We start from the raw sequence: 72089 nt of genomic DNA on the forward strand, positions 1-72089 counted from the left end.
TCAAAACTGAACTCTTTTTCCCATGTCAGAACCAATCTTCCCTGGCTTCTTGAGTTCTCTTCTTAATCATAGTAACATGTGTCTGTACATGTGTGTGTGTGTCTGTACATGTGTGTGTGTGTCTGTACGTGTGTGTGTGTGTTCTTTTGAAAGAGACCTTTAAGATTCCTTAAACCTGCCCTTTCCTGTTCATTTCCAAACTTTCTGGCTAGCCTGTCACTCTTTTATCATTTTCCATCCTCTCTGCATCTTCATCATAACCCATCCTGAGGTATGCCCTTAGATTAATCTTCCCCCCAGAATTCCAATTCTTCCTAAATATGGTAAAGTCATAATACTCCCCTATTCAAAATGATTAGTGGTGTTCACCATCTACAACCTGAAGAATAGACTTTTACAGCCTGATTTTCAAGATATTCAACATTTCCATTATTCTCAACAAAAAAAAGATACTTTCAACAAATATTTACTGGAGGGCTACTAATTGCCCTTCCATTACTCTGGCCCGGAGAATTCTGTGAGCTGTATAGTCCACAGGGCTGCAAAGAGTCTGACGCAACTGAGTGACTTTCACTTTACTAAGTGCCAAGTACTGTTCTAGGCATTGGCACTTAAAATGTTCCAATGAGTTAAAACAAGCAAAGATTCCCATCCTTGTGGAACTCACACTCTAGCAAGGAAAATAATAAACTTGATGAATAGGAAAGTACATAAGCTATTTAAAAAGTGACAAGTGCCACATAGAAAAAGTAGAAGAGGGTAATTGCAACTTTAAATTAAATATGTTTTCATTGAGAAAATGACATTTGAGCCAAATGTCTTGAGGGAGACAAGGGCATTTAGTCATGTGGGTGATGAAGGAAAGAATATTCCAGATAGAGGGGACAGCCTCTAATGCAAAGGTCCTAAGACAGAACTGGTGTGGTTGATGTGTTTCAGAAACTGTCTGAAATACATACAGTATCACAAGATGAGATCAGAGGTGTGGGGGCACAAGTTTATGTTGGGCTATCGTGAGGACCTTGGCTTTTATTCTGAGTAAAATGAAGAGCCATTGTGTAGTTTTGAGAAAAGAACTGAGGCAACTGGAATTTGTTTTAGAAAGAATCACTTTGGCTGCCAGGTTGAGATAGACTGGAGATGGAGGAAGAATAGAAGCAAAGAGATGGGTTGGAAGGCTACTGCAGTATCCTTATGAGAGATGACAGTCAACTGCACCTGGATATTAGCAGTAGGTGGCGGCGGGGGGCCAGGGGAGGCACTTCCCTGTGGCTCAGATGGTAAAGAATCTGCCTGCAATGCAGGAGACCTGGGTTCAGTCCCTGGATTAGAAAGATCTCCTGGAGAAAGGAATGGCTAACCACACCAATATTCTTGCCTGGAAAATTCCATGGACAGAGGAGCCTCGTGGGCTTCAGTCCACGGGGCTGCAAAGAGTCAGACACAACTGAGTGACTAACAAACGGATTACCAGTGGAGCTGGAGAAAAATCCGTAGATTCTGGTCTGTTTCATAGGTGGCACCATCAGAAACTCCTAAAGGATGGATTGTGAAGTATAAGAGAAGAGAGAGGAACCAACAGTGACTCTATAGCTTCTGGGCAATCAGAAGAATGGAGTTGCCATCCACTGAGATAGGAAGGGGTCTTCCCAGGCAGCATAGTGATGAAGAATCCACCTGCCAATGCAGGATATGCAAGAGATGCAGGTTCGATCCCTGGGTTGCAAAGATCCCCTGGAGCAGGAAATGGCAACCCACTCCAATATTCTTGCTTGGAAAATTCCATGGACAGAGGAGCCTAACAGGCTACGGTCCATGGGGCTGCAAAGAGTCGGACACGACTGAGCCCAGCACCACCACCACCAGTGAGACAGGAAGGTTTCAGATAAGCAAATGCAGAGGGAAGAACAAGGTTCAGAGTCGGGGGCGTGTGGGGCTTGAAATGTCTACTATACATCTGAAAAAAGATGGACATCGAAGTCTAAAGTCCAGGACAGGTCTGGGCTAGGGGTACCCTTTTGAACGTCATCTATATATTGATGGCATTTAAATCTATTAATTCCAATGACCTTAGTTTGTTCCCTTTCTTTCCACATGCCTTGCTCTTTCTCATCTGCCTCTGCCTTTGCTCATGCCAAGTCTAATATACAAGACCTTTCTCCCTCCTCCTAACCTATCCACATCAGTCTGAATCAAGCTTAAGTCCCATCCCTTCCCATAAAGTTTTCATCAACAAACCGAAATACACTCTTCCCCCTACCTTAATCCCTCACAAGTGAATGTCTATTTCCCTCACTAAAATAAGATGTCTTTGAGGACATCTGTTATAAGTTCTAAATTTATTTTGCATCCCCTGTGGCATAGAGCCCATATTTTACACTAAAGTCAGTGCCAACCGGTACATAAGACTAATTTTTTTATGGCAAAACTTCAGAAGTTTTGACCTGTTTGTTTGTCATCTCATGAATTTTATCTCTCTATTAGTCTCCATGTGGTTATTTGTTAAACTTATTTAGAATAGGTATATTTCCTTTAGGCTTCTTGGCATACACATAAAACATAAATAAATAATTCAGATTGAACCCATGAATTAAAAAGCCCTTCCCAAAAAAGTAAAAACAAGACAGTCTGCAAACACACCAAGGATCAGCCTGGACCTCTTCAACATCCACCCCAAACTTCTCAGACCCAAGTCCACACCTCCATTAATCAGCCAGACATTCCCCCTTTTTGCTCAGCTAGGAATGCCGAGGTTAGAGCTGGCCCCTGCCTCCACAGGAAACTTATAAAATCCCTACTCATGTGTATATCTTTGGTTCTCAGACTTCAGAGAACATCAGAATCACCCAAAGGGCTTGTTAAAACACAATTGCTGGGCCCACCCCTACAGCTTCTGTTTCAGTATATCTGAAGCAGGACCTGAGAACCTGCATTTTTAACACATTCTTAGCCAGTACTATTGCTCCTGACCCAAGGTTCACACTCTGAGGATCACTGGTGTGTACTCTCACTTGGACTTTGCTGTCTTGCTTTGACTCCTGTTTTGTTCTCAGTTTTAGTGCTTGAATCACTCTCATATACCAGGCTGCTAGACGGGCACCAGAGGCGTCTAGTTACTGATCACATGCTCCAACCACCCCTCCCCTGCCCTTCTTTATTCCAGGCTCAAAGGTTGAAAGCAAGCTTGTGCCCTTGACTCCAATTTCTTGCTTCCTCTTGAAGATCTCCTTCCATCATTTTTTCCATCTTTCCTAAATCTTCAGTCCCTCCCTCTTCCTGTTCAAATATTCTCAAATATCTCCTATCCAGGAATTCATTAAATGAATACAGAAACATACGCAAAGCTCTCCTTGACCCTGTAGTTCTCTCCAATGATCATCCAACCTCTTGTTTCCCTTTCTACTTCAAACTCCAAGAAGGGGTCTCCCTGTCTCCACCTCTGCCTTCGACATTAGTACCTGGCTTCTGGTGACCTCACCCTCCCAAAACTGCTCTTGCTAAGTCAACACCAACCACTGGAGTGAAAGCAATGGATGTTTTGCGGTTCTTATCTTCCTGGACAATTCTTCTGTATCTCATTTTTTCCCTTCTTTCTCAAAATTCCTTCCCTCAAATTCTGTGATGTCGTATTCTCTTGTTGTTGTTGTTTTTCTGGTTCTTCTTGGACCATTTCTTTTTCACTAGGATTCCTCCATCTCCTCTGATAGCTCTTCAAATGTGGATATTCCCCAGGCTTCTATCTTTGATCGTTTGGTCTACAGCTTCCCAACCAGTGGGTCAGGAATCATCATTGTAGGAGTTCCCAAAATATTCATCTTCCTGAACACCCCTTCCACATCCCTCCCCATCCCATCCCTCTGGTTGGCTGATCCAAGTCAATGTATGGCAAAAAACCACTATGATATTGTAAAGTAATTAGCCTCCAATTAAAATAAAGAGTATTTTTAAAAAAAGAAGAAGAAAATAAAATTAATGCAGAGGGAAAAAAAATATTGATCCTCTCAGCTGTTGGGAGTAGCCTGGCCCATTTATCCCAACACGGCAGAGGCATATGGTCTCTGTGTGCACCATGGTGCATGTGTGCTGAATTGCTGCAGTCATGTCTGACTCTTTGTGACCTGTAGCCCTCCAGGCTCCTCTGTCCATGGGATTCTCCAGGCAAGAATATTGGTGTGGATTGCCATGCCCTCCTCCAGGGGATCTTCCCCACCCAGGGATTGTCTCCTGCATTGGCAGCTGAGTTCTTTACCACTAGGGCTGCTGCTGCTGCTGCTGCTGAGTCACTTCAGTCGTGTCCGACTCTGTGTGACCCCACAGACGGAAGCCCACCAGGCTCCCCCGTCCCTGGGATTCTCCAGGCAAGAACACTGGAGTGGGTTGCCATTTCCTGGTTCTAATTTGCAAACACTCCAAGAAAGTTTATTCTCTTTCTTGGTTTCATTACTATTATCATTATGATGACTCTGAAGCTTGTATACCCAGACCAATCCCATGGTGGAAGCCTGAGAATCACCCTTGAATGTTCCCTCCCCTTTCCCTCCTACATCTAAATAATAATTTCCAAAGCTGTCCTCTCCTTGCCCTCCTATCAACCCTTACTCAGACCCCACAATCTCTTGGCTGAATTATCCTGGAATCCTGCTGACTGTTCTCCCTGTGGCTCTGTGGTTCTTAAATCTGAATCCACCCTTCATACAGCTGTTAGAAAAGTCTATCTCAAATGCAAATCTAACCACACTACCCCCATACTCAGAAGCCTCCAATGGCTCACTGCCGGCAGGGTAAAGTCCGAACTCCTTTACCTATGAGAAACTTCATAACTGAGGCCCATGCATTTCCTTTCCCCAACTTCATTTTCTCCCTCCTTCTGGTCTTGCCTCCAGGCCTTTGTCCTGCTGCCCTCCATACCTGGATTGTTCTTGCCAATTTATCCTCATACCCACCTGTTACCTCTGCTATCACCTTGCCTTCCCTGAATCCGTCTCCACGCTCATGAAGAATTGACACACTCTGTTTTTCTGAGTATTCTGGTCATGCATATTTTTGTACTTGTACTTAGCACATCTGCCTTATAACTGAGTATTTCTTGCCTCCCACAAGATAGCATGTTCTTTTGTATTCCCAGCTCTAACACAATGCCTGACACATAAAAAATACTCAATAAATTATTGATGAATAAATGTACCCTTAGAGTTTTCCCCCAAAATAAGGCCTCAGACACAATTCTAAGAGCAACACTTCCTTTGGAACAAAAATAAAATCCGTAAGCTTTCAATTTGAGGCTGATTTGAAAGAGATACTCCAAGCCTCTTTAAATAAAAGCTATATAGACCAAATCCTGTCAAAATAAGACCCAAAGGATCAGTCAAATAACTTTGTTTTTCCGAAATCAGATTGCATGTGAACTTTATTTGAATTGAGTGATAAATTGTCTTGAAATCTAGTTGTTTTTTTTTTTTTTTTGTCTCCCTCATTGTGTGCAGACATTTTGTATTTACTTCGGTACTTTTCACGACATTTTCATATGCATATCTTATAAAATCTTGCAGTCAGTTTTAGAGAGATTATTATACCCATTATACGGATGAGAAAAACAGGGCTGAGAAATTGTAGTTTTCCCAAGTCAGTGGCTCATACGAAGTCAGCAAGCATGACTGCCAGGCCAGCGGCCTCTTTCACCCAACGGTCCACTTTACCTCTCATTTTGGTTTGGATTTTTTCTTTCTTTCCTTTTTTTTAATTCTTTTTGTAATAAGATTTGACTCATAAGTCAATCCTAGACTAGAGAAGATTTTTTGGTTCTATGCTGTACAGACTAATACTGAGTTCTGTGCCAGCTGAAAGTGCTGGTAAGCCAGCAACACCTCAACTAAAATTAATTGGAACCAACCAACCTACTATAGAACAAGGAGTTCAGAGTTAGAAAACATCTTGTAATTCCTGTAGTTCAACTGCTAATTCAGTGCTTAAACGCTTTCTATAACACTCCAGACAAAAGGTGTTTCTGTCCCTGCCTGACCATCCTCAGTAACAATGAAGCCACTGCTTATAGAAGCAGTGCTGCCAATTTCAGAACATCAGGGAAATTATCTCTCTGTCATTTCATCATGGTGAAAAGTGAAGATATCTTTGGTAATTAGAGCTACAATATGACCTAAATCTGGATCCTAGCTCAGTTGTTTAGTAGCAGCTATGAAGCCTTTCAAATAACTTAGCCCCAGACCTCAGTTTCTTCATCTGTGAAGTGAACTAAATGAAATAACACAAGTAGCCTTGTATTTAATTTCAGAAATTAAAAATACATTAAGTAGGGGACTTTCCTGGCTGTCCAGTGGCTAAAGCTCCACACTTTCTATGCAGGAGGCCCCAGATTCAATCCCTGGTCAAGGAAGCAGATCCCACAGGCTGAAACTAAGACTAGTTGCAACTAAATTAATTAATTAATTTTAAAAAATAAAAATACATTAAGGATTAGTGCAGTGGAGAGATTAAAAATAACTTCCTTCTTTAGAACATTATCTTCTTAAAACAGCTAAATTGACCTGTTCACCCACATCAGGTAGGAGGATGATGCAAAAAGAATGTCACTCTGTAATCTGAATCATGCACATCCAACCTTTGCATCATATCCTAAGCATGATTTCAAGTTGCATCCAATCCTTGATCTTGTAATTAGAGCATAAATTATAATCTTTCAGGAATAAACCTTGGCAAATCAAGAATACAGAAAAGAGGACACTTTGAGGAGCTGTTGTGTAAAGGAAGGGGAAGTCTTTCTTTCACTTAAGCAAATCTTGGATCAGTTTCTGTCAGAGACCAGGCAATAGGACTAAATGACCTCTGCTGAAACCACTTCAAATTCAAGCCTACCATTCTAATAAGAAAATGGCATCACAAAAATCAGCCCTTGAATACGTCCCTAGAGAGGTGAACCGACTCACGCCGCCTACATCTGACTCTCACTCTTCCGTTTGCTTGAGCCCCAGGAGACTACAGCAGGCGAGTGTATCAAGGAGTGAGGGTGAAGCACACGGTCAAAGACCTGCTGGCAGAAAGACGGTCCAGGCAGACGAGCAGCTCAAGGGCCAACGTAAGTCTCCCTTGCACGCCTTCTGGAGTCTTCGGGAGCTAAGTCCTCTCTGAAGGCTAGCCGTCTCCCCTTCCTTTTATCTTCACACCAGTCTCTCACCTCTTGAGTCTCCACAACAAGTGTTAGCCAGGGCTTCCCTGGTGGCTCAGAAGGTAAAGAATCTGCCTGTAATGCGGGTGACCTGGGTTCAATCCCTGGAACAGGAAGGTCCCCTGGAAAAGGGAATGACTACCCACTCCAGTATTCTTGCCTGGAGAATTCCATGGACAGAGGAGCCTGGTGGGCTACAGTCCATGGGGTCTCCATTTAACTGGCACACACACTATATAATTACTATTATTAGCATTATGGCACATCTGTCAGTCGGAATCCAAGAGCTCTATGAATTTATAGGTTGCCCACTTCAGCTCATGGACATGAAAGGATGATGTATCCTGACATTTCCATTTACCCCAGTCAGGAACTAGCAAAGGTTCATTTGGTAGAAATAATGCTGACCTTCACCCATAGCAGCGGAAGTCACTCATTCGTGTCCAACTCTGCAACTCCATGGACTATAGCCTGCCAGGTTCCTCCATCCGTGGGATTTTATAGGCAAGAAGACTGGAGTAAGCTGCCATTTCCTTCTCCAGGGCATCTTCCTGACCCAGGGATTGAACGCAGGTCTCCCACACTGCAGGCAGACCTTCACCCCCATGTTATTCTAAATCTGATAGAGACAACTTATGAACAAACAACTTCTCTGTAACATGCAAAATCAGATTTTAAAATCCTGATAGGGGTTGTCTTAAATCTAAAATCTCTGCCTGTCACCCTTGTCTTCATAAATAGCTCCACCCTATACCTAAAATGTTTAAGTAGTTACACCAAATTCTCCAACAGTGATTTTTGAATGGAGACAGCAGTTGACTATCAAGTTGGGTATATAATCACTCACCTTATTGGGTAAAATATAACAACATGAATATCAAACATCCCCCAGGGCATTGCTGGGGTCAGGACATGGGAACAGATGACCAAGAATAAAGGAGGGGGCCACATACAGCACCAAGCACAGGGGCTGGGACTCAGTGCAAACTGGTTCTTCCAGGGTGTTCTGCTCTGAACATCAGCACCAGCTTCAACACTGCTGAGGAGTCAAACTACTGGGACATGTTTCAAGTGAACTGACTTCAGATTCAATTTCCTGCCATCTAAGAACCCCTTTTATTTTGGGGTCTTCATTTCTTTGGAACCTCCTCTTATCTTCTAGTTCAACAAATGGAGCTTAGTTGATTAACAGGAATCTGAATAATTGGCTTTTCGTCTGCTTCTAGCACCATGTTTCTCCTAGAACTTCCTCAGGATCATCTGGGTTGTGAGTTAAAAGTGTCCCTATGAATTGAGTCTCTTGAGAGAGAGAGAGAATTCAGAGTCTACTCTGAATGAACCACAGCTGCATGGATGCAATGTGGAGTGCTTGGCTACCACTACCACTAGGATTGTAAAACTTGCTAAAGTTCCAGGTGCACGGTCAGTTGGGACAATAAGAGTAAAATGAGCATGATGCCACATACAAGGAGCTGATAGTGTATCTACCCTGTGTGAGTCAGGGCATAACTTCCTCCTCGATATCGTCATGGATACACACACACACAATGATAAGGCGCTGTACCAGACAGAATTATATAACAAGACAAAGAGGTTCTTATTCAAATGGTGGAGGTAAATATATTTTTATTTAAAAATTCCCTAACATGATTTTTTTAAGCTCTGTGACTGAGTGTGTTCTCTTTATTTTTTTTTTTGATGCTTTTTTAAAAGACATAAAAATATAAATAATAATAAGTCATATTATATTGTAATTTTAAAATGCAGACTCCTTGTCCCTGTACCATGTCTACGAACACAGAGTTATTATAGGGCTGGGGCCCGGGAATGGTCATTTTTAACAAGCTCCTTGAGTGATTTCTTTGCACATCACAGTATAAGATCGCAGTATAAGAACCACAGAGCAAAGAACAACTATTAAACTCCCTCCCCCCAGCCAAGTTTCTTATCTCTACCCAGATAAGAATTTGCTGAGCTATTGCAACTGGCCCAGTGACACTGTGAATGTTATACAGAAGTGGGTACAGGAACCATGTGATACATGGTCTGTGCCATCAAACATCAAATAACCTGTGGAAAGGAAAAATGCTTATGTATTTTAAAAATATAAGACCATATAACCAAGCACTACACTGAATGCTCAAGACAAAAGATCAGGTAGCATTGCCACGTGATATGAAGACTGGGATACTATTTACATAAGCACAGTTTAAAGTGCACTTCCTGTGTGTTATCTCATTTGACAGACACACTAGCCCTTCGAGACTGATTTTGACGTGGTTTTCCATTTTATAGTTGAAAAAGTTGAGGACAAAAGAAGGGAAGGGATTATTTGCAGGTTACAGTTAACAAGTAGCAAGTCTTCTGATACTCAAGTCCACACCATTTTTAAAGGGAAAAACCAATGTGGACTGGAGTAGAATCATCTCTGATTCATGAAGTCTTCATCCATTTGGACTGTCATGACAAAATACCGTCGATTAGATGGGGTAGCTTGTGTGCATGCGTATTCAGTTGTGTCCAACTCTTTGGACCCCCATGGACTGTAGCCCACCAGGCTCTTCTGCCCACGAGATTTTCCAGACAAGACTACTGGAATGGGTTGTCATTTCCCCCTCCAGGGGATCTTCCCAACCCAAGGATTGAATCTGAATCTCCTGTGTCTCCTCATTGCAGGTAAATTCTTTACCACTGAGCCACCTGGGAAGCCAAGCTTATGAACAGAAAACAGTTCTGGAGGCTGGAGGTCCAAGTTTTGGTTGCAGCATGGTCAGGCTCTGGTGAAGGCCCTTTCCCTTTTCCAGTTTGCAGACTTCTCATTGTGTCCTCACTTGGTGGAAGAGCACAGGGAGCACTCTAGAGCCCTTTTATAAGGGCACTAATCCCATTCATAAGAGCTCCACCCTCATGACCCAGTCGATTCCCAAAGGCCACACCTCCTAATACAATACAATCACATGGGACCCTAGGATTTCAAAGTGAGTTTAGGGAGGACACAAACATTCAGACCACAGCACATGCAAAGCAAATCAAAGCGGAAGAGAATATATCATATAGAAAGGACAGGAAAGGGGCAAAACAGCTCTGACTCTGGTCATTCTCCTCAAGCATCCAGTACACAGGTAGTATGAACTTAGCTCTAATTTCCTGTTGTCATATACTACTCAGTGTCTCACTGCCAGTAACTTACTCTCATCTTCATTTCAAAGATATTTTAAATGTTTTATAATTGAAATGCACACAGTTCTAATATGTGACTATTTGGACTTTAGATATCTCCACGAATTGATTTTACCATCTACTTGCTCACGTTTCATCTCAACCACTCTTCCAAAATATCTGTATATTCCAAGAAAGATAGCATAATAATTAATCACCAACTCTTAACTTTTTCTGTCCTTGTGGTAAACACAACTCAATGAGCAGGAAACATGGAGAATCACATTACTGACAGCACATTTGGGGCTCAAATGGCTTGAGTAATACTGACACTCCATCCTCTTTCTCATCCCAGTTCACTAGGTGACAATGAGTCTGATATTTTAGATAAGTTCAGATAGGAAAGTCATCCTTACATGTGTTCAAAATTTGCTACTGATAATGTGGGTAATAACCAGTCAAAGGATAACTTGAGGAGATTGGAGGCCTTACCATACTGTTTTACTGTACATATCATCGAAGATCAAAAAACAGGGCTTTGCAGATGACACTAGTGGTAAAGAACCCACTTACCAATGCAGGAGACTTAAGAAATATAGGTTTCGTCCCTGAGTTGGGAAGATCCCCTGAATGAGGGCACAGCAACCCATTCCAGTATTCTTGCCTGCAGAATCCCATGGACAGAGGAGCCTGGTGAGCTACAGTCCATAGGGTTGCAAAGAGTCAGATGTGACTGAAGTCACACATGCAGGCCAGAAGACAGACCCAAAAGATTCTACAGCAAATCCTGTGAGAAGAGAAGACACACAGGAGAGGAGGTGGCCTGTGACCAAGTAGGCAGAGTTGGAGCCATGTGATCACGTAACAAGGAAGGCAGGCAGACACCAAAGCTGGAGGACCCAGAGTGGGTGCTCCCCTCGAGGTCCCGCAGGGAGCAAGTCCGACCAACACCTGGATTTGGACTCCTGGCCCCCAGAGTAGGAAAGAATAAATTTTGGTGTTTTTAAGCCACCCAGGTAGTGATAATCTGTTTCAGTAACCCTAGGAAACTCGTACACAAATACAAAAACTGTGTCTCTCAAATAAGTACTCTCTAGGAAGCATCTATCTGATGCCCAAACTGCTGTTCTGCTCTCTGTGACAGCCCTTGGATAAGTTTACATTGGTTATGTTGGCTCATCTTTACCCCAGTTTCCTTCACGAACATCTGTTTTTGATACTATGAAATGTTTTCACATTTTTGCAGTAGGAATCAAAGAGGAAAAAATCTCTTGCCACAAAAGAGACTTTTACCAAAGATTGAAATTCTGTTCAATTTAGCCATAATCCTGTGGTTTCATAACTATTATCATGTATATCTGTTTTTAAGTAATTGCTTCCTTTTTTGTCTTTTCAAATTTTTTCCGGGTTACTCCTTACTACACTACTAGATTTCCGACTAGAACACTCAGAATAGGAGCTGCTCACCACCTTCTAGCACCAAAAGATGTGTATTTAGAATTTTGATGTAAGTTTATGTTGCACTGTTTTCAATTACACTATTTCAACGACATTTCATAAAAACTGTTCATTGAAAAATTTTAACAATATCAGCAAACTTCAGCGAACTCTCCATTATAGTTAGTAAAATTTAAATGAAGAAGAATTGATAGATGAATGGATAACAAAACTGGGGTACATATATTCAATGGAATAATACTCAGCCATAAAAATGAGGTGGATGAACCTAGAGACTATTATACAGAATGAAATGCCAGAAAGAGAAAAACAAATATAGTATATTAATGCATATATATGGAATCGAGAAAGATGGCACTGGTGCAGGACCAGAAGAGAGACACAGGCATAGAGAACAGCCTATGGACACAGCGGGGGAAGGAGAGGGTGGGACGAATTGAGAGAGCCACATGGAAGCATACACATTACCATATTTAAATTAGATAGCCAGTGGGGATTTGTTGTATGACACAGGAAGCTCAAACCTGTGCTCTGTGACAACCCAGAGGGGCAGGATGCGGTGGGAGGTGGGAGGGAGACTCCAGAGTGTGGGGACATATGTATACCTATGGCTGATTCATGTTGATATATGCAGAAACCAACACAACATTGCAAATAATTATCCTCCAATTAAAAATTAATCAAATTTTAAAAATAAACCTGGCTAAAATAAACACATATTTTTTTTAAAAAAGAAGAGGCAGTAAATCTAACAGCCACAATTTTTCGTTTTGTTTTGAAATTCAGTGAACAGTTTTCAGGCTATTGAACTGTCTGATCAATTTTTCCTCAAACTATGATTAAGATTCATTTAAAATTATTGAATATACAACAGTTGCAAGAGGGGAAAAAATTCTAAACTTGCTAAGTAGGAAATGGAGCTCAGCTTGGAGTTAAAACTGAGTAGTGGAGTGGGGGAATACAGTGCAGTGGGGGGTTAAGGATGGGCTTGGTAATCAGGGTCTGATGTTTACTCTATTTTATTGGTTTATGGACATCCTAGTAGTTATCCTGTTCTGCTCATTCATCAAAATGCTATAGTGAAGAACAATAAGGAAATAGATACAAAAGTGATTTTAAGTTAATATTCTACATAAACCAGAGGAAAAACAAGCGATGACTCCTGATGGTTTTTAGAAGACCCAAACTGAGAAAAATGTTGAGGAGCTATATCCCAAGTGAGAAATATATTTGGATTAGAACAGCCTTGAATTATATATCATATACATACACAGACCAAAATCTTATTTCCACTTGACATGATCCTTTTTATATTAAACTCAAGTATCTGCTTTCCAAATAGTAAGCATCAATAGTTACAGTTATTTTCTTTTTCTGTATTTTCCTGAATCCTTACACTTAAATTAGCTGCTAAAATCTCCACATCAATAACATACAGGATAAGGCTGCACTGTCAGCTGGCTATCTTGGTTAATCACCGTTTCCTGATTATTTTTGGAAGTAAAACATTGTAAACACAAAAAGAAGCATGACAATAGTACATACTGATGGGAAAAACTGGAAGAACAGAAGGTGAATGGAAGTCATATAATACGTTTATGGCATAGATTATATGAAAGTGTTTGATCTTCCTCAAGAGGTCGGTGACCTCTAACTGTAGAACAGATGCACATTGCCCAGCTCCATCTGCAACAACTGTCTTTCCGTCAGGACTGCTAGTTAGAGATTTGTTTTGTTCTATACCCAGCTGCTGTTTTGTGGCACCAGTCACATGCGCATTTCGGTTACCACCAAATGTAAACATGACGTTCATATCTGTGATTTGCATTTGAGTTTCTCATGAAGTATTAAAAAATGAAAATAAATTGCATGTTATAGCATCTCAAAGTTTCTTTGATTTCCCTGAAACTTTGGAAAACACATCTGAGACTTCTCTTTCGCATTAAAAAAGAAATTGCTCCCTCCTCGGTCTGTTTGAATCCCCTCCTTCTGGCTATCAGTGGTCTCCAGGAATTCCTTTCTCTTCTCTGGGCCTCTGTCCTTGTCAATAAAAGTAGAGTTTGGTTGGTCCTGTTTCAGTATTCAATTTTAATACTCAAACTTTTAACAGTTTATCCCATCCCCTTCCTTCTTTACTAATTGTATTTCAAACGTTTGAAATATATCTCAGTCTCTGAGAACTAGCTCATATTCCTATTCCAGCATCCTTGAGCTGAAGTTTCAGATCACTCCGTCATCTGAGAACCTTCAGCACTTAGATTCACAGGGGTTTCTCATCTAAAACACAGGCAGCATAGCATGATGAAGAGTTTGGACTCTGGATCCAGATGACCTGAATGCAAATCCCAGCACTGCCATTTGCCAACTGTATGATGACTGTCAGTTCAGTTCAGTCGCTCAGTCATGTCCGACTCTTTGTGACCCCATGAATCACAGCATGCCAGGCCTCCCTGTCCATCACCAACACCCAGAGTTTACTCAAACTCATGTCCATCGAGTCGGTTATGCCATCCAGCAATCTCATTCTCTGTCATCCCCTTCTCCTCCTGCCCCCAATCCCTCCCAGCATCAGAGTCTTTTCCAGTGAGTCAACTCGTCACATGAGGTGGCCAAAGTATTGGAGCTTCAGCTTTAGCATCAGTCCTTCCAATGAACACTCAGGACTGATCTCCTTTACAATGGACTGGTTGGATCTCCTTGCAGTCCAAGGGACTCTCAAGAGTCTTCTCCAGCACCACAGTTCAAAATTATCAATTCTTCGGCGATCAGCTTTATTCACAGTCCAACTCTCACATGCATACATGACCACGGGAAAAACCATAGCCTTGACTAGATGGACCTTGGTTGGCAAAGTAATGTCTCTGTTTTTAATATGCTATCTAGGTTGGTCATAACTTTCCTTCCAAGGAGTAAGCGTCTTTTAATTTCATGGCTGCAATCAGCATCTGCAGTGATTTTGGAGCCCAAAAAAAATAAAATCTGACACTGTTTCCACTGTTTCTCCACCTATTTCCCATGAAGTGATGGGACCAGACGCCATGATCTTTGTTTTCTGAATGCTGAGCTTCAAGCCAACCTTTTCACTCTCCTCTTTCACTTTCATCAAGAGGCTTTTTAGTTCCTCTTCACTTTCTGCCATAAGAGTGGTGTCATCTGCATATCTGAGGTTATTGATATTTCTGCCAGAAGTCTTGATTCCAGCTTCTGCTTCTTCCAGCCCAGCGTTCCTCATGATGTACTCTGCATAGAAGTTAAATAAGCAGGGTGACAATATACAACCTTGACGTACTCCTTTTCCTATTTGGAACCAGTCTGTTGTTCCATGTCCAGTCTACATTTCCTCAATTACAAAGGATCATATAATCATATGAGTGGTATGGGTGGGAGAGGACCAGTACTCATAGTGTTTCTGATGTGTCCCCCTTCTCCCCACTGGGTACAGCTGTTTATCTTCCTGCTTTGCTAGATTTTCCCTACCCCAGAACGTGTTCCACTCTACCCCTAACCTGATGGGTCTACCCAAAGCCAAGCTGTAATCCCTTCTTTATTCTGAGAAGATAAACCTCCTTTCTTCTAGTTCAGCTAGAGTTGCAAATTGAGTTTGCAAGGGAAATAGGCAATAGAAAACTCACATAAGGCACAAGAACAATCACACGGAGTGCAAATGTTCTGCGCTACCTTAAATATCTAGTCAAAGATTGGCACGGATAGAACCGTTGAGGTGACTTCTGGGCCTGAGTCCTCTTCCGTCCCCTCAATTTTCTTTGGGGTAAATAAGAACTCTTAATAATAATACCTAACATTTCTTCTAGGCTCCAAAGTAAAGGTGTCACAAATATTTTCATTTATTCATTTTAGAGTAAATTTCACTTATCAACAAGGAGCACAATAGTTTTAAGAGGGCGACGCTCATAATCTATTTTTTAGATGAGGAAACTAAGAATCGGGTAGGAATCAGTGGAGCATAGATTTGAAACCAGGTTTGTTGGACTTCATAGTCTTTATTTTACCCACCATATTGCCTTCTCAAGTTTACACTTCTGGTCCAAGGAATGACGAGCTTTGGGAATAAATAACCACTTTGCTTCGGGTCCTCCGCTCAGTCCTGAGCTCACCCTCCACACTCCACACAGGCCGTTGCCCCATCATGTCTTTCATGCCTTCTCAGCCACAAGTCTGTCTCCCTTCCTGTCCCTGCAGTGATTCTGTATACCTCTCAGATGATGACACACCGAGTCCAAACCAGAGCCAGGACCTTCCTCTCCTTGGATCCCCAGACATCTTGGAAGAAACTGGACTTAATTTCCTTCCAGAACTTATCTCTAGCTCCATCCCAGAACCTGCTACCAGAGTGTCATTCCTCTCAGCCATCCCCCACCTCTCCTGGACCCTTGTTCTGGGCTCTGCATGGCACCTGACCCTCCCTGTAAAAGAGGAAAGCATTTCCAGAGCCAGAGTCCAAGCACTCCACACGGACCTCACAGAAGCCTCTCTGTGGCTCTTCTTGAGCTCTCTAGGTCTGCCTCAGCCAATCCATTTCACTCTGACCTCCTCTTCTTGCCTGAAGCCTGCTGCCCTGCTCTGCCTTCAGCTGAAGTCTGATTTTTTTCTGAAAGTTGCTGGCCTGACCTGAGAAGCTGGTAGTGGAAGACTCACTCTTGGGACAAGATGTAATATACCACTCTCCCACTCAAGGAGGAGGAGATCCATCTCAGCTCCTTTCTGAAGGCTGGAAGAGACCCCAGGCTCAGGGAAATGCCCAGCTTACCAGTTCACTCCGGTCATCCACCTCTTAGATGTTCTCCCAACCTACACGGTGTTCCAGCACTCTCTCACAGTTGTACACACTAAAGGATCATATGCATACACTGAATAAATAAAATAACTAGTAAGGAAAGGGGAGGGTAATTTCCTTCTGCTCTTATCTTCTTATGAATATATGGTAAAAGATGGAGAGAGACAGACTACCAAGAATCTCATTTCCTGGGTGGTTCTTAGAATTCTATGCTAAAGACAGATATAATCAAGATATAATTTCCAAACTTTTTTAAAACTTGGGCAATTTATATATATTGTGTTATTTCTCTTTGATATTCTAATGGTGGTATTAAATAACAGTGAAAATTCTAAGTGAAAGGAAGAGGCAGAGTGTAAATAAGCCCACAAACTGATTTGTGCTTGTATCCTAAGTCGCCTCAATCCCGTCTGAGTTGGCATGACCCTATGGACTGCAGCCCTCAAGGCTCCTCTGTCCATGGGGTTCTACAGACAAGAATATTGGGTTGCCATGCCCTCCTACCCTCCTCCATGCTTTAAGTATAAATTGAGATTTATAAATTCAAGGAAGACATCAAAGTCATCGCAGCCCTCTCTGGACTTGTCAAGTCAAGAACAGAGAACAGGCATGTTCTGTTGATTCCATGTTCTGGTCAGAAGCATCTCAAGCTTTGAAGACATAAGTGCAAACTGGGCTTCCCTGGTGGCTCAGACAGTAAAGAATCCACCTGCAATGCAGGAGACCTGGGTTCAATCCCTGGATTGGATAGATCCCCTGGAGGAGGGCATGGCAACCCACTCCATTATTCTTGCCTGCAGAATCCCCACAGACAGAGGTGCCTGGTGGGCTGCAGTCCATGAGGTTGCAAAGATTCGGACATGACTGAATGACTAAGCCCAAGTGCAAATTATCTGGACCACTGCTATTACAAGAAATCTTCATGCTCTTTTATGATTTCTAAAAATTTACCATAAAAATTAGTTTCCATCTCTTCAACTCTTATAAACCCATCCTATAATGTAGTCTGGTTTTAGTAAGAATTTACTGCTTGCCTGGGCACAGCAAATGGTCGTCAGATGGCCCAATGTGTATCTTCCTGCTTTTCTAATTTCTAATTCCTGCTTTTTATTTTTCTTACTTAAAAAAAAATATTTTAGAAGTACCTATTCTTTTCATCTTTGAATGTTTAATTCTTAGGAAAAAATATGATTTTTCCTTAAGGAGTACATCTCACTTGCCCTTGTTACTTTTTTCTGAATTGCCAGCGGAAGGATCCATTCATTTGTAATGTTCGTATGGTAATCGATAAAGGGAAGCAGTGTCTACCCTGGGAATGCACCCCACACCTTTCACTCACTCTCATAGCACAGTGCTTTGCATATTGCTTGTTAACATTGCCAACTAACTCCCTTCTGCGCCCAGAAAGAATTTAAAAAGAAAGAAAGAAACATATTCTGAGCAGGCAATGCCCTGTAAACTCAAAACGCCAATGTTTGAATATAGAAGTACGCATTATATCCCTGGCATTCATTTGAATGAATGTTTTATCTAAAGCTTTCAAAATGGCCCATTGTTTGACTTTAATTAGCCCACAGTCCTGCCTGTTTGGAGAACTGAGCCACATTTCCAGGGCTGTCCATGTTCCCTACCCAACCACCTGCTCCTTCACAATTGCAGACATTTTTTTTTTTTAATAATATTAATAAAGGCAAACTTTTAGCAAGCACCTTATTTTTTTCAGCTGTCTTATTGGTTCTGTAGTGGTTGTTTTTAATGTCATGAAATTTAAAATATTTCCGGGTGGTGAATTCTTTTACTCAGCTTGCAAAAGTAATCAAGTTTTTCAGTGAAACAGCCATGGCAAGTCCATCTGGCAGAGCTGAAGTTCTGCACATTTCGTTCTGACCAAAATGTACGATACCATTTATTAATGTGCATCCCAGTAATTCCTGTCATTCTAACTTAGCCATTGATATACATAAATACAAATAGCACTACAAAGGCAAGCCAAGACCCAAGGGTGAAAAAAAAAAAAATGTGTTTCATTCTGTAACTCAGGCAACAGAAATAACTTTCTCACAGAGGCAGCCTGGACATAATTTTGTGCCAAGCAGGAAAGTTTTAACAGTAAAATTTTAAGAAACTGTCAGAAGTTTGGAATTCTATAACAGTGTTACTTTCCAAAGGGCATAAAATAGTTCATAGACCAGAAATGTAAGGCAGTTGGGACCACAGATTTTTTTTAATTTTAAAATCTACAATAAAGATATAAGACCTAAATTTTGGTTTTTAATTTTTATTAACTAGTTTCAATTACAAAAATAACACATGGTAAAATTTCAAACTTAATAAAACAGCATATTTTTTTTTAAAGTCTAATGACCATCCCTGCCTACTTGTTCTACTTCCCAGGGTCATGTGCAATCTTCCAGAATTTCTCTGTGACTTTTTATTATAGAAAAACTAAGTTGTTGCACCAAGGAAATCAATATCAAAATCTATGTCATTTACATGCACTGTTACAAAAATGCCTAATGTTCTTGTGGTGAATTCCCTTCTCCCAAGAGAAAATTTAAGCAGGTCTCTTTTACTTCATTTTACCTCTCTATGTTTGAAGGCATCAGGCAAAGCACTTCATACCTTCATGTCTCCATCCTATGTCAATTACATAGTCCCTACTGTCACCTGAGACAGTGATATTGGAGATAAGGTGCCCAAAATCAACTCTTTCTTTGTGAGATACTGTATAATCTAGGCTTTATAGAAGCAGGGCAAATGTTTTTAAAGATATATGTTTCAATATTACTTCCTCACAAATTCTTACAGGCTTTAGGATTGGACCTATACAATGATCTCTTAAATCATTTAAAGACATAGGGTTTTTTTCCCTCTGTAAATAGGGCCTTATGAGGGAGACATGCCAGGCCCCTCTTTACACACAGGTATCAATGAGGAGGCTGGCGATAAAGAAGAAAAGAGAGAAAGAGCCCTGGGAACTGGTACAACTGGGACAGGTGGCCAGCAGCCTTTAGCACCCACAGGGCGAGTATCAGCCTTCACCAGGCTCCAACACAAAGCCAAATAGAGGTGGATATAAACGTCACCTGCTGGCCTTCCCAACCCCGCCCCACCGAGAGCCCGTCAGACCTGTATCACAGATCTGGGAAGCTCCAGCAGCCCATACACTCACCGCACCAACCATTTCTGACCATCATTTTCAGCCCCAGATTAAATTTCCTAGATTGCCACTTTCAATATGTCTACACTGCTAATAGCCGTCTAAAGAACCACTTCCTGTTGGTGGACAAAGTCCAAGTTCCTTCAGCCTGGCTCAAAAAATGCTCTTTATAACCTGGCACTTGCTCCTTCCTCCAGCTTTCCTGTCTGCATATTTCCACATCTGTGACATGCTGTCCACACATCTGAGCCTTTGCTTTGCCCCTCAACGGCGCGACCCCTTATCGTATCTGCTTACTGATTTCCTGTCATCCTTCAAAACAGGACTCATATGTTACCTACAGTGTGATGTGTTCAGTCACTTCCCTCAGGACTGCAGCTCACCGCCAGTGCTACTTTCATCCTTACCCAACCTCCCCTCTCTACATGCATAACCCGAGCAGGTCTAGTATCAGCCTGAATCACTCACTAGTTCCGTGACCTGGACAGTCTTCACACTGCCTGTAAGTTTTCTTATCTGTAATCTAGAGATAATTACTTACAGCAGTCTATTTCGTTGGTTAATGGCAAGGCTTTAATGAAACAATGTGAATCACTTAGCATTATGCAGAGTATATGAAGGACACAAATGTTAATTACTAAAAGTGATGAAACACATACTAATATATACAAAGTGCATGGCACAGAGTCTGGCATGAAGTAGGTATTCATAAAATGCTAGTCCACATTCTACTAGCCAAAACAAGTCACAAAACCATCCCAGATTCAAGACAGTAGAGGTATAGATGCCAATTATTGATGGGAAGAGCTGCAAAGTAATTGTGGCCATATTTAATCTATAGCAAATGGCTTATGTCCCTAAGCAGATCCTAATCTAAGCCCTTTGGTTGCATTTTTTTCTAGTACCTGAGACATTCAACATTGTGCCTAGCACATTAGAGGTACCAGTAGATATCTTTGGTTTGATGGAAGGGCTAGTACACAGAACCTACTGGCTACATCACTGAGAGCTTGAGAGGGAATAAGCCTTAGAGTCAGAGAGCTTGGGTTTAAATCCTAGTCCTGCAATTTACAAGATAGATAATTTGGGACACATTATTTAACTTTTCTGATGCTTGGTTTCCTCTTTTGTAAAATTGAGATGATAATATCTACTTTATAATAAGATAACATTACATAAAGCATCTGGCACATGGTAGATGCTTAGAACTCTAGTTCCTATTCATTATGGAGCATTTCTCTTATCAATGCTACTGCTGCTGCTGCTAAGTTGCTTCAGTCGTGTCCGTCTCTGCGACCCCATAGACAGCAGCCCATCAGGCTCCCCCGTCCCTGGGATTCTCCAGGCAAGAACACTGGAGTGGGTTGCCATTTCCTTCTCCAATGCATGAAAGTGAAAAGTGAAAGTGAAGTCGCTCAGTCGTGTCCAACTCTTCGCGACCCCATGGACTACAGCCCACCAGGTTCCTCTGTCCATGGGATTTTCCAGGCAAGAGTACTGGAGTGGGGTGCCATTGCCTTCCCCGTCTCTTATCAATATTTATGACTAAGTTACTAGGTAACTCAGATAACTGGTCCATAAATCAAAACCTTTTTCAAACTTTGCAAAATTAATAAGACCTATTAGAATGAGTTTGTTATAGTTGAGTCACTGCATAAGAGTTCACACCAATCAGAATGCCCCGGTTCTACTACATACTTGTGACATTAGCTAAGGCACCTAATTCTCTATGCCCATTTTCTTGTGGAGAAAGAAGGTATTCCATCCTAACATGGGTACCTATTTAAAGGATAACAACATTATACTTGGCATTGACTTTACATTCATTTCAAAGTTGGAGAAAAATTGTTTGACTAATGGTTGTTCTCAATTCCGATATTAAAACATGGTTTTAAAATGTTCAGTATATCATCATCTTCACCTCTCTCCCAATCAAAGATATGATGACAGTGAGATATTAAATATGTTGTGAATTGCTTGAAAAAGAATCCAAGCCATTCAGAAGGGACTATGATTTTTATTTAAGCATTAGTAGCAATATCTTCAAGTTTAAAGAGACAATTTCAGACTATATAGTCAGAATTTTTTAAATATATCATGAAAAATCTTACACTCCTTGCAGCCCTCTTGTTTAGTACATTTCACATGGTCTTTCAATTTTCAGGCTGGCACCTAAAAATATTATAGGGTCATAAAAATGACAATAAATGTAATGAAGGGAAACTCCTGATCTTATCACTTTACTATCATGGTGACCTATTAGTTCAAATTAACTCATTTTCATGGAGGGGCTTTCGGGGCAGCTGTGAGGCTGCTGTGTTAGCTACAGGAAGTTGCACACTGGCAAATTTCATTCAAATGTAAACCTCTAAATTTGGCTACCTGGCATTGCAAGATCCTGTTGTTTGCTGTATGCAAAATAAAAATTATATACCATCTCGTTTGGTCAAAAGTTATGGGCTTTTCAATATTAATTTCAATATTATTTCTAAAGAATTCATATGGTGAGATGCAACTGAATGAATATAATATCTTGAACAAAGTAAAAAGAAATGTGTTTTCCCTTCACGTGAGCAAAGATATTTAGTACGCATGTTGAAGGCTCACATCTTAGGTTGTTCTTTCTCAACATATGAATCTGGTATACCAGCTCTGAAATCAGTCCAGTGAAACCCTTACTGGTCCCAGCATAGGCCTTTTAGAACTCTTTTATGTTCTGTGAGACGAACAGAAGTTGTGTGCTATCATTGTCTTTTATATGACTTATCCAATCTAAATATTTCCCAGGTCACCATAAGCACTGATTATAGCTATAAATAATTAATTGTGTGGAAATGTTTTATATCACGATGGGGAGATCATATAGGAGTTTTTTGAAATGGTCAAAATTGATCAAATTATATGCTTACAAGTTGGAAAATGTATTGTACATAAATTATGCCTTAATTAATTTGAACCTCCTCCCCACAAAATGGAATACTCACTGAAGGCTAAAAATGTATAGATAGATAGATATAGATATGGAAGTATATACATATATATATATACACACAAACACAGGGAAATATAAATCCCACTGAATCTTCTTTGTGAGCATTTATTTAATTATATGGTTTCTCTGAATGTCCTCAGTTCAATACAGTTCAGTCACTCAGTTGTTTCCAACTCTTTGAGACCCCACAGACTGCAGCACACCAGGCTTCCGTGTTCATCACCTACTCCCAGAGCTTGCTCAAACTCAGGTCCATTGAGTCAGTAATGCTGAATATTCTAAGTCTCCTTTATACTAAATTTTTAAACTAAGAAGTTTTCCCACTTTTATTTTCAAGTTATTAAAACTCTTGGAAGGCAGTCTGGTGTGGTAGTTATGAAATAAGTTTTGAACAGAAGTAGAGTCACAGATGTAGAAAACAAACATGTTTCACAGGGGATTGGGGAGGGATAAATTGGGAGATTGGGATTGACATATCCATACTACGATATATAAAATAGATAACTAATAAGAACATACTGTATAGCACAGGGAATTCTACTCAGTACTCCATAATGGCCTATATGAGAAAAGAACCTTAAAAAGAGTGGATATGTGTATATCTGTAATTGATTCACTTTGCTGCACACCTGAAACTAACATGATGTTATAAATCAACTACATGCCAATAAAAAATTTTTTTTTTAAATAAAAGAAACAGACCCTGAAATCACACCATTACCACCAGCAACAACCCTACCTGCAGAGAAACCTTAGTTATTCTCTATTTCAAGTTCCTCATCATTAAGATGAAAATAATGTTACTTACCTTCTGGGGTGGTTTGATAATTAAATGAGATCGTAATATAACATATTTGGTCGTGTGCCTAATAGTGTGCTTATAAAATTTCTACAAGTATGTGCCTATGAATTTTATTATAATTCATATATCTGCTAGAAAATGTTGGAAGTCATAGAAAAAATATTTTTAAATCTGGTGTGTGAAAGACAGGATAGCATCTACTTCTATTTTTAATCCTTAGGGATGTGATTTTGTTTCAGGCAGAGTCAATGGTCTGGAGGTGGGGAGATTATACCCACAACAAAACTGGATCCTGCATAAAAATTTTTTGGTGATTTGTTGAGCTCATAGGAAGTAAGGGAAATCAATAAAACTAGGGAGTTTGGTGGGGTGATTTGAGGGTTTACATGGAAGGGAGGGGAAATGTTTGCGCAGAAATAAAGACACCAAATGATGATAAAATGATCACACCAGAAAGGCAGATTCCCCTAAGGACAGGGGTCCAAACTAGCTTTCTAGGTGAAGACTGACTGGTCCTTGAGCTAATTTTTCTAAGTTTGGGGTAGCTGAACCTGGGACTGGGGAACCTGGAAGGCAGCTGCTTCCCAGGAACTATAAACATAAATTTTCAGGAGAAACACAACCTCACGTTAGGAACTCAGATTTTCACAGATTAAGGTCAACACAGATACATGTTTCAATCAAAGATCACCAAATGCATAAGGAAACAAATCACTAGGAATGAGAGCATAAACAATAAAGTTAAATTCCCAGGACTTGTGGGAATTTTGGTATTAGCATAACCAAATACAAAATTTTAAAAAATAGCAATAATAATAATAAATAGTGAACACTCAACAAAAGACCAACGAATATTGTTAATAGATCAAATAGAATTTCTAGGACTGAGAAAATATCTAACATTGATACTAAAAAAAAAAAAAATCAATGCATGAGCTAAATAGCAAAGAGAGTGAAAAAATTGGCTTGAAGCTCAACATTCAGAAAATTAAGATCATGGCATCTGGTCCAATCACTTCATGGGAAATAGATGGGGAAACAGTGGAAACAGTGTCAGACTTTATTGTTTTGGGCTCCAAAATCACTGTGGATGCTGATTGCAGCCATGAAATTAAAAGACGCTTACTCCTTTGAAGGAAAGTTATGACCAACCTAGACAGCATATTAAAAAGCAGAGACATTACTTTGCCAACCAAGGTCCGTCTGGCTATGGTTTTTCCAGTGGTCATGTATGGATGTGAGAGTTGGACTGTGAAGAAAGCTGACTGCCGAAGAATTAATGCTTTTTAACTGTGGTGCTGGAGAAGACTCTTGAGAGTCCCTTGGACTGCAAGGAGATCCAACCAGTCCATACTAAAGGTGTACATTGGAAGGGCTGATGCTAAAGTTGAAACTCCAATACTTTGGCCACCTCATGCGAAGAGTTGACTCACTGGAAAAGACTCTGATGCTGGGAGGGATTGGGAGCAGGAGGAGACGGGGACGACAGAGGATGAGATGGCTGGATGGCATCACCGACTCGATGGACATATGAGTTTGAGTGAACTCCAGGAGTTGGTGATGGACAGGGAAGCCTGGCGTGCTGCGATTCATGGGGTCGCAAAGAGTCGGACACGATTGAGCGACTGAACTGAACTGAACTGAACTGCAGAAGGAATTAGTGAACTGGATGTAGAGCTGAAGAAATCTAATCTGTTCCAAAATATAGAACATAGAATCATGGATAGAGGGAAAATAACAAGAAGTTGAGAATTTATTGGGGATAAAAGTAAAAGATTTAACAAACATCAAAGACTCAGAAGGAGAAAATACAGATAATACAGACAAGATAATATTTAAGAAAAAGATGACTGAAACTTTTCCAAAAGACATTCATCCCCAGTCACATGAAGCACATCCTATACAAGCAGAATACATTTTTAAAAATCTATCTCAAGATAAAAGGAAGTGAAGCTGAAAAATCTTAAAGCCAAAAAGAGTATACTTTAAAGGGTAGTCAGAAAAGAAAGAAAAATTGTTACATAGAATATCTGTAAGGTTAATAGCAAACTTCTCAACAGCAATCATGGAAGCCACAAGACAGTGAAGTGAAATCTTTAAAGGGCTGAGAGAAGAGTACTTATAAAGTTACAATTGTGCATCCAGAAATAGTATCTTTTAAGTGCAAAGGCAACAGGAATTATATTTTCAGTTACATAAAAGCTGGAAGTTGCCACCAAAAGCAACTTGCCAGGTGACTCAGTCAGTAAAGAACTCGCTGCAATGCAAGAGACGCGGGTTCGATTCTTGGGTTGGGAAGATCCCTTGGGAAGGAAATGGCAACCCACTCCAGTATTCTTGCCTGGGAAATCTCATGGATAAAAGAGCCTGGTGGGCTACAGTCCATAGGTTCACAAAGAGTCAGACACGACTTAGCGGCTAAACCACCACCACCACCTACAGGAAAGGAATTATCTAAAGGGTTCTTTCAGAAGAAGGAAAATGAACCTAGAAAAATGTCTGGAGGACAGATAAGCAAAGAAAATTATAAACATGTAGTTACATGGCAAAATGATGATGAAAATAATCATGATGTTTAATTTGTGGGGGTTTAAGCTAAAATTCAAGAAAATACATACTCATGTAAATTAGTGAAGTCTCTTGGTTGTGTCCAACTCTTTGTGACCCCATTGACTGTAGCCTACCTGGCTCCTCCATCCATGGGATTTTCCAGGCAAGAGTACTGGAGTGGATTGCTCAAACCCAGGTCTCCCGCATTGAGGCAGACGCTTTACCGCCTGAGCCATCAGGGAAGCCCTGATGTAAATTAGAATAGGAGCAAAAAGAGTTAACGTCCTAAAGGTCTTGTCTGTCAATGGGAGGCTAAAGAGGTAGGCTTTGTTAAATACGCAAGGTAAAATTTTATGACTAATCATAAAGCATGGAAATAGAATGTTTAATTTCCACAGCAGGTAAAGGGAAAAATTATGTAGGGGAAACGAACACAAGAGGCTTCTTTTCATCAAATAACAAATAAAATCAACTAGCCTAGTCATTATGAAAGTTCTTCAGGTGTTAAAACTGGTTTGGGGGTACAGGGCTGCAATTCCACAGCAATAAGTAAAAGCGGGCAGAAGGGCAAGGGATGGAAGAAGATTGTTCACGGCACTGGTGGTGGCAGACGCTGCAGGCACTGGATGAGCCCAGAGTAACCTTTGCTCAAGCTTCAAGCAGAGACCAGGGCAGGCCGGGCCAGCTGAGGTACAGGTGCATTACTGAGAGGCACTCATACTTCTGTCTGTCCAGCTGGACATGCACCCTGCCTTTCACAGGAGGCCTCCCTCCTGGCCCCAGCCTTGGCCAGAGCAGCTTAAGGGGAGCAAGCAGAGAGAAAAGGAGGCAAGAGCGCAACAGGACACCCCCCAAAGCAGCACCCGGGACGGCTACCACCCTGCCACACTCTGCTTCCCCAGGGAAGGAGGCTGAGGCAAGAGGCAGAGGGAGTGGGCCCTGGCACGGGCCTTTGAGGAAAAACCCAGCCAGAGAGAGATGGAAAGCAGAGGGGAACACTAGATAATATGTGCCTGAACACAAGCTCTTCTCTAATTTTAATCACTACCTCTTTTCCTTCCCTCCTGACCTTGGACCCCACACACACTGTTAACCTACTAAGAACTCTGGGATTAACAGAGGCAAACCACTATAAGTAGAATGGATGTTTTGCAAAAATAAAAAAAAAAAATCCTACTGTATAGCACAGGGAACTATATTCAGTATCCTGTAATAAACCATAATGGAAAAGAATATGAAAAAGAATGTGTATAACTGAATAATTTTGCTCTACAGCACAAACTAACACAACATTGTAAATCAACTATGCTGCTGCTGCTGCTAAGTCGCTTCAGTCATGTCCGACTCTGTGCGACCCTATAGGCGGCAGCCCACCAGGCTCCCCCATCCCTGGGATTCTCCAGACAAGAACACTAGAGTGGGTTGCCATTTCCTTCTCCAATGCATGAAAGTGAAAAGTGAAAGTGAAGTCGCTCAGTCGTGTCTGACTCTTAGTGACCCCACGGACTGCAGCCTACCAGGCTTCTCTGTCCATGGGATTTTCCAGGCAGACATCAGTAAAATAATTTTTGAAAAACTTTAACATCAAACACGGTGACATGTTTATTGGAATAAACCATAGACTGGAAGAAACTTAAAAATGCACCTGAGTGATAATGACTAATACTTATGCCCTCCTTACTCAAAACCAGGAACTATTCTCAGTGCCTGACATATGAGATCATATTTTATCTTCATGTGCCTAAGATCACACAGCAAACAAGAGGCAGAGCTGGGATTCAAATATAGACACTCATTCCAGAGTCTTCTCTTTCAAATACTGTGCTACCTCTGAGAGGCTGTTGTTCAGTCGCTAAGCCATGTCTGACGCTCAGTCGCGTCCCACTCTTTGCAACCTCATGGACTGCAGCACGCCAGGCTTCCCTGTCCTCCACTATCTCCCAGAGTTTGCTCAAACTCATATCCATTGAGTCGGTGATGCCATCCAGCCATCTCATCCTCTGTCATCCCCTTCTCCTACCTTCAATCTTTTCCAACATCAGGGTCTTTTCCAATGAGTTAGTTCTTCACATCAGGTGGTCAAAGTATTGAAGCTTCAGCTTCAGCATCAGTCCTTTCAACAAACATTCAGGGGCGATTTTTTTTTTAATATTGGTTGGTTGGATCTCCTTGCAGTCCAAGGGACTCTCAAGATTCTTCTTCAGCACCAGAGTTCAAACGAAACCATTCCTCGGCACTCAGCTTTCTTTACAGTCAAACTCTCACATCCATACATGACTACTGGAAAAACCATAGCTTTGGCTATCCGGACCTTTGTTGGCAAAGTGGTGTCTCTGCTTTTTAATATGCTGTCTAGGTTTTTCATAGCTTTCCTTCCAAGGAGGAAGCATCTTTTTTTTTTTAATTGGAGGTTAATTATTTTACGATATTATATTGGTTGGTTTTGCCATACATTGACATGAATCCGCCCTGGGTGTACATGAGTTCCCCTTCCTGAACCCCCCTCCCACCTCCCTCCTCCCTTTATCCTCCCTCTGGGTCATCCCCGCACACCAGCCCCGAGCATCCTGTAACATGCATCGACCCTGAACTGGTGATTCGTTTCACATATGACAACATACATGTTTCAATGCCAATCTCCGAAATCATCCCACCCTCACCCTCTCCCACAGAGTCCCAAAGACTGTTCTATACATCTGTGTCTCTTTTGCTGTCTCGTATACAGGGTTATCATTTGCATCTTTCTAAATTCCATATATATGCGTTAGTATACTGTATTGGTGTTTTTCTTTCTGGCTTACTTCACTCTGTATGATAGGCTCCAGTTTCATCCACCTCATTAGAACTGATTCAAATGCATTCTTTTTAATGGCTGAGTAGTACTCTATTGTGTATATGTACCAAAGCTTCCTTATCCATTCATCTGCAGATGGACATCTAGGTTGCTTCCATGTCCTGGCTATTATAAACAGTGCTGCAATGAACATTGGAGTACATGTGTCTCTTTCAATTCTGGTTTCCTCGGTTTATGCCCAGGAGTGTGATCGCTGGATCATATGGCAGTTCTATTTTCAGTTTTTTGAGGAATCTCCACACTGTTCTCCATAGTGGCTGTACTAGTGGATTGGAAGAATAAATATTGTAAAAATGAGTATACTATCCAAAGTAATTTATACATTCAATGCAATCCCTATCAAGCTACCAACAATATTTTTCACAGAACTAGAACAAATAATCTCACAATTTGTATGGAAATACAAAAAACCTCCAATAGCCAAAGCAATCTTGAGGAAGAAAAATGGAACTGGGGGAATTAACCTGCCGGACTTCAAGCTCTACTACAAAGCCACAGTCATCAAGACAGTATGGTACTGGCATAAAAACAGAAATATAGATCAATGGAACAAAATAGAAAGCCCAGAGATAAATCCACGCACCTATGGACACCTTATCTTTGACAAAGGAGGCAAGAATATACAATGGAGAAAAGACAGTCTCTTTAACAAGTGGTGCTGGGAAAACTGGTCAGCCACTTGTAAAAGAATGAAACTAGAACACTTCCTAACACCATACACCAAAATAAACTCAAAATGGATTAGAGAGCTAAATGTAAGACCAGATTCTATAAAACTCCTAGAGGAGAACGTAGGCAAAACACTCTCCGACATAAATCACAGCTGGATCCTCCAAGGAAGCGTCTTTTAATTTCATGGCTGCAGTCACCATCCTCAGGGATTTTGGAGCCCAAAAAAATAAAATCTGCCGCTTGGTGGATATTTCCCTAGAAAAGATAGAATTCCAATTTAGTCCTATGGATGCAAAGTTTGTATACCTCACCCCCTTCTTCTGTAATTCATATGTTAAAGCCTTGGTTCCCAGTATGATGGTATTTTAAGTTGGGGCCTTTGGGGTGGTAATGAAGTCATGAGGGTGAAGTCACATGAATGGGACTGGTGCTCCTATAAGAAGAGACACATGGAAAAGATGATCTCTCTTTGTGCCACATGAAGACACTGCAAGGAAACAGCCATCTGCAGGCCAAGATGAAGGCCCCCCAAAGGACCCAACCATGCTGGCACCCTGATCTCAAACTTCCCGACTCCATAACTGGGAGAAATGGGTTTTTTGTTTGTTTGTTTGTTTGTTTAAGCCACTATGTCTATGGTATTTGTTATATCATCCCAGTCTGATTAAGACTTTTGGGAAATGATGAGTTACTCTCAGATATTTGAAGAGCTATTTATGGAAGAAGGGTTTAACTTAATTCAGTATAGACCAAGGAGAGTAGAAATAAGTACAAGGCTATTTTCATCCTACTTTGTAACAGAGGTTGCCAAAGAAGAAATTGGCTTTCTGAGAGGGTGCTGTGTTCTCCATCACTAGAGGCTGAATGCACCCAGGGTTAATAACATTGGAGAGGATTTCACCATTGAGTGCTGGTCGAATAAGACTCTATAAAATCCCTCCAACTCTTGAGAGACTGTAGAATTATCAGGGTCAGGACAGAAATAAGAACTCAAATCCAAAAAAGTGGATGTTGGTACCTCTTCACTTTTACAACAGCTACACTTTCCACTTACTTTGTTCCTGGGCATCTTGGAGTCAGAATTTGCATTTTAAGACTCAACACACCTGGATACCCTTCCTTCAGCGGTCAGCTTGAGCATCTCCTCCTCCAGGATGTGTTCCCCACCCCATCCCTAATACCAACTTAATTGTCCACCTCACCCCATCTTACTCCTACAACACCACTTCTTGCACAGAAGTGAATTCTGTTTCATCATCAATCACACCCTGTATTAGGGCTGCAGTAACAAATTACCACAAACTAAGCAGCTTAAAAAAATAATCTGTTTTCTTAAAGATCTGGGGGCTAGAAGTCCAAAATCGAGTTGCCAGGAGGGCCAGGTTCCTCTGAAGGCTTTAGGGGTACACCCATCTTTGCCTCTTCCTAGCTTCCGGCGTAGGTGCTTTTGTGCCTAGTTGCTTCAGTCGTGTCCAACTCTTTGAGACCCCACGGACTGTAGCCCGCCAGGCTCCTCTGTCCATGGGATTCTCCAGGCAGGAATACTGGAGCGGGTTTCATGCCCTCCTCCAGAGGATCTTCCCAACCCAGGGATCAAACCCTCGTCTCCTGCATCTCCTGCATTGCAGACAGATTCTCTACTGCTGAGCCACTGGGGAAGCCCGCACCCCCACCTCCACAAGTTTCTGAAGGCTGTTGGCAAATCTTAGTGGTCCTTAGCCTGAAGTTGCAGCTCTCAAATTTCTGCCTCTTTCTGCAGATTGCCTTCTCCCCGCTGTGTCTGTGTTTGTCTTCCCTCTTCTTATAAGGGCACCTGTCATATTAGATTTAGGGCCCACAATCCTTCAGAGCAAATTCATTTTAAATTAACTAGTTACTGCGTCAAAGATCCTGTTTCCAGATAAGTTCACATTCACAGGTACTGGTAATTATGACTTCAATATATCTTTTCAGGCAACATAATTCAACTGACAACAGCCTCAACCTCCTATGCTCATTAAACTGCTATTTTTACTCCACATATTTTTATTGTGTCTACTATGAGTCACCCCCTGTTCCAGACACAGAGAACAAGCCACAGTCAAAGTTTCTACCCTCAGTGAAGCTTCCATTCTACAGGGAGGCAGACACTTCAAAGGGGGCCGTTCAATGGTAAAACCAAACACAACCTTATTTGTGTATGCATGTATGGACCTATAAAAATGTGTGTGTGGTATGCCTGCTAAGTTGTTTCAGTCGTCTTTGTAGCCCTCCAGGCTCCTCTGTCCATGGGATTCTCCAGGCAAGAATGCTGGAGTGAGTGGGTTGCCGTGCCCTCCTCCAGGGGATCTTCCCAACCCAGGGATCAAACCTGCATCTCCCATGTCTTTCACATTGGCAGGCGGGTTCTTTACCACTAGCTCCACCTGAGAAGCCCATAGCCCATTTATATAAATCACTGATACATATTTGAAAAAGGATATTGTGGCTCAGCTGATAAAGAATCCACCTGCAATGTGGGAGACCTGGGTTCGATCCCTGGGTTGGGAAGATCCCCTGGAGAAGGGAAAGACTACCCACTCCAGTATCCTGGCCTGGAGAATTCCATGAACCGTATAGTCAATGAGGTTGCAAAGAGTTGGACATGACTAAGCAGCTTTCATGTTCATTAACACAAACAGTAGAGAAAAAAATAAGGGTAAATTATTTCCTTTCATGTAGCCTATGATTTTTGTCATGTTTACCAGAATCTAAAACTTTGATTTCTTTCTGTCCCTTGTAGAAGTTTGTTTTCTGGTACTTGTATTCAACTTGTTGTCAACTCTCAGTTTCTTAGTAGTAGAAAATAAGCCTTGTGAAATGTATTCTTAATCTTTAAGTTCAAACTTGCAACTGAAGATGACCTGGAGGGACGGGGTGGGGAGGGAGGAGCAAGGACGGTTCGGAGGGAGGGCACACATGTACGGCTACGGCCGATGCATTCTCACGTATGACAGAAACCATCACAACACTGTGAAGCAATTATCTGCCAATTTAAAAATTTTTTAAAGAATAAAACACGCGTGCCCTTCTGTCTTCCAGGGCAGTGTCAGTTCTGCTCAGTCTCCATTTGGCCCGGTACCAGGTAAGTATTTCAGTTCACAGGGGTCGATTCCTTCCCTTTTGAAGTAAATCAGGCATTTAGGTTTCCATTCTTTCAAAGATGCCTTACAAGACTTTGAACATTCTGCTGCTTTAAAATACTTGTTTTTAAAATGTAAAATCAGGAAAGGCAGACCTCATGGCAGCCGTTCCTGAATTTGGAATGCATTCTGTCCAGTATAAGCTTATTGGGCAAAAACAATAGCAATTAGGCCCTTCATACAGTTTTTACAGCTTCCCTGGTGACTCAGATGGTAAAGAATCTGCCTGCAATGCAGGAGACCCCAGTTCCAACCCTGGGTTGGGAAGATCCCTGGAGAAGGGAATGGCAACCCACTCCAGTAGTCTTGCCTGGAGAATTCCACTTCCAAGCTCAGAAGTGGCATAGGTTTTCCCAGTAATCTGGGTCATCTTCAGAGCTGGGTAAGGGAAAGAAATTAAAGCAGGAGAAGATTCTGCATGTCTGAATGTCTCTATACCGTTTTTCCCAATAATATTTACTGTCATTGGAATTTGGCTGTATCTGCTCCATTCTACAGAAGAAAATTTCTGCAACCTCTCTCATCATCTGGAATGGCTCTTCCTCTTTTTAAGGAGAAAAAAATACATGTTTAAATAGCAAAATATTTTTTCTCTGTGCTTTTTTATTTGGAAATCGGAAATGCAGACAGGAGAGCCTGGTAGCCTTTTTTACTTAGTCTCCTTGCTGTTCACAGCCTTAACCACTACAATAGATATAGATTCATGGCATGAAACAAAACCTTATTTGTTGATAATGATTTTCACGGGCACAGATATTTTTTTCTAGAGAAGTATGCTTGTGATGAAACCTCTAACTTCAGCTTTCAAATTCATGAGCAGATTAGAATTCGGGGGTTATAGAATTTAAGAGGGAAACTGAGTGAGTGGAATTGTGCTGTTAAGTTTCTGCGAGGAATTTTGATTTCTTTTGAATGAATGAATAAATTTACATGAATTGTTGCACACAGTATTATACTACTGGGCTTACAGAAAATGTATAAGATGTAAGTTCTGCCCACATAGGGCTGCTGGGTCAACTGGAAAGTGGGCTGCGCTCAGATGAGAGAGTATTGAGCACAATACAAGGTGCTGCCTTGGGTAGCAGGGGTCTCAGTGCTGTGTCTGGAGAGTCGTGTGCAACTGAGTCAGGGTAACAAGGAGGAGGGTCCTGATGAGTCTGTCTTCTCTCCCTGCAGAAGAGTAGGCAGGGTGGGCAGGGACAAAGCTCAGAAGCAGTCCACTGCGTTTGTGGAAAGTAAGAAAAACAAGCACCTACAAATTCCTCCCAGATCAACTCTTTTGTGATTAAGGGAGTAGGTCTGAGCTAACTGGATCACACCCAACACCAGCTGGGGAGAAAAAAAAAAATTCTGTTTTACAGTCCTTCAGTCTATGCTCCTGAACACGTTCTAAATGATACAGGGTTCCCTGATACAACTGAGCTACAGGTTCGGAAAATGTTTAGCAAACACATCTCTTCTCCTCTGGGACTATTTCGCTGGCCTTTACCTTCAATGAGATTCTTAGTTTCAGCCTCTCCAGATTTCCACCATTTTTTCTGTGCCAGGTTTTCCCTTGGCAAGCTTGCAGGGCCCAGGGGAGCTGAGTGGAGACTGAAATTGGCCACGAGAGGGCAGCAAATAACACCAGACTCTTAAAATCAGGAAACCTTTATCGAGGTCCTCTAACTTGGCTTCCCAGAAGCAAAGCAAGGCAAACCATTTTCGGTTGCCTGCTAGATGCAAGTCACGGTCAGTGTACAAAAATTAAAAGGAGAGTACAACTTGCCTCTGATTCGGGGTGAGGTCAACGTCTCACCTTATCTAGAGAAACTGAATCTCACATAGCATGCCCCAGAAGCAGCCTCTTAATCAATGGGGACAAGGCTCCGAAGCTGTGAAAAAGATGCTTCATTAGATAACAGCAAATGCCAGGGGATTCTTATCCTGTCCTCTTTAGCCCAGCCCCTTCCTAGTAGAGTGCCTCCCATACAGAAGGTATACCCCCCAAAAAATGTGCATGTGACAGACACCAGGCAGTAATAACTCCATGTAAAGTGAGCTCATTACCAAAGGCAGCTCGAACCTTAAACATACGAGTTTTGGGGGCCAGAGTAGTAAAAAGCAATATGCCCCTCTATTTAATGCTTTTCAAGCCATCTATCTATTTAAATGTTGGCCTAGGCGTCAGGCCTGCGTTAGAAACACCATGTCACACGTGGAAAGACCAGGCTGCACAGACATGCCTTGACTTCCTCCAAGGAGACATTTGTCCGTCTGTTTTCCCCTTGGCAACAGGCTCACCGGTGATGTCAGGTTACTATGGTGTCAGGAGAGCCTTCCTCTCCGACCCGGACTTTCACAACACCAAGCAGTTTGCCAGCGACGCCTGCACGTCAAGCGCGGCCAAGCCCTTTGCCTGCGAGTCCTCAGCAGGGCAGGGCCACGCGGCCCTGCTGGACCCCTACTTCCCGGAGCCCTACGGGGACCACCGCCCCCCAGCCCTGACCCCCAACAGCGGCACCCTGTTCAGCGCCTCGCCCCTGCCGCCGCTCCTGCCGCCGCCCTTCCCCAGCGACCCCGCACACTTCGTGCTGGTGAGTACTCAGAGGCTCAGTTCAGGGGGCGGTCCCCAAGGTCGGGGTTCCCGCGGCCCTGGGCAGCCCGTGCGCGCAGCAGCCAGGGGTCTACTCGCCCCGGGAGAGGCCAGCATCCACGCCCAGAGAGCCTTCTCGGGGCTTCGGGCCAGCCACACGGTAGGAGGCTCTGTCTATCCAGGGGTTGAGGCGGGACGGCTAAATAGGACGGGGCGTACAGCCATTGTGTTAACACTCTAAGGATTTTGCCAGCCGTTCCCCCGTTATTCCGCCAGCGCCTAAGCTGAGACCCAGCGAGGCCGTCCCCAGGGCAGATGCATCAGGAAGCCTCAGACCTTCCCCGTCCATCCTCCCTCCCGGACGGTTTTTCTGCCGTTTAGAACCTGCTTTTCTCGCAGTTCTTCCGGAGATGAGTTCATAAGAAAGAGCACGAATAACCTTTTTATGCAAAATTGCAAAGCCCGCGAGCACAAAGGAATCAATCTGTGGACATGAGGGTTTAGACCAAACAGGCCGCAAGAGGGTGGGAATTACGTGTACGTGTTCATTTGATACTGGCAACAACTCAGCGTATAGTCATTAAAGCCCCATTTGATGGAAGAACAAAGTGAGGCGCTCAGAGTCAGGAAGCCAGTAAGTGGCCGAGCATTGAATCAAACCTAAGCCTTTCCAGCCCCCAACCTATGAGGCTCCAGGTCTTTGCTCCCTGGGAGCAGGGTAGCCCTCCCAGCCGCCTTAGAAGCCCACCCTGCAATTTAGAGGCTTCTCCTTTCAGGAGTAGATGAAAGGCTGCCTAAATGTTCGTTTTATTATTTTCACATTTACTCATTTAATGTTTTCTGGGGAAAGGACTCTGTTTACACACACACACCTAATTCTAGAGTGAGAAAGGCACTAAAACGTTTACTGTCCAACAGCAGAAGAGAGAGCCGCCTGTAAGGAGGCGCTGGACAGCACAGGGAGGACACCAAGCCTGCTTTGGAGGACACGGGCCCCTGTGTCGGGAAGGAAATGTGTCCCCATCCGACCATCACCTACTGACTAACCCCAGTGACCTTTCCATCCTCCTCAGAGGGACTCGTGGGAGCAGACGGTGCCCGAAAGCCTCAGCCAGCCAGACCCCGTGCCGGCGGATGCCCTGCAGAGCTTGGCACCCAGCACCAGCTGCCTCTCCCAGCTGGAGTCGGGAGGTGCCGCCCAGCACAGGAGCGCCGGCTGGGGGGGGGCCCTCACCGGGGTTCAGTCCTACTCGCTACACGCGCTGGAGGATCTGTACCACACGCAGGGGTACCCCACCCCGGCCCCCTACCCTTTCACCTCTTTCATGACGATGTCCAATGACCCACCGCCCAAGGTGGGGCCCTTCTCCCCAGACGAGGGGGCAGACACGTCTGCCCTCCAGGATGCTTCTCCGTGGACCAAAGAAGACGGGAGCCTGGCGTGGGGGGCATACGAGTGCCGCAGAGCCTACTGAGGGCACCAGAGGACTCCTGTGCTGTAAGTTAGTTCTCTGCATTCACAGACTCTTGTGGTGTGGCAGTTCTTTCAGAAGTGGGTTTTCAGGACAAGCCGTTGTGCCACCCTTTGTTAATAGACGACAGCATTTATTTGTGATCCACCCACCATAACCCCACTGAAACCCACCACAATGTGAATTCAGTCTGTCAGGGACCATAATCTAGGTAGACAGCCTGACAGTGAGGTTTGGGGGCTTAATAACCCATTATGTTTCGAATCTTCTGTTATCTTTGAAGTGTCATTTTAACACTGATAGTTTTCCTTAAATTACATTAAAAATTTTATGGAGCTCATAAAACATACTGATTTTCCTGTCTAATTTTTCTTAGTTATGTACCACATGTGTTCCTCAATAAAAAGAGAATGTATAGGGTATAAAATAGATTAGGGCACATAAAACAAAATGCACTTTATACCATGTGACTTTATAAAGTGTGAAGTATTACATACATTTCTCACCTTATAGGGACTTGCAAATAACAAATAATAACTTGCAAGTAACAAATGTAATGCCATAATAAAATGCTTTATTGTCCTTAAAGTAGCATGAAGCCAGGACACTACAGCTTCATAACTACATGGTTTTGACTCTGCACTAAAGCTCAGGATGTCCAAAAATTAGGCTAATCCAAAAAACAATAAAAGCCAAAAGCTTTCTTTGACCAATGGCCTCTTTGATCAGTTAAGCTAGATATTGTTTCTCTGATGGAATACACCAACAGTTATCAGAGCAGATAAGTAAAATGGATGTTCTATAATCAAATAAGAATGCATGCATTATAAGGAAAACACAGACAACAGGCCTGGACTGTCGGCAAGAAACAACAGACCGCAAAGGGGCTCTGAAGAAGGACATACTGTCGGGTGTACGCACACCTCCTGTTTGAAGAGAGACCTTGTTGGTGGCTCATTGGTCAGAAGTATATAGGTCTTACTTGTATAAAAGAAGAAACTGACATTTGAAGCATCAATCTGTCTCACATGTGTCTGATTGGTGTGGATTTCTTTGCCAGTTAAGCTATCACAGTGATTCCCACCATATACCATGCCTGTCTGCAGGCCACACCCATCATAAACACCCTGCACACACTTTAACTTGGCAAAGCCTGTGTCAAGCTCCACAGGTTACACCCAGAATCTTCCTTTTGTCTTCTTACCACCTTCCTTTCTATATTCCCTTCACCACATTTTTCTAACCCTTCAGGTTTCTCCTAATCCAATGCTTTTTCTCTCCATCTCCTGGGGGCCCAAAGCCACTCAAAATATGACAGGGTCCCACGCTCCGCTTAGAAGTCTAGAAAGTCAAAAACGAATATTAATTCACACTTAGAAGTGAATAATTGATGTTCCTCCTTCTCCGGGCGTTCAAGAGTATATTCTGGTTGAGCACACACACTCCTGATTTGTGGCGTCCCCACAGAAATGCTTGAATAGCAGCCTCTTTTACTCACACTCTTCATCCCACTCCTGGGAGGGCATCCTCAGAGGAACAGGCATTGTTGGAAGGAGCACTGGTGGTCCTTAGCTGCTGGACCGCACTCTCCCCTGGCTACTCCTTCCTCCCACACTCCTTCCCACAGCCTAATCTTTACTTTGCTCAGTATTCACTTTGAGCTACCGTGGAAGTGGGTAGCTTCTACAACAGGAGAGAGAGCTGCCCTTCTGAAGTCTGATCAAACTGGAGAATTTAGTCCTGATCACCAGTATCTTTGGCAGAGCCATCTGTCATCCAGCCTCACGCATACCTGGACGACAAGCCCCACATCAGAAGGAGAAGATCTGGCCATCCCTGGAGGTACAGGAGTCTTCACAAGGAAGGGTCTTAAAGTCACTTTTCTAGATTGACTGTATAAAATTGATAATAATTACAGTCATCTACTGCTTCTGTGTGATACCAAGTGTCACGCAACACAGTAATTATAAATGTATGTGTAAATCATAAATATATGTTCCTGTAACTTTAATTTTGATTTGATTATAACACTGAATATTAGCCATGCTTATTTCTCTTGGTTTGCTGCTTTCTGCTCACCTGTCATGTTCTTCTTCTCACAACCTGGCTCTCAGATAGGTAGAGTTCAGTGAGCAGTGGTGTCTACATCCTTCTTAGAGCACACAAGTCCTTTCATAGTGTTTGGGAAATTTAATTTATAAAAAAGGAGACACACACCAGCCTACAGGCTGCCTAGTGTCCTTTCCAGTTCTCCAGTCAAGTGGAGTGGGGAATGGTAGTAATAATTCCGAACAGTAAATAATTTTTAAGAATTCTATTTAGCTTGACAGTGTATTGCTATACTGCATATATTTTCATTTAATTCTGTTTTATTGCTCTGGGAATTTACAATACTTGTTAAAAAGTGAAATCAAGATATAAACTTATGTCAGGGAAGTTAACTCTATTTCCCTATTCCATTTCCCATTCAAGTACTCTCTGTTTCCTAGAGTATGCCAGAGACTAACTGTACCTTTTTGTAATAATGCATGATGTCAGAAAAAAAAAAATACACCTTCTCCTTTCCCTCTTCTTATTAAACCTGCTCTTTTCAGACTCACAGCTTTCCTGGGGAAATGAGGGAAAATTTAAGAGCTTAGGTTCAAAACACCATCCCTTTTAGGTCCCTTAAGCTGTGAAATAAGCAGAGATTAGTGGGAGAGGGATTGACATACACCCTGCTGCTGCTACTGCTGCTGAGTCGCTTCAGTCATGTCTGACTCTGCGCGACCCCATGGACGGCAGCCCACAAGGCTCCCCCATCCCTGGGATTCTCCAGGCAGGAACACTGGAGTGGGTTGCCATTTCCTTCTCCAGTGCATGAAAGTGAAAAGTGAAAGTGAATTCGCTCAGTCATGTCCAACTCTTCGCTACCTCATGGACTTCAGCCTACCAGGCTCCTCCATCCATGGGATTTTCCAGGCAAGAGTACTGGAGTGGGGTGCCATTGCCTTCTCCGATATACACCCTACTATATATAAAATAAATAATAGGGACTTGCTGTATTGCACAGTAAACTCTACCCCATACTTTGTAATGACCTATTGGGAAAAGAATCTAAACAAGAGTGCATATATGTATATGTATAACTGATTCACTTTGCTGTACACCTGAAACTCATACAGCAATGTAAATAAATTATACTCCAATAACAATCTCAAACAAAGTAAGCAAGCAGAGATGGTGATACCAAGTTCAAGCTAAGAAATCTCCCTAGAGGATAATGTCTGCAAAAAAGGGAAAGCAAACTTTGCCCATGCAAAAACTAAAATAGAGGTGATTGCCTATAAATCACTAAATACAGATATTATAGTTGAAAGTGGTTGTATTTCTCTTATAATATTATACAAATCCCAAAGAATGAGAAAAGAAAACAGTTGTTTTACCTCATTTATTTAATAACTGCTTATAAATGAGCATTGTGACTTGCTACAGCTCAGTTAATATTTAATACAATATGATGGCACTATATTGGAAAAGGGAGAGATTTTAGTACTAGAGTACTGTACAGAAAATTCCACAGAGGGAAAAGAATTACTAACCCCAATAGTAAACTAAATATTTGCATGTATATATATATGTGTGTGTGTGTGTATAAAGGTATTAGTAGTTTCTCTGTGATCCAATTTTACTAAGTTAATCTAAACAATACATTCATAAAAATAAAACATCAGTTATATTTAAAGAATTGAAATAACAATTGGTGTCCAAGGTTTAAGTCACATTACATTACATTCTACAAAAAAAAAAAACTAAAATTATATTCTTTTAAAAAAATTTTTATTTACTCATTCATTTTATTTTGGCTCCACTGAGTCTTCCGAGCTGCGTGTGGGTTTTCTCTAGGTGCAGCAAGTGGGGCTACTCTAGTTGTGTGGCACAGGCTTCCCACTGCAATGGCTCCTCTTGTTGCGGAGCCTGGGCTCTAGGCGTGCGAGCTCAGTGGTTGTGGTACTTGGCTTAGTTGCCCAGCAGCATGTGGGATCTTAGTTCCCTGGCCAGGGATCAAACACATGTCCCTTGCATGGCAAAGTGAATTCTTAATCATTGGACCACCAGGGAAGTCCCTATACTCATTCTTTCACATTCTGTCATTAAGTTCTTTATCAGGTAGCCCTTCTGTTGAAAACAATATTACACTGTTCATCTTATCTACCATACTCAATAAATGCTGACTCTTAAGGGGTTAAGTGCAAAATTGTACCCTCCGGCTAAAGAGGCTTCTCTGACTAGACTCATCAAGGAAGACTCCTGATTGTTTCAATTCTGTGTCCTCAGAAGCTGGCTTAGTGTCCAGCAGGCTGTAGGTGTTCCGTTAGTCTTTGTTAAACTGAACAAAAATAATGCCACAAAGATGAATAACAACTTAGATCCCAACACCGTGGATGACAGTTCTGATGTATAAGAAAATCCTCACCGGGTTTAGTGGTTAACTTAGTCATACTCTTTGCAAATCCAGGCAGTACTAGATATTGAGTTTTACTGGTAATATATTTAAGATGATTGATTTTGTATCTTTAAATGTCTTTAACAAGGAAAATTACTGAACCTTTGAAGTAGCACAGAAAATGTTTTATGAATTCATTTAGGATCTATGTAGACTGTAAATATTACTAAGAATTCTTAGAAATAAAAGTTACTCAATGTTTGGTATTATATCTGGTGTGATTAAAACAAAAAGGATAAATAGATTAGGAATTAGAATCCCTAAAGATTGAACTGAAAGATCAGATTAAATAAATAATAAGAAAATCTTTTATACTTATTTGTAAATGATGAGACCATGATTTATTTGATCTTTGATATTAAAGTGTCCTTTATTCATAATTTCTGATAAATAAGATATGTGGGTTTGCAATATGCAATTGTCAGTATATTACAAGCCAAAAGGAAAAGAGGTAAAAAATGTCCAAGTTCTGAAAGGAAAAAATGTGGATAAAACAAATAATATCTAAGAATTAGCTCCTCACATTGGGAAAATCGATAGCCTTCTCTCTTAACCAAATATCTTAGGTGGAAAAATCCAAAAATTTAAACATAAATGAGCGATTACTTATTTCTTAGCCTTGATAATATTTCTTAACCTTGATAATATAGTCATAGGTTTTTATCATGGTAATCTTAATGCTTTTGTATGTCTTAAATGTTGCATAATAAAAATGTTTTAAGTAAAAGATGAACTTTTCAAGAAGAATTTGATGGTATCTTCCTAAATGATAAACTATCAAATGCTCATTCCCCATGGAAGTCTCTTAAAGTAAAAACTTTGAATCTGTTTTATGGAAAGAGTTTGAATTACCACAAATCATTAAATAACCTTAGTATAATAGTTTTCCTGGTCATTTTCATATGGACCAAGCATTAACACTGGTCCCAGTAAGTACTTGTTTCCTCCATATTTTTGGAACTTGATATTACCCACAAGGTTTGGTAACAGTATTCCTCAGTAAGAATGACAAAAGAACTTTGCATTAATAAAGAGAATTTATAGCCATAGTCAAATTTAAAGGGAATAAACTCCTTCTTTTTCTTATACTGAAAGTCTTTCCATATCCATGTATCAAATGTGTGTAATTTAATAAAATCTCCTACTTTGGGGGAAAAATATAATGCTTTGCAGCGCCCTTTGCATACAAAAGCCTGCCAAAACTTTTCAGTTAAAATATTCAGCTTAAAACTTTAAAAAGAAATGTATTCTATGCCCATTATTCTGGTGCAACAGGACTTCAAGATGGTCAAGGACCGACTAAGAGTTTCTAAGATCAGTAGCTCGGAGATCTGAAATACTATAATGCATGAAGACTTAGAGAAACTATGGATGGTGAACCTCAAAAAGAAAGGGTCTGCAGTAGGAGTGGAAGGAAGTGTGATAACTTCTACAGGCTTAGCTCTGGGCCTGGTCAAAGCAGGTCATCATTATACACTCGTTGAATGAATGAATGAACCAATGAATGTACTGGACAGGCCCATAATGAAGGAGCAGCAATGTGGAAGTGGGAGAACAGGTAATCACTCACCAAGCAGGTGATGGCAGAAAGCAGGACTATCTGTCTTTATATTCCTGGTGCTTGATACCAGGCTAAGCATGTAGATGGTGCTCAACTAACACAACACATTGGATTTTGGCTCAGCCAGTCATCATTTTATTTAAAGCAGTGGAACAGGCTGCCTGACATGCAGTGAGCTCCCATGTCTTCAAGACTCATCTACAGGCCTACAGCTCACCCCAAGGGTAGAGGGAGCCTTGGCCGGACGACCACCAGCAGGGATGTTTGAAAAACACTCCAAGTCCATCTCAGTACCTCAGAGATCCCTTTAAACATCCAACCATCAGGACCCTGTGTTACATTTTGTGTTACAAGAGAACCTGTTAAAGTCCACAACATTTTATTTTTCAGTCTTTTATTAAAAACTCCAAAGGGATGATCAGGACCTCAGGGCAGACACTTAGCAGGTAACCATGAGGGTAGCTCAGCGGGTAAAGAATCCACCTGCAATGAAGGAGACCCCAGTTTGATTCCTGGGTCGGTAAGTTCCCCTGGAGAAGCAATAGGCTACCCACTCCAGTATTCTTGGGCTTCCCTGGTGGCTCAGATGGTAAAGAATCCACCTGCAATGTGGGACACCTGAGTTTGATCCCTGGGTTGGGAAGATACCCTGGAGGAGGGCATGGCAACCTACTCCAGTATTCTTGTCTAGAGAATCCCCACGGACAGAGGAGCCTGGAGGGCTACAGTCCATGGGGTCACACACAGTTGGACACAACTGAATGACTAAGCACAGCACATGCCCCCAGCAAGAAACAAGAGTTCCCAGTCTGAGGCACACAAGCTGTCATTAGCCTAATTAGCAGCTCCTCCTCCCCTCCAGGCAGCCTCTTCTCGGGGTTCCAGTGACCCCAGTGTTTACAGACCGCTCTCCAGCCAGTATGTGAACTGCCCCAGCCGCCCCACACATGCCAGCAGCACAGCAGACAGCACACACACTGTCCACACACAACAGCACGTGCTGTCCAAGCGCGACTCTGACAAGTGGGTCTGTACGCCTCACAGCCGGTATTTTCCAATTTTAGGCACAACTCATCAGCGGATCATTAAATTATCTCAGTGACTCCCAATCAACATAGATTTTTCCTAAATATGAGATGGAAAAGATGGAACAGAAAATTTCAGAACATATTACACGCATAGGTGTACACTGTTCCACAAAAATTTATTCTATAAACATATACTGTTACAGTATGTGAACGTGTAAGATGAATTTCTTAGTTGTGGGTTGAAGTCTAAAATGTTTGAAAGCATCTGCTATAAAAGATCTGGAAGATAACTATAATAGTTAAGAGTAAGGGATTTATGAAACTTTGATTCCTAATCCTGCCATGTACCTGCTCAGTAATCTTGATCATGTTGCTCATCCCTCTGACCCTGTTTCCTCGTCTGGGATCTGGGGAGGTTCTACCATTCAGTGCCTGACGTGCAACAAACACCCAGTGAAGGACAAACTCTAAAAAGTCCATGAGGAACATCCAAGGCTATGGGGTCTCAGAGCCGAGCTCACTGCTCCAGGCCACAAGACTCAGGTGGCCCCACAAGGTGCAAGTTAGAAAGAACGCTCCCTCACCCCTACAGGTGTAGCATCTGGCTCTTAAGTATCTGTGCTAGGGTTTTGCAATTATAGAAACAGTGAAAACCAAACTCCTTAATGTTAGGCTACAAACTGGGGCGGGAGGGGGGTGGGGGGGCTTGTTTCTCAAATCAGGGCTCCAGCCTAAGCAAATCCAGTTTTCCAAAGTTGCTAGCTAGCCACAGCACTGGAACATCCATCACTTCAGCCAGGGGCCAACGCAGAAGCCCCCAGAATTGCTTCTCTGGTTTGGGCAGATGCTTCTGGAGGAAGGGACAGAGAGGTCTCTGCTGTCCCTACAGAGCCTGTGGCCTCCACACCGCTCACTTCTCACCCAGCTCTGCCTGCCTTCTCCAAAGGGGAACCAGTTGCCACCATCAGTTTCCATGATGTCACTAAGGGCATTCTATGGCTCCTGCCATCCCCGCCCATCTCCACGTGAAAGGAGAAATTAGGAAGGCCACTATGCCTGAAAAACTGAGACAGAGCCCCAGAACACGGGAAGACAGACACACAAACACAAAGCCCAGGAGGAAAACAGCTATGCAGACAAGGAACGGAGGAAAGTGATGACAAAAAGACAGAAAAAAAAAGAAACCCTGAAAAAAAAATAATAACACAAAGGTCCAAGAGATTTTTTTTAAAGCAAACCAAAAGAAAATAAGTGTAAAACAAAAAGGAGGGCAAAAGAGAACAGAAGTCGTGGAAGAAGCTAGAAGAGACAAGAGACTGTCCCTAATTCCACGATGCTTGACTCACTGTTTCCTGAGAAGGGCTAGGGCATGGAGACAGGAAACAGGGGCTCTCCTCTCTAAACTCCCGGTGGCCTTCCCCTCCTCACCAGGCTGGTCCTGAGGTCCATCAGGAAAACACAGGCTCAGTGCCTTTGGAGAAAGAGACTCCAGAGCTGACAGATTCCAGGTGGACTGGTGACAAATCTACTGCCAGGTGCTACCTCAAGGGTCCCCAGCACTGCTCTCCTCCCCCAGAGTCATGGCTCCACTTGTCAGGCAACTTAGCCATCGTACTCTCGGCGTCCTGTCACTCAGAGAACTCCTTTCTCCACCTCTGCATGTGCCACCCTGCAACCAACACATCCCAGAGCATCTGGGTATTTTTTATGCTCAAATCCACTGTACGCATTTCACAGAACAAAGAACAGGGGCCTATAATTGTTGCCTGTCCTGGCAACATGGAAATGTCTTGGCTTACCTGGAAAGGGAACCCCACTCTGCCTTCCCTTGGGGGCTAGGAGAGGATCTGGCCTGGCACCCACTCCCTCTCTGGGCCACTTGTATCTTCTTGAGTTTCCAAATCACAGAGAGGTACAGCAGGTGGTTGGAGAACATAACCCAGCACCATCCCAGGTCATCGGTGAGGGGATTAGGCCGGGACCGAGGGGTCAGCTGACCTCAAAGCCCTCCCACCTCTCACCCAAAGTGTGAAGGCCTGAACCCAAATCCATATCCTTTCAGCTAAAATGAGCAGAAGCCAAGCTTGTTATCCTTTCTCAACGCACACTCCTGTGGCCAAAAGGCAGGGGTGGCTCTAGAGGGGAAAAGAGGAGAGGAAAATAAAACAAAAAGGAACTTCATTGTGAAAAACCACCAGACTCAGAAACTCTCCAGAGGGTGAGGCCCCAGAGGCATCCCCCGCTCTGTGGGGAGGAGCAAAGGGTCTTAATGTGCAGGCATTCTGTACTGAAACCCCAGTGTCTGGGGCACAGACAGAGAGCAGGGGGGAAAAGGGGAGGGAAGCCAGCACGTGGCCAGGCGGGGCCAGAAGGAGATGAGGCACAGAAGCGAAGGCCTCTGCAGGCCTCCAGCCTGCAACCTGGGCCCAGAGTGACTCCTTGCCAGGCCATACCTACCGGCTGCCATGTTCACTCCCCAAAACCTAAGATTTTCCCTTAAAACAGAGACTGAGGGGATGGAAACCAGTCAGCCCAGTCAGTCTGGCTCAGGTGGACATGAAGGGCAGCCTAGGTCACTCATGGATCCCAGAACTCCCTTTGAGGCAGAAACACAGAGCATCTTTGAGGATTCCTGCTCTCTCTGTGGGAAGGTGGGCAAAATGCTCAAAATACAGTAAAAGCAAGGGTCAGGACCCAAAAGGGTCTCACTCCCTGTTTCTGTGGACTCTCCCTGGGGTGCCTGTGTGCAGGATATCTGCAGAAGATAGTCCATTTTGTTAAGCCTTTGAATATTCAAATTGAAAGTATCGCGCAATCATTGATTGTCAAATCATGGGTTTCTAGAGGTTTTAAATACTTGGCATGAGGGGGAAAAAACTCAAACCTATACCCGAAGGTATAAAACATTAATTCTGTTTGTCTCCTGCTCCAGGAACCTGGGTGCAGCTGGATGCTTTGTGAAACTTTAAAAATGTTGCATCTCTGCTTCTCCCCCTGCACAGGAGCCCTCCTCCACGCTGAGTCCCTGCAGCTGCAGCATCCAGCCACCACCTCAGCCCTTGCTGACCACGATGTCGGGTAACTCGGCTGCTTCTTCTGGGGTAGGGTCACGAGGGCGAGGGGCGTTTTGATCCGGGTGTATTTCCACGACTTTTCCTGCATGGAACAGAGAGGCACAAAGTCAGGGCATGCAAGTAGGAGCCCGGGATCGGGAGAGGGCACGGGCCAGGCTTTGGCCGCTCCCACTCGGCGCCTGGTCCCCAGGGCAGAGGCCCAGAGACCCAGCTGGCCGCCGCGGCGGTCCGCGTCCCGCGGTCCACCACCGGCCCTCTCACTTGGCCACAGATGTGACCCTGGGACTTCTCGGCGGCGCGGACTCTGCGCGCGCAGCAGCGGCGGCGGGGGGAGCTAGAGGCTCGCGATGAGCCCGGGAGGCGCGCCGGCCGCCCAGAGCCGGGCCGTGGCGGTTCCTGCGCGGACCCCCGGCCGCACTCGCTGCCCGTGGGGCCGCGGGCCCGGCGAGGAAGTCTCCGGGAGACGGTGGATGGCGGCGAGGGTGCGGCGCCCAGCCCCGCGGGCCAGATGCGGGATCCCCCGGGTCTGGACGACGAACTGCGCGGCCTCCTTTCCCGCGGGGAGACGTCTAGCTCCGGGACCCGGCCCCGGGGGCTCCCACCAGTCCTGCGGCGGTCTCCGCAGTGGCCAGGCGAGGCGCTGGCGGCCCGACACGGTCGCGGGCGCTGCGGCCGGTCGCGCGGCCCGCCCCCTCCCCGCGCGGCTCTCCCGCGCTCGCTCACTCCCGGGTCGAGGTCAGGGCCGGAGTCGCGCCCGGACTCCCGCGGCCACCTCCGCCCGCTAACGCTCGCCCGGCGCGACCTACTCACCGCGGCTCCGCGCCCCCCACCCGCCACTCGGGGCCGCGGCTGCCCCGCGCTCCGGGCGCGCCGGACGCCCTCCCCGCCGACCCCTCGGGAGCCGGGCAGCCCGGGGCGGCCCCTTCTCGGGGGCGGCTTCCCCGCCGAGCGCGCGCGGTCCTGGGCCGCCCCGCACGCCTCCCCAGGGCTCGCGCAGCGCGGACTCGACTTGGAGTCTTCGGGCGCCGCCGGGAAATGCCAGCCCCAGACAGGGAGGGGGTGGGGAGAGACGAGAAAAGGGGCGAGCAGGAGCGGGGCCTAAGGAGGGAGGCGGGAAAGAGGCGAAGGCGCAGAAAGGGGGCAAGGAGAGCGGAGGCAGGAGAAAAAAGAAGGGAGGGAGGGGGGCAGTTCTCAGGCCTGGTCCCTTTACTGGGCTCAGCCTAGTGATCCAAGGACCAGGGTCGGCCAAACCCCACCCGCCCGCTGCTTGCCCCAAGGCTGGCTTCCAGACCAGGGGCGCACGGAGGTCAGAGGCTCCCCAGAAGCCACGACTGGTCCCGTGGGAAAGGAAAGGACTCGGAACTTCCACTGGAGTGGGAGTGGAGTGGGCTAGATCAGTGCTGAAGCATCCAGCCCCTCCCCGGGTCTCTCTTCCAGACCAGAACCCTGGGTTTCCCTAACTGAGCCAAGGCAGAGAGTTTCCCTAGACTGGTCTCCACATTCCTGAGCAGATAAACCTGTGCCCAGCCTGGAGTGGGTGGGCCCACAGATTTCCATAGGTTCTGTTTCCACTGGGGCCCTGAAATCTGCCCGTGGTAATCTCTTCATCCTTTCAAGTTTGAGAAATTTGAGTTTCTTTCCCATCTGCCTTTTAGCATTCTCTTTGCGTTATCCAGACCTAGAGATTTGGCATTAGATGCCATAGTTTATAAAGACCCCTGCACCCCTGCCTGACACTGCAGACCTTACACTTGACCGCTGACTCAGTTGCCTTTCCCCAGAAAAACCTAAGGTGTATCAAGGTGTCCGGGTGAAGATCACGGTGAAGGAGCTGCTGCAGCAGAGAAGGGCCCACCAGGCAGCCTCGGGGGGAACCGTAAGCATAAACCCTTCACTTGTTCCCAGATGGTGCTCAGCTTCATTCTGCCCTGTGTCTGGGAAAGTGTAGGAGGCCTCTCTGGGCCCATCACCATTCCCAGACCTGGCCTTCTTTAGCTGATCTTATAACATCTGTGCCCACCTTCATCCCCATTCACCACAGAGAACAGACATGTTGTGGGGCTCAGGACTTGGGGGAGTCCAGCCCTCACTGATCATAGTCAAGCGTGTTGGTCCAATGCGGGAGAGAAGCAGCCAATAGGTAAGTAGGTTCTTATTCTGTCGGAAGATAGTGTATGTGCCCTCTCATAGGCAAAGGAAATCTCTCCCAGAAATGTCCTTTTAGGGAGCCCTTCATGGGGCGATTTGCAGTGGAACCTCTGTCCTCATTCTTCTGATCCCAAGCACTGAAATTACCCAGCTGAAAGCGGCTGTGTAGCCTCAGAGGAGACAGCTTGGAATATAGAACCACCTCTTTATATATGATGAAGCCTTAAACAGTTCCAGGTTATAAGATAGACCTGGGCAGTCATAAGGTTACCTACCACTTTATGTACATCCTAAAGCAGAAGATACTAACAAGAATGCTCAGCAACAGAACCAAATAAACTAGGGTGGTTTCCCCCAAGAGACGGCAATTCATCGCTTAGAGCCCTTGATCACACAGTTGCCTTTGGGTTGCTTTGGGTGTAGATTCAGATACTAAGGATGGGATCCATATTGTCAGTGGTAAGACTGGTCCTGTCTTCAGCTTATTGGCATCTGTCCCACAACAGTTTTTGTGTCCAGTGCTATTTGTGTGCAATGCCTGATTTCATAAAACGGGCCTTTTGGGGAAGATGCAGATGCCGTAGCAGTGGTGAACACAGGTTCTAGAACCAGTGAACTGGGTTCAGACCTCAGTTCCTCCATTGTGTGAAGGCTTGAGCAAGTTACTCAGTCTCTCATATCTCGGTTTCCTCATCTTTAAGCTGGAGATAATGGGATTTTGTGAGGAGTGAATGGATTATTACATGTAAACACTTAGAAGAACACATTCCACTTAGAAAGTGCTCAATACATGTTAGCTATCATTATTATTATTTGTGAAAAGTAGCTAAAATAAAATTAAAATCAGAAGTTAAAAGCCAGATATTCACTAGCGTTCACTCACACCCTTTGCTCAGAGTTTAGAGGTTGCTGTGATATGGCATGGGCAGCACAAATTTTATATTTGCTGGATGTCAAGTCGGGGGGCTTCCCAGGTAGCTCAGTGGTAAAAAATTCCACCTGCCAATGCAAGAGACACAGGAGATGTAGGTTCAGTCCCTGGATCAAGAAGATCCCCTGGAGGAGGAAATGGCAACCCATTCCAGAACTCTTGCCTGGATAATCCCATGGACAGAGGAGCCCATGGGCTATAGTCCATGGGGTTGCAAAGAGTCGGACATTTCTGAGCCAGTGAGCATGCATGCAAAGTCAGTACCTCCATATGGAGAACTTCAGCTCATGCTAAAGTTTTAAACTTTCTTCCATTTGTAGAGGGCTTTCCAGTGGTTCTTTTAAAGCACTTTTGCACATTCACTGTTTCTTTTAGTTCTTATAATAACCAAGAGAGGTGAGTTGATCAGGGATCTGTATGCCTCTATTACAGCTAAAGTTCAAAGTCTTACAGTTGCTAATGGTAGAGCAAAAAGTGGGACCAAGACCTTCTTATTCTTAAAAAAAAAAAACCTTCCCACCTGTTGGCTCCCTAAATTCATCTTCCTACAGATCCAGCTGTACTGAGCAGGAGTCTGGTAGCCTTAACTACCAACTCCTTTATTTCAGAGATTATTTTAAAATTAATAAAACCAGGAACAAAGGAACTGGGATATACTAGTGGTGCCAAAAAAAAAAAAATCATCAGGATGTTCCTAACAAAATGTAATCTTTCATTAAGGGGCTTTGGTACCTTGTACAATTCTGCTCCAGCTGCAACCTGGAGAAGCCCCACTTGCACATAGCTACTGTATTATTCTTGGCCACTTCTGGGTTGGTTTGGCCACTGTTTCCCTGTTAGCTAGCTGCTGGAATGAAAGCAAGGCTGAAACATTTCATTTCTTTATCTGACCAGTATCTATTCCCTAGAGCAGTTTGACTTATCTAAATTTTTCTGAATTCCTCTCTGAAAAATAATCAAGCAGTACTTCTAAACTAGTGCCTTGCAGGAACATGCAGGGCAAAGCTGGCCCCAACCTTGCTTTCTGGGAGATGATATCCACCCAGGTCCTTGCAGGCATGGAGGAGTAACACAGAGATGATTTAACTTTGAGAGTCAGATGTAAAATTCCTCACTGGGAACCAGCAGAAGGATCTGGAAATCGAGCAAGTCTAGGAGGTACAGTCAGTAGACACGGATGGCAGGTGGCAGGGGATAGTGTATGTATGCCTGCTTCTGGTTTAACAGAGATCATCTCCAATTTGTTCAGTGGTTGACGGAGCCCTTTGGGAAGCATTAAGCCAAGGAAAGAGTTGATTTTTTATCAAATATGTAAAGCAGGAAGAAATTTATCATAATTTGTTATAAAGACAGAGTAGTATTCACAATTTGAAATTTTAAGAAGGCAACCCTGGATGGAAGTTATAGATTGAGACAAATGTTAAGGTATCCGGTAGTGCCAGGAGACACACATGCATGTCACATTTGTCAATTTCAAAAACGTACTTCAGCAGAATCAGTTTACAAACAGCCCTACACACATACACACACACACAGACACACACACACTACTCTCTCACCTACAGGATAAATAGAAACTTGAATTAGTACTTACCAAAAAACATAATTTACCCTTTTCTACTATTAATTTTTTTAAACAGATGATGTGTTTTTATAAATCATAGATTGTAGATTTTTGCACTGTTTGAAATCTAGAGAGAGGATAGTTTCTTTGTATTCTTGGAGCAAAGTAGAAAGTGAACCCATGACTAGCGAGATAATAATCACGTAGGATATTGTAAACATACCTGAGGGAGATAACCTGGGGAGGTCTACAAAGGGACCATTCCGGGGGAGGAATGGGGTTAACGAGAACTCTACAATGAAGCTGAGTTTTTAAAACCCACTCCTTCCAAGTGCTTGAGCTCAAGCTGTAGCCAAATATTTGCATAAAGAGCTGGTGAAGGATTCCAGCTTCCTGGTTCATGACATTATAGCATGGATCGTTTTCAAAATTAACACCACCTCCTATTTTATCAGCGACTGACTGTGCAGGCTCCCAGGGGCTCAGTGTACGGCTGTGAGTGTACCCCGCGAGACAGGAGACAGGCATGCGGAGCTCTGCTTCCTAGCACAGACTCGGAGCAAGGCTGGTCCCTCTAAACTTTAAAGCCACCACCTGAAAACTAAAACAAAAAAGTCCTAAATTACTCGATTAGTACGGTTATTAATTTAACCAGAAGACACAGGCTGCTTTACTTTGAATAGTTAAAAGGAACAGACTCATAAACTTCAGATATTTATTGTAGTGAAAAAAGCAACTTTTATAGAAAATAGCATAAAAAGTCCGGACAAGTAAAATATTTCCCAACCATTAACTACAATGTAGATAAGCTATAGATTACTGACTATAACTTTAAGAAAATATTTTCTGTTATATCATGGCTAGGAAGAACATGTGACTATTTTTAGCTATCCAGGAGTAAGCCAACAGATAGTATAAGAAAATTTTGAGGAAAATGATTGATTGAGTTATAGCTAGTTGGGATTAAATAAATGTTAGTCCTTATTAATTTTAAATTAAATAGTTTAATAGACTCTACTGAGTTTTCTTGAACTGTTCATTTATGTAATATAAAAATCATTTAAATTAATTTTTATTAAAATTAATAAAAATTTAAGTGGAAGACATTAGAAAAAATCCCCAAGCAAAAATAAAAGTTGAATCTGAATAAGATATAACATCGGTTTTATTTCACAACAGCAAGTTTTTTAGAAGAAAGGATCTGGCTTACCTTAAAGTAGAAGGCAACATAGTTCATGTCAAAATGTTTTAGCTTTCCCTTTAAAGAACTCTTATTTCACTTTGTTTTGTGGTCATCTTGCTTTGGCAGCAATCCGGAGGCAACAGTGTCCACCTTTCAGACCCAGTCCCACCATCTTCTGCAGGTCAGTACAGCCAGCCTTACAATTCCCTCAAAAACACTTGCAAAAGTCCATCTCGAAAGGCTTTTAGTACTTGATTCAGGGGTTAAGATAGGCACCACCATTTAATTGGAATCCAACCAATCAGAAGGTGAAAAAAAAGGCATGGTGACTCCAAATATAAGCCCAGCAAGGAAACAAGTGCTACATTTTGTCCTCATTTCTCAAGTGTCTATTCTCTGCTATCTACTCTGTCCCAAGAGCTTGTTCCTCACAATAGTTCCAGGTCCTCATTTCCAAGTAACTAATCTTGATTAAAAGATCAGAATTGCTTTCTGAAACCTGTTATCTTTTAAGTGTACTATTAGGTGGAAAACAGAACATCCCGAGGTCCTAGAATAATGCCTTTGCTCTTGTTTCATTTAGCTTCTAGCTGACAGGGGCTTCCCTCCCTTTCTTTTCTCTCTTCCCAGAAAGCAGTTCAAACAAGTGTGTTTTCTCAGCCCATTACGAATAACACTATTACATAAACACTCCTACATATGCCACTCGCAGCTCAGAGTTGACAGAGGTCATCTATAAGGAAACCTGTGCTATGGGAACTCCCCACTGAATGCGCTACTTTAACTTAACCTTAAAGGAGCCTTGAGGCTTCAAAACCTCCAGTGTTCTGTCATTCCCCTAAGCCTGTCTTCTTTGAGCATTTCAGGATAATAATCAGAATTGGGGCCTATTAATGCTAAAATGTTTTCAGAGCTATTCTTGTTTGGTATTTAAGCACTTAGATTAATTCCTTGATCACGTGTAGTGTAACATGTTCACTAAGGAAACATTTTTGCTTTTTGTAATATAAAACAAATAATACTAGTTTGTATTCTATATTCCTGGTTTCTCCCTTTTATGATTTGTGTTGCCATTTATAATACTCCTCAAAATATAAGTTCAGTTCAGTCACTCAGTGTGAAAACTTTTAGAAAGCAATTAACCCTAGATCAAGAGGATTATTTGCCATGGCATCAGTCTTCTTAAAGCCTCAAGCAACTCTCCAGGTTACTTTTGAGAGATGAGGCTCACTTGCAGATAGGGGTGGGTGTTGGTGCTTATAGTCCTAGAAAGTGGACGGTGAAAGTTTGAGCTTGGCTGTAACAGTTGGACAGAAATTGGATCACCATTCTTTCCTTTTCACCTTCTGAATAAATCTCCAAGTTATTAATCAGATTCATTTCACTGGGCTTGAATTAACTAAGGCAACTTAAAAAATCCAAATTGCCTGCCTATTTACTTTTCTCAAACTTTCCGCTTTTCCCCCTAGATATAGTAAATATTCAGAATATAGAATAGAACTCCATTCAAATATGTAAGTGCAGTTTTTAAACCAAAACTTCTCCTGTTCCTTTTTCTTCTAGGACTGTATTTTGAGCCTGAACCAATTCCTTCCATACCCAATTATTTCCAACCCCGAGAATTTTCCAGTTGTGTTTCTTGTGAAGAAAACCCCAGCTTTCTGGACCAGATATTTGATTCCTACCTTCAGCCAGAGACACACCCGGATCCTTCGCTCAGTTCCATGCAAAGTACTCCACACTATTTCCCAGACAGCTTCCAAGCTGCCCCTTTCTGCTTTAACCAGAGCCTGGTAATTTATCTCTGTTCTTTACAAGACCTGTTATTGCCTACTATGGGGCAGAGAGTTTGTATCATCTCGTGAGAAATCATACAAACGCTATCAACAAGGAAATCATCCAGGAAGCAAGCAAAGACCGATGTAAAACCCAATAGAGGTAGAAATAGCCACACATTGAAGGGCAAAAACCTCTGGAAACACGTGTAATCACGATTTCCTGAGTCAGCTATGCCCAAGTACATTGGTGTGTGGCCATACAAAGAGGTTTCCCAGCAATATTCATTTAATGTTTTTAAACTGTAAAATTCAGACTTCTCTTCATTGGAAATAACTGATTTAAAAAATGGCCCTTGGATTTTTGAGTTCTAGAAAATGGAATTAAGGCTATGTCAACAAGGCAAACTGTCATCTGATAAGGGGCTATTTCTGTTTTATTTTGACACTTAATTCGCTCTCCTAACTGGTCGTATTGGTCTGGTACAGGCACAAGAGCCCATTTTGGTCTGAGATGGTTGGTAAAAAATGAAGCCCTAATAGTTGAAAACATTTACATTGTCTGTTCATATCGGACCTTAAATTATTGAAAATGTGTTATCAGTTTAAGTGGAGTGAGGCTTCCATTGGTAGTTACCAGTTGTTGAAGATGTCTTTTAGATACTGTTAAAAACCTTAAAAATAGGGGTTTTTTTAATGTAAATTCCTTTTTGCTTTTGGTTTGTCAAAAGTAGATGTAGGTATCTAAGTGAATTTTAAGGGGATAAGAAATTAACTCTACAGGATATACACACAGGACTCCCCAAACATCCACTTCTCTTCCAGCTTCCAAGTTAGGCTTTCTCAGTAACAATTGTGGACCCGCCTAAGAAGGAGCGGAAAGTACCTTTCTCCACAGAGGACAAGACTTTAGTGCCTGTAACGGTAGCTTGGCATCTTGGAGCCTCCCAGACACTGGCTTCGTGAGGACCCCGGCTCTCCCTGTGTATGTTCACCTTCTTCTCCACAGTCAAGGGTGTGGAGAAACATCCAGGGTGCCACCTGCCCCTTCCATCGAGGCACACAGCAAGATTTGATGTGCAGGTGACCAGGCACAATGGGATTTTGTGGTTTCCAGAACAAAGCATCCTGTAAAGTATGCTTATAACAAAGAAAGCCAATGAAGCAGGGCAATTTATTGTTGGGAAAGAAATAGGTAAATAGAGAATGTGGTGTCATGAAATCACACAGCCAGCAAATAAAATTACTTCTGCAGATTTGGTTTGGGTCGGATGGTTTTGTTGTGCTTTTTTTTCACCCCTAATGTTCTTTTACTCTGAGTTAATAAATACGCTCTATTCAGTTCTTTTAATCCTGTCTAATTTATCACGCTTTTTGGTCCTTGGTTTTCATCTATCTAGACCCCAGATTCGCCTTCGGATTCCTCCACTCACTCTGGCTCCTTAGACTACAATTACTGTCCTGCTCAGCTGCCTTCATACGCCCCGGAGAGTCACACCGCTCTCCCCCAGCTGGACACCAGGAACTGTGGCCACCCGTCGGGAAATTACACCTACACTCACCCGCCTGCGCACGCCCAGTATGACAGCTTCTCCCCCACCTCCATCCACTGCTGTGCCTCCTGTGAGGCCGAACGCTTGGATGCCTTCAGAGCCTCAGACTGCTTTTCCTACCCCAGCACAGACTATGTGAACTTCACTCCCTCCGCAGCAAGCAGTGACTTCTATAAGAGGGAAACAAACTGGGACATCTGCTACAGTTAATAGAAATGACGCCTGTTTGGAACATGGCATGTGTACATCTATTTTTTTTTTTCTTTTTTACCACCTCTAGGTGACAACTCAAAATATGCAACCTGCTAACAAAATATCACAGGTGCAGTTTACATGTCACCGTTTTTGGTTTTCTGACACTAATTTAGGCATCAAGGTGGAGTCCTTAGGCTGTCATAGTGCCACTCCTACTTTGTATGCTTACAGTTAAAATTTTTGTAGGGAACATTTGGTTGTTTTACTTTTTTTGTGTAACGAACAAATGATAATTTTTTAACTAATAAATAATTTTGTATTACTAAAAGTTGGCTTGTTTTTTAAATTTTCCACTAGTCATTCCCCAACTAATATGAATAATATCAAGTTATTCTAGAAATCAAAAATTACTCTTTAGTATTTAATCCTACTTGTTCACATATTGAAAATTATTTTAATGTGGTAAGGTGCCTTGGCTCCCATGGGCATGGAGGGTAGACACAGCTGTGATGGCTGAAGAGGGACATTCAGCCTCCACTGCTGGACGAGGGTATACGTCTTGGGGTAACATCAGAAAAAGACATGTATGAATCATTAGTTTCTCATGTCTATCAGTGGTCAATAGAAGGTTAAGATGCCCCAGAAGCACATCTTACCTACAGCACAGTTAAACTGTAGATAATTCTTTTCATATCCAAAATCCTGGTTTGTAAACTTCGAGGGAAAATACTTAATCTTTCTCTTGAGAGCTGCCATGTGGTTGATGTACCAGAAAGGTTAGAATTCTTTGTTACCTTCTATTTCTGCATTTCTGCTTTAGGTCTTTAAATATGAATCACTTATTTACAGATTGATTTATAGGTTCAACCATGTTATTTACAACTGAAACTCCCTCTGATTAATCTGTTTGAACAAGGCCAACTGTCTTTCAAGATGAAGAGGAGCTGCTAAAGCTATCTGTCTTAAACTGTACTGTTGAATCCTGTTTGTTGAGGGCATGAAGTCACAGGACTGCATCTCCACAGTGAGGTCTGGGGGCATTTTCCATGTCCTGAGGTTCAGTACAATGGAAGCAATAGTGGTACCATTGGTACTGGCCACAGCTACCATTTTCTGAGCCCTTCCTCCATGCCAGAATTGTCTATTGATCTCACACATCAGCTCATTTAATCTTCACAATAACATTGACAGCAAAATGAGAAGTCTGAGGTTCAGAGAAGTTGTCACCTGCCCACTGTCACACAGCCAGTTGGCTGCGCTTGGGTCTGAAAAACACCAAGTGGTGCTCCCTACTCTCCACTGGCAAAAAGTTTGAGTCGCCATTTGTGAAAGACTTCAGGAACCTGAGGAATCATTCTCCTCTAAACCCCAACCTCCCTGTTGACACAAAACGGTGTTCCCAGCTACCTACAAATAGTCAGAGCTTTCCATCTGGGTCAGACTGTCCACGGGAAAGGAAGGTGTGAAGCACAAGAGCTGGGAGACAGAGGGGAAGAAGGTGACAAACCTCCACCTCAGTGGGTTTCTTTTGATCAGGAGACACGTTTGCTTTCAAATTGACACCATCTAACTGTCCCTTCCCTCGGGACTCTACTAAGGCTTGGGCAAATAGGACAAGTTACAACCTGCCTCTGGGAGAGATGTGCCAGGGGAACAGAACAATCACTGCCTTTCTGAGACACTAATAAAAATACAATTTTAATAGTTTCAAACCAAACTGAAACTGGTCTATTGTCAACAAATGTCTGTGCACACAGCCCAAAGCCCCTGCACACCTTGTACCCACCCCCAGCAGCTGCCCCAAAGAGACAAAGAGCAAAGAACACACAGATGTCCAGTGGTTGGCACCAAAATCTCTTTCCTGAATGCCATTCTTTTTTTCATTCCCCACTTCTATTCTCTGCTTTCTGAATCGGTGACCTTGCAGCATTAATGGAGAGCACTTCCTGCTTCCTTGTTTCTGGTTCTTTCTTCACATGCCCCTTAATTTTCCCCTAAATCTGGCATGGAAAAAGATTCATTTAAAAAAATGTAGGGGGTTCAGGAGGGGGAACTTATGTAAACCCGGGGCAAATTCATATCAATGTATGGCAAAACCAACCAATATAATATTGTAAAATAATTTGCCTCCAGTAAAAAATAAATTAACTACATTAAAAAAAAAAAAAGGAAAAAAAAAATAAATAAAAGTTAATCACATTTTCTTAAAAAAAAAAAATGTGATACAAGACCTAATATCTCTACTATGTATTATGATGAATAACCCCAATTTTAAAATGGGCTTCACAGGTGGTGCTGGTGGATAAGAATCTGCCTGCCAATGCAGGAGATACAAGAGATGCAGCTTCAATCCCTGGGTTGGGAAGATCCCCTGAAGTAGGAAATGGCACCCCACTCCAGTATTCTTGCCTGGAAAATCCCATGGGCAGAGGAGAATGGCAGGCTATATACAGTCCATGGGGCTGCAAAGCATCAGATACAACTGAGCACAAAGCACATAAAATTGTCCTTAAGACCTTTGTAGAAATTTGGGGCAACAGAACACCTGACACAGCACAAAGTCAATGGACACAGTCAACCTGCCTCTTACCCACTGCAGCTCACACAGTGGCATGGGAGCTCACAGCAGCACTGAGACAATCTAGAACGCTTCTCATCAATAGATGCCTAAGAAGCTGGATAAAATGCAGGTGCCCAGGAAAAGGTCAGTTTTCATTCCAATCCCAAAGAAAGGCAATACCAATGAATGTTCAAATTACTGTACAATTGGACTCACTTCACATGTTATCAAGATTATGTTCAAAACCCTTCAAGCTAGGCTTCAGAAGTTAATGAACTGAGAACTTCTAGCTGTTCAAGCATGATTTAGAAAAGTCAGAGGAACCAGGGATCAAATTGCCAACATCCGTTGGATCATTAAAACAATCAGGAGAATGCCAGAAAAACATCGACTTCTGCTTCATTGACTACGCTAGAACCTTTGACTGTGTGAATCACAACAAACTGTGGAAAATTCTTATAGAGATGAAAGTACCAGACCACCTTACCTGTCTCCTGAGAAGCCTGTATGCAGGTCAAGAAGCAACAGTTAGAACCAGACATGGAACAACAGACTGGTTCCAAAGTGGGAAACGAGTACATCAAGGCGGTATATTGTCACCCTGTTTATTTAAATTATATGCAGAGTACATCATGTGAAATGCTGGGCTGGATGAAGCACAAGCTGGAATCAAGACTGCCAGGAGAAATATCAATAACCTCAGATAAGCAGATGACACCACCCTTATGGCAGAAAGGAAAGAGGAACTAAAGAGCCTCTTGATGAAGGTGAAAGAAGAGAGTGAAAAAGCTGAAACTTGACATTCAGCTTGAAACTCGACATTCAAAAAACGAAGGTCATGGCATCCACCCCCATCACTTCATGGCAAATAGATGGGGAAAAATTGGAAACAGTGACAGACTTTATTTTGGGGGACTCCAAAATCACTGTGGATGTGATTGTAGCCACGAAAGTAAAAGATGCATGCTACTTGCTATGACACCCCTAGACAGTGTATTAAAAAGCAGAGATATCACTTTGCCAACAAAGGTCCACATGGTCAAAGGTATGATTTTTCCAACAGTCACTCACATACAGCTGTGAGAGCTGGACAGTAAAGAAGGCTGAGCACTGAAGAATTGATGCTTTCAAATTGTGGTGATGGAGAAAACTGTTGGGAATCCCTGGAGACAGCAAGGAGATCAAACCAGTCAGTTCTAAAGGAAATCAACTCTGAATATTCAATGGAAGGACTGATGTTGAAGCTAAAGCTCCAATACTTTGGTCACCTGATGTGAAGAGCCAATTCTTTGGAAAAGACCCTGATGCTGCGAAAGATTAAGGGCAAGAAGAGAAGGGGGTGACAGAGAATGAGATGGTTGATGGCATCACTGACTCAGTGGAAATAAATTTGAGAAAACTCAAGGAGATAATGAAGGACAGGGGAGTTGGTGTGCTGCAGTCCATGTTGTCAGAGAGGTTTGGGCAGGTCTGAGTGACTAACTAACATTACCTCAGTGTGAGAAAGCATGATCAGTAAGTCAGTGGTAGGGCCCAGGCATCTGCCTGTTTAAATGTATCTCAGTTGACTCTTTTTTTTTCATTCAGTAAGTCCTAAGTTGATTCTGATATAGGTGTTCTGCTGTCTACACTTAAAACACTGATATGGATGTATGGCAGAAACCAATACAATGTTGTAAAGCAATTATCTTCCAATTAAAAATAGAACGAAAAAACACTGATGTTCCATGTCTGGATTGTTCCCTTGTAACTTAGAAGAACTTAGAAGCTATAATAATAGCTTATATGGACTGAGTTCTTTCTATGGGCCAGTGCAGTGGGTCCTATCTCATTTAATCTTCAAATAACCACACAAGAGAGATACCATAATGGTCTCATTTTTCTCAATGATAAAATTGCTGTTTTGAGAGATGAAATAACTTGCCCATGGTCACACAACCTATAAATCAGGACAGAGTCCTTCAATTCTGTTTATCTGATGCCACAGTCAGAGCTTCTAATAGTTTAGCATACATTCCATGCATTAGACCTGGAGGTATAATCTATTTGGAATTTGATCTTTTGCCCTAAAAGTTGCATGTGTATCTGGACACAAATATTTGTAGCCAGTTCCTCATACCACAGAGACATTTAATAAGGTTACAAATATAAGTTCAAATGAATGAATAATTTTGTTATTCAGAACCATTGAAAATGAAAGTGAAGTCACTCAGTCATGTCCGACTCTTTACAACCCCATGGCCTATAGCCTATCAGGTTCCTCCACCCATGGGATTTTCCAGGCAAGAATACTGGAGTGGGTTGCCATTTCCTTCTCCAGGAGATCTTCCCAATCCAGGGGTTGAACCCAGGTCTCCCACATTGTAGGTAGATGCTTTACCATCTAAGCCACGAGGGAAGTCCATTCAGAACGATTAGGGACATTAATTAAACAAAATATTGATTAAGTGCTTATCATGTGCAAGGCTGATTACACGCCTTCAAAATCCAGTCAAAAATTTAAAAGAGAGACAGAGAGAATGGACTAGTGGGCACAGCGAGGGAAGGAGAGGGTGGGACAAATTGAGACCGAAACATTGACATATATACACTATCATGTGTACAATAGCTAGCTAGTTGGAAACTGCTCCATAACACAGGGAGCCCAGCTTGGCACTCTGTAATGATCTAGAGGGGCGGAATCATGGGGAAGGCTCAAGAGGGAAGAACATATAAATATGATGATGACTGATTTGCATTGATGTACAGCAGAGACCACCACAACATTGTAAAGCAATTATCCTCTAATAAAAAATCTAAATTAATTTAAAAACACACAAGAAATGATGATGTAATTCTTAAAATTTAAAACTGGGAGGATGGGCATGGACTGATTTTCAAATTCTTAGGAAATTTATATTAGGGTCAAACCTTAAAGCCTGAGAGAGATAAGATGAGATAAAGTTTAAAGTAGAAAACATTTGGAAACCATTACCTCAATCAATGGCCCAGAGCAGTGACATTTGGCAGCTGGCCTAAGACTGCAAGTGGACATCAGAGAGCAAGGTACAGATAGACAAAGATAACTGGAATGATGGAGCCGGGCAGAGCTGAGGAGAGGGGCCATGCAGTGCCTCTTTTCAGTAGAAAATGGTTTTTTAAGTGATTATTCATTCTAGAAAGATGAAGGTTAAAATAAATTAGAATCAAAGCCAATGAAAACTGTGAATATTATAGATTAAAATAAACATGGACTTACAACGATTTCTAAATCCTCAAACCCTCTGTGATGCCTGCACAGTGTTGGCATGACTGCTCAAGAAAATTAACCTTCACACTTCCTCGCTTCTTCATGTGGATGAAGAGTACAGATGCCCTACCAAAGAAACAAGAGTTGGTCAGGGGCGGAGTATCACAAAGCCCTAACGACTAGATTTTAGTGTGGCAAGACAGGGGTGAGGGGTATTCAGGGCTAGGCGGCTCTGTGCTTTAAAAGGCAGGGAAGGTAACCCATTTTTTATGCTCCTGGTAGGCCTCTGGACAAGAGGTAGGAGCTGAAAGATGAACAAATCTGAGAGGATACAGGTTCGCACAATAATCAAGTTCTAAACTCATTGAGGGCAGGAATCTGTGTCCATTCAGAAAACAGTTTCTCTTGCTTAATATGGATAGAGAACATGTACTTGGTCCCTGGAAAATATGTGTATGTGAGAGAGAGAGAGAGAGAGAGAGATCTGTCCATTTCCACCTGGGTGATCAGGAGCGAAGAGAAAACATTTGCCTTCAGCCTGTCAGGACTAGACCTGTCAAAGCCCACATAGGTCTGTCCTAGCGAAGCCCACATCTCTCCCGCATTGTGCAACTCAAGGATGGATAAGCCAGATTTTGAGAAGAGCTCTGCTGGGGGTTACTCAGTTACTAGGATTGCCCTGATAACTGAAAGAGATAAATTTGTATGTGGATGACACTTTCCCTGAAGGTGGATAGGGTAACAATTTCACTGTGGTTGTACCAAAAAGGTGTGTTCTCTGAAAAGACTGTTCATCAGAGGACAGGGGATTTAGCATTAGAACAGGGGCAAATCCTCAAGTGGACTCCCTGTGAGAGATTTAACTTTGAGGTGCTTTTTTTTCTTTTTCAAATGCCAAGCACAGTCCCAATCTAGCATTAGGCTTGAATCTTTCGTTCCCATGTTATAATTCCTATTGATTAACCTCAATGGTTCAGGAAAGTCTGGTTCGCCATAGAGGTTTGGGCAGAAGTACAGAGAATAAAGTAAAGAGGATTTAAATGGAAGCCTGCCTAATTTGCCCCTATCTGCTGAGACCTGTGTGGAGCTGGCCGCATCTAAGCAGGGGTTTGTGGTCTAGAGTGAATGAGAAATGAATGAACTGCCGCCCATGAATGTCAACCATGGCAGAGGCAAGAAACCCGGGGAAAGGACATCAGTTAGAAGCAGCAGTTCCAAGATCTAGCTAGAGGACGACAGTGCTTGAAAATGAAAGCTTAGGTCACTCAGACAAGGGGGGTAACTTTAGGACAAATTAAAGAACACCTTTATGCAGTGGGCAATAAAAATAAAAATGACCGCTACAAGTTGAACATTTAAATAGTTTGAGGAAGGGTTGAGATTAATTTGGCTGATAATATTTTAGGGCTGGAAAGGATTCCAGATATCATCTACTTCAGGAGCTCTGAACCCTGTGGCTGCATATTACAGTCACCAAGGAGGTTTTAAAAAACCCTGATATCCAACCCCTGGACAAATGAATCGCAATCTCTGGGGTGGAATTTGGGCATTAGGAGTTTTTTCAACTCTGCATTTTAAAAGTACAAGAAGTTGCAGAAATAGTACTAAGTACTTGCAGTCCTATGCACCCTTCACCTAGCTTCTCTCAATGGTGACCGACATCTTTTAACTACAGTACAATAGCAAATCAGGAAAGTGATATTGGTACAATGCTGTTAACTAGACTGCAAATCTTACACAGCTTTCACCCTTTATACGTGTGTGCATTTATGTGTCATGGGGGTATGGGTATCTATGAAGTAAGCATTCATATGTTTTCAGGACTCCCCCCAGGAAGATACTAATGCAGAGTCAGTGTTGAGAACCAGTGGTTTTGTCCAATCAACCCTCATTCCACAGGCGAGGAAACTGAGTCCAGAGCAGGACTTGGCCCAGAACAGGACTGGCTTTTGACAGAAAAGTTCTTTATTACACAAAAAGCCATTACAGGTCAACAAGGAGCTACTGAGGAAGAGACGACTGTGGGGCAGGAGGGGCGGGGGAGCAAGAGGCAGAAGGGACACGGGCCTAATTGTTTAGTACCCCTTAAGGGACAAATAGAAAATCCAGCCTTTGGCAGCCCTTCAAAACTCCTAACGTTATTGAAAAGCACTTTTTAAAGTTTCATAAGAAGCACAGACCCTGGCCAACAGTAAACATCTCCCACTCTGGTGGTTATTATCAGAGCATTCCGACCCGGAAGGAATCTGGGCCTGACATCATGTGGATACTCATTTCCTTTGAACTTCTCTCTGCATGGCTCCTTGCTTAATGTTTCAAAAAGACTTTCAGTGGCTGGGACACGGAATCAGATCTGTTCAGATGACCTCCTGCCACGCTTTGTCTGGGGAACCTTCCTCGCGTCTCCACTGAGTCACCAAACCAGGTGGTGGGAACATGCACCTACTCTCTGTGGGGCTCTGGGTCTCTATTTCATGTGTATTTGGGCCTGAGGAAGCCACAGGAATGTTTCTTCCTTCTGCGGTAGCCTGCTCCTACACCGCAAGCCTCCAACTGCTCCAACAGCCCAGCGAGGGGAGGGCATGGAGAGTGGCCCCATCGAGTGAGAGGGCTCCAGCCTGAGCACCTCCCCAGCCTGAGTAAACCCCCTGCCTGCCACCCTCGACCTGAAACAGAAAGACACAGCAAGGACATCCTTCTAACCTTGCACTGGAGTCCAGACCCAGGGCAGTGCAGTGGGTTGAGGACCTGCAAAAGGGTGTGGTAGGTGAGAACCGTGGGGCTCCTGACCCTAAGCTCCTCCCTCCAGGGCAGCGCACATCGGCTGCAGCCAGTCTGAGCTGGATCTGAGGAGCCAGGCTCGTCCGAGCCACTTGTCTCTGCCATGGGCTTAGCAAGCAGAGTTAGATGGTGGCAGAGAGGGTGGGGAGTGTCCTCCCTATGGGCTCTCTAAAGTTCTCCTCTGCAAGTTTTTAAGCACTCACTCACCGAGCTTTGTGAATAAGAAAATGAAAAGGCTGAAATTTTCTCTGTGTTCCCAGTGCTTTGCAGGAAGGATCAAAGCTACAATGGGCTTGGCTGTCCTTCCCTGAGGCTTCCTCTCCATGAGATGGGAATGGCTGGAAGAGGAACCCCTCCAACCTACCCCCTTCATCCCATTCCCTCCCTGTCCCAAGCAGGGCTGGGGGGGGGGGTGCAGGGTGGCTGGCTGATTGCCTGGAGGAGGCCAGCTGGGGAGGACAGAACTGAGCCTCCTGATCTGGGTAGCCATGCGGAGCTTGAGCCTCCTTGTTCCCTCCCACCTGTGCAAGGGAAGAAAGGAACATTGCCATCTGTCTCCTTCCTGCAGCAGGAGGAGGGCAGTGGGAATCCAGCTTCCCATACACCACTCCATACAGCCCAGACTTACGACCTCTGGAGCAGACCGACCTGGGCTTGATTCCTGCTTCTACCGACTATTTGCTCTGTGATAATGGACAAGTGTCATAACCTCTCTGGGCTTCAGTGACCCAAGCACACAAACCAATGGAATAAAACCTACTCATTGAGAAAAACTCTTCAAAATTGGTTTTGTCCTGGGAACAACTTGTGGAATGCTTTTTTTATTTTCAGTTGATCAAAAAGAGCTCATATTTGTCATCGGGACACAATGTACAACATGAGAAATACAGTCAATAACACTGCAATAACTTTGTATGGTGACTAGACTTCCTGTAGTGATCATCGTGTAATGGACAGAAATATAGAATCACTGTTTGCGCACCTGGGACTAACAACATAGTAAGTCAATTATACTTCAATTAAAAAAAAAAAAAGGCCCAGGAAGTCCGGTCACACTGCATGACCAGAGCATCCAAGTTCTTTCCCAATGCTCTAAGACACTGAGACAAGAGGCCGTCCATTCTCTTGGAGACAATGGGGATTGTGAGAGCTTTGCTGCTGCCAGGGTCTGAGAAGAGTCGTATCCATTCCTTTGGAAAGACTTCCCTAACTATCTGCTTTTTCTGTTCTCTCTGCTCTTTAGGAGAACACCATGGTCTTTCTGGCTTCAGCTGGTCATTGTTCAGATGGAGCACCCCAGGCACAAAATAAACCCACCTGCCACCAGCTCATTTAGTCCCCCAAACCAGCCAATAAGTATTAGTAACCCATTTTATTTACTTTTTTTTATTGGAGGCTAATTATTTTACAATATTATATTGGTTGGTTTTACCATACATTGACATGAATGCGCCCCGGGTGTACATGAGTTCCCCTTCCTAAACCCCCCTCCCACCTCCCCTTATCCTCCCTCTGGGTCATCCCCGCATACCAGCCCCGAGCATCCTGTAACATGCATCGACCCTGAACTGGTGATTCGTTTCACATATGACAACAAACATGTTTCAATGCCATTCTCCCAAATCATCCCACCCTCACCCTCTCCCACAGAGTCCCAAAGACTGTTCTATACATCTGTGTCTCTTTTGCTGTCTCCTATACAGGGTTAAGGTTACCATCTTTCTAAATTCCATATATATGCGTTAGTATACTGTATTGATGTTTTTCTTTCAGGCTGACTTCACTCTGTATAATAGGCTACAATTTCATCCACCTCAGTAGAACTGACTCAAATGCATTCTTTTTGATGGCTGAAAAATACTCCATTGTGTATATATACCAAAGCTTTCTTATCCATTCATCTGCAGATGGACATCTAGGTTGCTTCCATGTCCTGGCTATTATAAACAGTGCTGCAGTGAACATTGGAGTACATGTGTCTCTTTCAATTCTGGTTTCCTCGGTGTGTATGCCCAGGAGTGCGATCGCTGGATCATATGGCAGTTCTATTTCCAGTTTTTTGAGGAATCTCCACACTGTTCTCCATAGTGGCTATACTAGTTTGCATTCCCAGCAACAGTGTAAGAGGGTTCCCTTCTCTCCACACCCTCTCCAGCATTTATTGCATGTAGACTTTTGGATAGCAGCCATTCTGACTGGTGTGAAATGGTATCTCATTGTGGTTTTGACTTGCATTTCTCTGATTATGAGGGATGTTGAGCATTTTTTCATGTGTTTGTTAGCCATCTTTATGTCTTCTTTGGAGAAATGTCTGTTTAGTTCTTTGGCCCATTTTTTGATTGGGTCACTTATTTTTCTGATATTGAGCTGCAGGAGCTGCTTGTGTATTTTGGAGATTAATCCTTTATCAGTTGCTTCATTTGCTATTATTTTCTCCCATTCTGAAGGCTGTCTTTTCACCTTGCTTATAGTTTCCTTTGCTGTGCAGAAGCTTTTGATTTTAATTAGGTCCCATTTGTTTATTTTTGCTTTTATTTCCAATATTCTGGGAGGTGGGTCTTGGAGGATCCTGCTGTGATTTATGTCGGAGAGTGTTTTGCCTACATTCTCCTCTAGGAGTTTTATAGTTTCTGGTCTTACATTTAGCTCTCTAATCCATTTTGAGTTTATTTTGGTGTATGGTGTTAGGAAGTGTTCTAGTTTCATTCTTTTACAGGTGGCTGACCAGTTTTCCCAGCACCACTTGTTAAAGAGACTGTCTTTTCTCCATTTTATATTCTTGCCTCCTTTGTCGAAGATAAGGTGTCCATAGATGCGTGGATTTATCTCTGGGCTTTCTATTTTGTTCCATTGATCTATATTTCTGTCTTTATGCCAGTACCATACTGTCTTGATGACTGTGACTTTGTAGTAGAGCCTGAAGTTCGGCAGGTTAATTCCCCCAGTTCCATTTTTCTTCCTCAAGATTGCTTTGGCTATTCGAGGTTTTTTGTATTTCCATACAAATTGTGAGATTATTTGTTCTAGTTCTGTGAAAAATATCGTTGGTAGCTTGATAGGGATTGCATTGAATATATAAATTACTTTGGATAGTATACTCATTTTTACAATATTTATTCTTCCAATCCACGAACACAGTATATTTCTCCATCTATTAGTGTCCTCTTTGATTACTTTCACTAGTGTTTTATAGTTTTCTATGTACAAGTCTTTCGTTTCCTTAGGTAGATATATTCCTAAGTATTTAATTCTTTTCGTTGCAACAGTGAATGGAATAGTTTCCTTAATTTCTCTTTCTATTTTATCATTATTAGTGTATAGGAATGCAAGGGATTTCTGTGTGTTGATTTTATATCCTGCATCTTTACTGTATTCATTGATTAGCTCTAGTAGTTTTCTGGTAGAGTCTTTAGGGTTTTCTGTGTAGAGGATCATGTCATCAGCAAACAGTGAAAGTTTTACTTCTTCTTTTCCAATTTGGATTCCTTTTATGTCTTTTTCTGCTCTGATTGCTGTAACCCAAACTTCCAAAACTATGTTGAATAGTAGTGGTGAGAGTGGGCACCCTTGTCTTGTTCCTGACTTTAGGGGAAATGCTTTCAGTTTTTCACCATTGAAGATAATGTTTGCTGTGAGTTTGTCATATATAGCTTTTATTATGTTGAGGTATGTCCCTTCTATTCCCACTTTCTGGAGGGCTTTTATCAGAAATGGATGTTGAATTTTGTCGAAGGCTTTCTTTGCATCTATTGAGATAATCATATGATTTTTATTTTTCAGTTTGTTAATGTGGTGTATTACGTTGATTGATTTGCGGATATTGAAGAATCCTTGCATTCCTGGGATAAAGCCCACTTGCTCATGATGTATGATCTTCTTAATGTTTTGTTGGATTCTGATTGCTAGAATTTTGTTAAGGATTTTTGCATCTATGTTCATCAGTGATATTGGCCTGTAGTTTTCTTTTTTTGTGGGGTCTTTACCAGGTTTTGGGATTAGGGTGATGGTGGCCTCATAGAATGAGTTTGGAAGTTTCCCTTCCTCAGCAATTTTCTGGAAGAGTTTGAGTAGAATAGGTGTTAGCTCTTCTCTAAATTTTTGGTAGAATTCGGCTGTGAAGCTGTCTGGACCTGGGCTTTTGTTTGCTGGAAGATTCTTGATTACAGCCTCTAGTTCCGTGCTTGTGATGGGTCTGTTCAGATTTTCTATTTCTTCCTGGTTCAGTTTTGGAAAGGTGTACTTTTCTAGGAATTTGTCCATTTCTTCCAGGTTATTCATTTTATTGCCATATAATTGCTGATAGTATTCTCTAATAATCCTTTGTATTTCTGTATTGTCGGTTGTGATCTCTCCATTTTCATTTCTAATTTTATTGATTTGGTTCTTCTCCCTTTGTTTCTTGATGAGTCTGGCTAGTGGTTTGTCAATTTTATTTACCTTCTCAAAGAACCAGCTTTTGGCTTTGTTGATTTTTGCTATGGTTTCTTTTGTTTCTTTTGCATTTATCTCTGCCCTAATTTTTACGATTTCTTTCCTTCTACTAACCCTGGGATTCTTCATTTCTTCCTTTTCTAGTTTCTTTAGATGTATAGTTAGGTTATTTAGTTGACTTTTTTCTTGTTTCTTGAGGTGTGCCTGTATTGCTATGAACTTCCCCCTTAGCACTGCTTTTAAAGTGTCCCACAGGTTTTGGGTTGTTGTGTTTTCATTTTCATTCATTTCTATGCATATTTTGATTTCTCTTTTGATTTCTTCTATGATTTGTTCATTATTCAGCAGCACATTGTTCAGCCTCCATATGTTGGCATTTTTAACAGTTTTTCTCCCGTAATTGAGATCTAATCTTACTGCATTGTGGTCAGAAAAGATGCTTGGAATGATTTCAATTTTTTTGAATTTACCAAGGCTAGATTTATGGCCCAGGATATGATCTATCCTGGAAAAGGTTCCGTGTGCACTTGAGAAAAAGGTGAAATTCATTGTTTTGGGGTGAAATGTCCTGTAGATATCTATTAGGTCTAACTGGTCTATTGTATCATTTAAAGTTTGTGTTTCCTTGTTAATTTTCTGTTTAGTTGATCTATCCGTAGATGTAAGTGGGGTATTAAAATCTCCCAGTATTATTGCATTGTTGTTAATTTCCCCTTTCATACTTGTTAGTAATTGTCTTATATATTGCATATTGCGGTGATAGTATCCCATTTTATAGATGAGAAAACTAAAGTTCAGAAAGTTTGAGTCAAATACCAGGTCAATAAGTTAGAGGAACATAATTCAAACCTAAATCTGTCTAAGCCCATAGTCTATGACCCCCTTGCCCTAGGAAAGGCCCTAAAACAGAGTTCTCCTGAGGTTCATACCACTGACCCACTCTTCATCCATGGACAATAGCATCAGCAGAATGAAGACATCCCTGACTGACAAAAATACAAGGCTGAAATGTAAAGCTGTGGTTAAAACTTGATGCAGAACAGAAAAGGAACAAAGAGAATTTGACCAGCTATTGTCATGGTCTCTGCAAGGAAACTGCTCCAGTAGAGCTCTGTTTCAAATGATACCATGGAATAATTATTTTTAATGTCTTAAAGAAAAATCAAAAGGCTTCTTTAAGAAACATCCTTAGGAAGAGCTTGGAGTTGCTGGACCATCCTTTATTTTAAAAAATACTTACTGTGCAACTACTCTATATAAAATGCTGTACCAGGCACTCTGCAGGCAGAAAGATGACTAAAATAGTCCCTGTCAATAAAACCTCACAATTTTATATGAAATTCTCTTCTACAAAATAAACCAGAAGAGACGCAAAAGTTGAAGTCCCATGCCACCTCTAAAAATCATAGGGTTACAAATAACCACTATTGACCCCAGTAGGAAGTAGTCAGTAAGTGGTAATTAACCCTATTCTTTTCTCTAATAGTGTGCGCAGCTGGCTAAATGTTTCATTGAGCCACTTTCAAGGACTTCATCCTGTGGAGTGACTCAGAAGCTGTTAGAGAGCAGGTGATGTTCAGTGAACGAGGTACTTGAGGTATGCCCAGGTATGTGTATTCAGTTAAACTCCACTGTTTAACAGAAATGTTTTTAAATGGTTAGTTTTTATGAGCTAGTCAGGGTTATCAGCTACATCAGAAGTGGTTAAATATTTTTTAAATAATAAAATGTTGTGTTCCTTTGGAAAACTGGGTGGACTGAATCATAAATCAAGTAGCTCTGCCTTCAACTGCACAGGTAACCCACATAGGGCAAGGCTGTGAACCCAGCTCACCCTGTGTGTGCATGAGTCCCTGGGGGCTCTCCTTAGAGTGGAGCTTGTGCTTGGGCAGGTCTGGGGTGGGGTCTGAGACCCTGCACTTCCAGCAGGCTCCCAGCTGAGGCTGACAATTCTGGTCTTTCAACCACACTCTGAGTAGCAAGGGACTGAGATGTTTATTCATCTGTGGCAGCTACACAAACCATAGTAATAGTATCTAAAAGTAAAAACAGTATACTTTTCAGGGCTTGGTGATGGACAGGGAGGCCTGGCGTGCTGTGATTCATGAGGTCGCAAAGAGTCGGACACAACTAAGCGACTGAACTGAACTGAACTGAATAGACCCAAACATATAAACGTATACAGAAACAAACGTGATGATTTATTAATCTGAGATTTCATTATGGATTGGATTGCCTCTCTCCAGGGCCTGATTCCTGAAAGCTTTCCAAACTTGACAGTGTACTTGCTTTTGGAGGTAGTACAATGTAGTGGCTATGAACGTAAACACCAACCCGAGTCACCCCAGATTTAAATCTCTAGGCACATTACTTTGGCTAAACTGCTTAACTCTTCCTAAGCTTCAGTCATTTGTGTATAAAACGGGCAAAAAAATTAACACTCACTTGCCTCCTAGGATTGCTGGAGGACTCAGTGAAAATGCACATGAAGCAGCTAACCAGATGCCTGGCAATGAGCCTTTTACCTTAGGGTTTCAACTAAACCATCCATGGAGACTTCCTGACTGCCACCGTCACACATCTTCTGCATTTTGGTCTCAGTGTCCATCAGTCTCCAGCCATGAAAAGCCCAGATTTCACTGTTAAAGCTGGATAATGATATATGCTTGTCTGCAATAATATCTTACAAGTAGAGTTTGACAAATTCAGTTTTTATTTTGTTTGCGTTATTTTTTCAGACAGGCTGGGTCAGATCTTTTT

General features: G+C 42.7%; 2 protein-coding genes across 2 annotated transcripts; both read left to right on the top strand.

The window, feature by feature from the left end:
* Positions 1-6988: 6988 nt before the first annotated feature.
* On the top strand, positions 6989-37149 carry POU2AF2 (POU class 2 homeobox associating factor 2). The gene is made up of 4 exons (XM_055422476.2): positions 6989-7090; positions 32683-32725; positions 35061-35359; positions 36432-37149. Exons 3-4 carry the CDS (start codon positions 35072-35074, stop codon positions 36831-36833), a joined length of 690 nt encoding a protein of 229 aa, XP_055278451.2. The 5' UTR covers positions 6989-7090; positions 32683-32725; positions 35061-35071; the 3' UTR covers positions 36834-37149.
* Positions 37150-43329: 6180 nt separating this feature from the next.
* Positions 43330-56656, top strand: POU2AF3 (POU class 2 homeobox associating factor 3). The gene is made up of 9 exons (XM_088843369.1): positions 43330-43347; positions 43740-43904; positions 45337-45603; positions 46838-46983; positions 47262-47461; positions 48761-48855; positions 52932-52986; positions 54369-54598; positions 55981-56656. The coding sequence occupies exons 1-9, from the start codon at positions 43330-43332 to the stop codon at positions 56341-56343; spliced, it is 1539 nt and encodes a 512-aa protein (XP_088699495.1). The 3' UTR covers positions 56344-56656.
* The last annotated feature ends 15433 nt before the right edge of the window (positions 56657-72089 follow it).

Source organism: Moschus berezovskii, chromosome 14 (genome assembly GCF_049115385.1).
Source record: "Moschus berezovskii isolate FMDL1 chromosome 14, NW_MosBer_1.0, whole genome shotgun sequence".
Lineage (NCBI taxonomy): Eukaryota > Metazoa > Chordata > Mammalia > Artiodactyla > Moschidae > Moschus > Moschus berezovskii.

Bases quoted from the DNA above. Each gene is read 5' to 3' on its own strand.
- POU2AF3 (XM_088843369.1), top strand. The intron at 45,604-46,837 runs GTATTTTTTATG...CTCCTGCTCCAG, and splicing joins ACACATCCCAGAGCATCTGG to GAACCTGGGTGCAGCTGGAT. The intron at 54,599-55,980 runs GTAATTTATCTC...TCATCTATCTAG, and splicing joins TCTGCTTTAACCAGAGCCTG to ACCCCAGATTCGCCTTCGGA.
- POU2AF2 (XM_055422476.2), top strand. From the start codon at position 35,072: ATGTCAGGTTACTATGGTGTCAGGAGAGCCTTCCTCTCCGACCCGGAC. The intron at 35,360-36,431 runs GTGAGTACTCAG...CATCCTCCTCAG, and splicing joins ACCCCGCACACTTCGTGCTG to AGGGACTCGTGGGAGCAGAC.